This window comes from Spinacia oleracea, chromosome 1 (genome assembly GCF_020520425.1).
Source record: "Spinacia oleracea cultivar Varoflay chromosome 1, BTI_SOV_V1, whole genome shotgun sequence".
Taxonomy (NCBI): Eukaryota; Viridiplantae; Streptophyta; class Magnoliopsida; order Caryophyllales; family Amaranthaceae; genus Spinacia; species Spinacia oleracea.
In genome coordinates this window covers 65,274,642-65,346,730 of record NC_079487.1, presented here as the reverse complement: position 1 = coordinate 65,346,730, position 72,089 = coordinate 65,274,642, and the positions used below count along the sequence as shown (strand labels likewise).

Here is a 72,089-nt window from a genome sequence, read left to right as displayed (position 1 = left end):
ATTATGTCTTCCCATTAATGATGTTTTTAGATTTCGATTTTAGATGCCCGTGTCATATGTCTGAGTAGGGTGAGCCTTGGTTAAGTGCCAAGTCCTATTGACAATGTCTAATTTTTTTCAAAGGGGATTAGCAAGCATTTGAATTACCACGAACGGATACCCTGAGTTCGGAGGAACGATGGGGCGATGCCGTAGAACAATCCTCTTTATTGCAAGCTTACTGCTCTTACTATTTGTTGGCGATCATGACTGTGTCTAGTGGTAAAAGAAGGTCTTTAAGTGAGTGACTATGTCTAGTGGTGAAAGAAAGTCTTTAAGTGAGTTAGTTTGCTTTAGGGAGGGTCAAGTTGAGTACTTTAGAGGTCATGGACGCTTGCGCTAGCCCCCATTCAATTGAGGCAAAGCGATCTTTTGAGTCTTGGCTAAGTGCCTAGGAGTGTGAGTGCTCCTTCTGGCAAGGGTACATGCCCTTATTATTTTTCGATGTGTGCTCATTAATTTTGGCATCTTGGTGACTTGGATTCTTCCTTTGACTTAAATTTTTCTTTCGACTTGGGTTGCAAGTAATTAAATTTCAATAAGGGACTTCTATTTTTATTCTTGTTTTTCTATAGGCTTTAATATTTTTGCAAATTGGTTGGACCGAATCATGGATTGCCTACATATCCGCCTTAAATAGATTTAATTTGGAATCAGGTCTTGCGTAGTTCTTGGCCTAGAAAATGGTTTCATAGAATGCCGATTTTAAACAAGTATGTTCTGAGGTGGAAACATATTATTTGAAACGGTAGAATAAGTGAAGTTTATTATTGTTTAAATCTGCTGCCTTGCCGTAAGCCAAAAATTTGTTTTATATTTTTGAGTACATGTATTTTCATGTGTTTTTTTTGGTACGTATACCTGAATACGTGTTGTACCCCTCCAAGTGTTCGTTATTTTTCCGTGCATGTGTGGATAAAGTGACGAGCACTTGTGGACAAATTTTTCAGCAAGCAGAGAGAATCGGCGCCCAAGCTTGGGCGCTAAAGATTTCGGCGCCCATCTCTGGGTGCTGAAAATGGTTTCTGGGCGGATATTTTTTGGTGCGCTAAATGCTTCTTTGTTTCTCTTTTTAGACTAACTTTAGAGGCGCTTTTGCAAAGTTTCTTTTTTATTATTCACATTTTTTTTTGCACTTTTCATTTGTTTCCTTTTTTTTGTTTGTGACTCAAGACGGCTTGAAAGATGGGTTGAATGAGATAGGAGAATTTGTATAGGTGTTGGTCAAGCATGAGGATTATATCTGCTAGGGCTCACAATTTGCATCTTCGTGCTAGTGTCACGAGTTTACATTAACCAAGGCCAATGAGTAGCATGGGGACGGCTCAAGGGTATACCAATAGGATGTATCCCCACAAGTTATATGGTCATTATGCTAATGGTGGTATAAGAGCAGGTTTTGGAAATAATGGGTATGACGCACGTGTCAATGGCCGTGCGTGGTTTGTGGTTGACAACAAGTTCAGGAACAAGAGTCGAGGTAACGGTTTCTTGGTTTATGGCAATGAGAGCATGGATGGGTTAAATGAGCTGAACAGGGACCCCAGAGCGAAGGCGTCTAAGAGCATAAGGATTGGAAAGGGTAGACCTCGTAGAATTTTATGATTTGGATTGGTTGACTCAATTCTTTTCCTTCGTTTACTTGGGTAAATTTTGCACTTTGGGAGGCACGGGCTAAGTATTTCATGGCTTGCTCTTTTCGCTCTCCCTTTTCTCTTTCTATTTTTTCTTTTTTGCTCGGGATTTCCCCCCTCAACATAATTTTTTTTATTTGGGCTAAAAGTTAGATGGTTGTGGTCTTTGAGTCACGAGGCGAGACTGAATGAGCCTCGTTTGGTAGGCCTATAGTGGACCTTTAATTTTAGCAGGCCTAGGGTGGACCTTTCAATTGTCTTTACTTTGCAAGCGTATTTAGTCGTTTCTTAAAATGTGCAAATAGCGTAGGTTCAAGATGTTATTTTTACCTTATTGAAATTTAACGAAAGAATTACATCGAAGATAATTTTTGCTTCTTTTCAGATTCCAGTTTCTGGGATTTAATTGGAAGTTGTGATTTAGACTCGAACTTTCATTAATCTTTCTGATTATAACCCGTGTATGAATACAAGGAGGTGGCCTAGACTCAAAATAATGACGTGGTGTAAGCCTATAGTACTTGACCAAGCGACTCCCAGACTTAGGCTAATTGGACCATAACTTTCGTTGGTTGACACTTTAGATTTTAACCCTTGGGTGTTCATTTGTCATGCGCCACTTTACTTAATGTTGGCTAGGTAGTTAATTGGGGAGATCGAATTTTTATTTTTGCAAGACTAGAATCATTAGTGCGGCTTTTCTCTTAGTGTGTATTGCTTTTACCCCAATGGTAGCCTTATTGGTATGCTGATTTGGGTATTTTCATGGTTGGTCATGTTGCATTCATGGAAAATCTTTTAGTCCGTACTTAATAGTATTTCAAGGAGTGAGTGACTCGAGAGGACTATGATAGTCGTGACCCAATGTGATTATAAGCCTTGAGGCCATTAATTTTCCTTGCCAATGGTATTGACACCTTAGGTTCACTTTAGGGGTTGTGCGACTATGGGGGAATGATTTTCAGAATGTGACCGTTTCCATTTTGCAAATACTATAATATATTCTTTTTATTGGTGAGAGAGAGTATTAAGGCCGTAGACTCTTGGCAAGGGATGACAATTACATATGGGTGCTTTATTGATTTAAATGTTAGAAAGGGAGACTCAATATGGTTTAACCTTTTAATTTGCAGAACGACACCAAGCATTAGGACCGATTCTATAGATAAGACAACTAACACTTAGGATTTAGATTGTACTTCGGCATAGCCTAGTCTAGACTCGGATTTATTTATTTTTTATTTGAACATTTATTTTTTCTTGAAGACTTTATTCGAACATTATTTTTTGAATACTTCGCCCATGTGACATTCATAATTATTAGCACGTTCGGTTTTTAGTGCCGAGCATTGTCGTCGTAGGAGACCTAACAACGACGCAAGGAGTTATTAATTTTTTACGAGTCGCTTTTGAAATCGAGTGCTTTTCTTACGCCCTCGAAGCAATTTTTTCGAAAAGTCTTTTTTTTGCTACGTATATATTTTTTATGCGCGTGTACCGAGGCTGCTGTGCCTGACCAAAAGGCCAGGCAGCAACTTCAGCGCCCAGCAAGGGGCGTGAGAAATTCTGGCGCCCAGACAGGGGCGTTGAAAATGCGTCCCTGGCTGGTTCTCGTTTTCTGTCTTCTGTTTATGCGACTTCGATTTGCGTGCTTGCCTAATAACGTCCTTTACGCGTTGTGCATCGTTTGTGGGATTCGTTACGGCCATCCCGAGCGTCGCTTATTTTTGTGGCGATCGTTCGGGCTTGCGGAACACGTATTTTGGTATAACTCTTTGGCCAATTGGTTCATGAATGTTTGGGCAATTTTTAAGGTCGTTGGTTTTCTAGGGTAGTTTGTCACACACAATCACATATTTCGCTACACATAACTACATTACAAACATGGATTTGAAAATTAAATATGCCATGTAGTTTATGATAGGCTTCTATGGGTAGTTTATTTGCGCCTGGCTTGGTACCGCTTCTATCGTAGATCCAACACATGCCCCGGTCGAGGTAGTGTCTTCAACAGACGAATTTCGCTCAAGAGGCCAACCCGCAAGTGCAAGCCAAGGGGGCATGCAGGCGAGAGGGACCTAATGAGCGAGCGATTGGGTTCGGGATAGGTGTACTACCTGCACAAGTACCGAGTGGGAAACATGCGCGGTATGCACCCCCCTATTGGCGAAAACGGTATCCTTAGTCCCAACTCCCGAGGGAGCCGAGATTCGTTATGATGTTCTGCCCGTTCACATTAATATGCTGATTTTCAAGTCGTCCCAACTTGATGGGGAAATAAACGCGGGGTAGGATTGTAATCCCCCGTAATTTATTTATATATTTTAACGTATATTTAATATATTTAAATAAGAATTTATGAATTTTAGAAATAAATATATAATTAACGTATATTTATTTATTACATTTTAATATTTTCAACGATTTACGAAATCGAAAATAATTTTAGAATTTTAAGTTGAAAAGAATTTGAATTACGAAAATTGATTGAATTTAGAAAACGATCCTATTCAGTTTTGGATTCGAATCATTAAAGCCAAATCCTAATTCTAGCCTACTTGGGAAAGCCCAACATCAAAACCCAAACCTCAAACCATCACCCAAACTATTTCACGTAAAACAAATCAAAGCCCTCCTCTTGTTCCTTCTCTCTGTTTCACGTGAACTCAAACCTCATCCCCCACACTGCCGTTTTCTGTCCTCCCTTCACGACCGTCGCTAGCCAGCCACCGGACCTACATCAACCGTCGTCGCCAGTAAGGCCTCTCACCACTTGTTCGTCGCCCTCCCTTTCTCCCTCTTTCCTCTTGTATCTTTCGGTTTGTTCCCATCCTCATTCACTGTTGTTGTTCGAACCAGAATCCTCCGCGAACTTGCTGCCGCCGAGCATCCTGCCGCCGTCAGCGCAACCCTAACTGCCGGCCACCGCACGGTAGAACCCTCCTCCTTATTCTTTCCTTTCCTTTCCTTTTCGTTTTCTTCCTTTCCCTTATTGCTTTTCGTGGCTGACTTTGCTCGTCCTCACAGCCACCACCAACGTGTGCCGCCGCCCTTACTTGCAGCCACCTTTGCGACCACCTGCTGCCGCGACTCAGCCGCCGGCCGCCCAAACTCTCCCTCTTTTCTTGGTTATTTCTTAAACCCTAAGTAAACTAAATATTTTGATTTTATTTTGTTTATTTAATTTATGATTTGATTTAATAAATCTATGATTTTTATGAGTTAATTGGATTTTCAGATTTATATAGTATGTTCAAATAATATATTTAATTTTCAGATTTCCTAATTACATTGAAATATTGATTTTTTTTGAATATTTAAAGTATGAAAATTCAAGGTTTTTATGATTGTAAATCATGGTAGGTTGAGTATGGATTATTAAAATTATTGTTTCAACGTTCTAGGCATGTTAAATTGGCCTTGGCAAAGTTTTAAACGAGTTTATATTGCTGGAAATTTAAGTATGATGCTTTGAAGAGTTTTCAACGAATTTCAATAATTAATTCAATAATTATGATGCTAGGAAATCAAATGTTCAAGTTTTGTTATTGGAGAAAAGTTCTAAATATGTTTAGGATGCATTTAGAATGCTCTCTTATGGTTATCAATGATTAGGAATTGATTGGGAATATTTGTTGGTTGTTTTAGGCGGAGAATTCTCTTTAGGCGACTTTTGAAAGTGTTAAAGTGGCCTATCAATTTGTTTACACAAGGTACGTACATACCTGTGTGCTTGGAATGTGTGCTAATTATTGAAATCATGTTGAATTTGTTGTTGAACTTGGTGATGTTGATATTATGGACGAACTTGGTTATATGGAATGTGCATGTTTAATACTGTTGGACAAACTTATTGAACTTATTTTGCACTATGAGAACTGTAACATGTTAGTATGGATGATTGATACAAACATGTTGGTTGGGAACACTAGATAATTCTATATGATTGGTTTGGATCGATTTGTTGTTGTTCCCTTTCTATCTTTTCACTACTTTATGAGGGCGGTGGACCTTGTTTAGTAAGTTGAAACTTTATGCCCATATACAGGGTTGCTCATGGTTAAAGGAAAGATTGGATAAATTGGATTGAGTCTTGATTGATGCTTTTATGATCACTTACTTAATTCCAAGATAAAAACAGTTGTGAACAAATGTGAATTGTATGTCTTATGTGATTGTTGAGTCATAACGAAATCTCAATTGTAAATCATGTAAAGTGAAACTGAGTAGCAATAGTTTTAGACTGTGCACGTCTAAAGTGACGGACAAACAGGAGTTGGGGTTCATGGTGGTAGCCCATGGCCTTTTCTGGGACCGGATTGATCACCGTGTTCTATTTTTATTTAAACGTTCCTCGATATCGCAGGTCACTGAGGTTACGGAGTCGCGCCCGTACCTCGTCTTCCTTAGTGAAGACTTCTGGATGGACAACTCGGTCCATTGTCTATTTCAACCAAAATAATATTATTGTCATAAGTCTAGCCTAGTCTAGTCAAGTATGGTCGTCAAATTATCGTGTTTTGTCTGCCCTTACTTATGTTTAATAGTATCATGTTAGGGTTCATTTAATAGTATCATGTTAGGATAATTATTGTTTTAGTATGTAGTACTCAGCTTTGCTGATTACGTGCTTTGTTTGTGTGTGTTGATCATGGCTATGCCTTATTGATCCTGTGATGACCCATCTTTGGTGAGCAGTCTCTAAGGATCAATAAGCGTTGCCCATCTACAGGTTTGAAGATGATGCATCATTTGGGATCGGGATTAGAGAGCTTGTAGTTATATTTGCTTTATTAAGTGATTTGGTTTGTTAACTTAAATTTGAAATTTGTCGTACTATTCGTATTTCCTTATTTCAGTTAATTGGTTTTGGACCGAATATGTAATAAGATTAATTATGAACCTACAAGTTAGTTTTATGTTTTCCGCTGCAAAATTCTGAATAAGCCGTTACGTTTTCACACGGGTGATAATACTTTGATAATTCCCTACAGTTATGTTTAAAAAGAGGTATTTTAGAAAATGGGAATTGTCGGGGAGTTACAAAGTGGTATCAGAGCTTATGGTTTTACTTCAATAATTTTTAGGCGCCTAAACAAGCTATTTTTCTAAAACGAATTTCCTAGAATTGAACTTCTACTTATTATATCATTCAAAAATGCGTACTTTTTTTTTGGGGGACCAAATTCATTTTATTTTGTTTGAAAGTATATTAATATTTCTTATTTAAGTTCGGAATTAACTTATTTATTCGAAACTTTTCGTTTATGTGAATTAAGTACGTTTTTCTTTATTTTCGAAATTAAATTAAATATATTCGGAAAAAAAAAAAATTCTTATTCCTTAAGTATATTTATTCGTTTAATAATTATTCGTTTAATAAATATTTATTCGTTTATTATTTATTCGTTAATAAAAAAATTCTTATTAATTATTCGTTTAAAAAAAAATATATAATAATAATAATAAATTTTTTTTATTTTATTTATTCGTTTAGTAAACTTTTTTTTTTCTTACTAATCGTTCTTGTTTTATTCTTTAAATTTTTCAATGTTTGACCTATTATGATTTATTATGAGAGATGGGTAATATAGGAAAGGGCATATAGGATAGAATTATATGTGCATTAGTAGTTAATTGCTAGCATAAGAAGTTGATTGCTATGTGCATGTGTTAAATGTTTAAGTGTTGCATGTAAATGTGCATAGAAATTGTTTGATTCCACCAAACTTATTGTGTTATCGAATTTTGATTATGATTTGGTTGGGAAGTCATTAGTGAGACCTGAAATTGTTTATTTCAGAAATAAAATATTTCTTTCTAAGTATACCAACATAGGATCTCTCGAGAAGGATCGATATAGAGATCACTGATATTTTTGTGAAGAAAGTGGTGTTTAGATGTGAATACATTGCTAGGATAATGTTAAGTGAAGTTTCGAACCTAAAATAGAATATATTACTCACAGGTCGCACTCTAGGATGGCCAACAATAATGACCTAGCTGATGATATTCGCCTCTTGGTGGAAATATTGACCCAGGAAAGAACTGAGCGCCCCGATTCTGCAGGGGACATGTTTGAAAGGCTTGCGAAAGTTAAGCCACCATACTTCAAGGGGCAATCAGACCCTACCTTCTTAGAAAATTGGATTAGGGAGTTTGAGAAACTGTTTGAGGCTGTGAGTTGCCCTAGGAGTATGAGAGTAGGTCAAGCTGTCCTTTACCTAAAAGATGAAGCCGATCTGTGGTGGAGAAAGAATGAAACTAGGCTAAGTACTGCCGAGGGATTTAATTGGGACTCATTTGTTGTTGCATTGAGGGAAAAGTTTTATCCTCCTTTTATAACAAAACGAAAAGCGCAGGAATTCATAAACCTTGGGATGGGGAGTATGACCATTGCTGGATATTATAGCAAATTTATAGCGCTGTCGAAGTTTACACCTGAGGTTGTAGCCACAGAGGAGATAAAGGCTCAGATGTTTGAGCAAGGGTTGACCGATGAGATCCAGTTGGGATTAGGTGGAGAAACCTTTACACCTTTAGAGAATGTGTTCAGAACCGCCCATATTCATGGTTTACAGTCTAGAAGGGACAAGAAAAATGTTGTTGGGGAGAAAAGAAAAGAGTTTGATGCTGGGAAAAACCGAGGGAATTTCAAGAAGAATAGAAACGTGAATAGGAATGAGAGTGGAAATGGAAATTTTCAAGGAAGAAGCAATCAGGGGCACCACAACAACTCGAATCAATGTAAGAGAGTGCATCATTGCAAGATGTGCAGTAGCAATCACCCTGGTAAGAACTGCAAAGGAGAACTAGTGACCTGCAACTATTGTCAGAAAAGGGGGCATAGGGAGTATAAGTGCTTCACTAAGCACAGAAAGGAACAAAATAGTAATGGAGGTGGAAACCATGTGAGGTTTAACAAGTCTGGAGGTCAAAATTCAAAGCCTGGAGGGGCACAAGACAATCAAGAGAACTATAATAAGCCTGCAAATGATAACAACAACCCAAATAAAGCTCCAGGAAAGTTGTACATGATGAATCAGAATGAGGATGAACGATCTGCCGATATAGATTCTGGTACTTTTCTATTAACCTTGTGCTAGTTAAAGCATTAATTAATTCGTTGGCAACTCATTCTTTTGTTTCGTCATCTATTGTTAAGAGTCTGAATTGAGTAGATTTTGAGGTGATCGATTTACCTGTTAGTGTATCTACTGGTGTAACCATAGGGTGTACCAAGTCGTTTAAGAACTTGCCTTTGAAGATAAAAGATTGCGTTTTCCTTCTGATTTGATAAAGTTTAATCTGAGGGACCTAGATGTAATTCCGGGAATGGATTGGCTAAGTTTGTACAAGGCTAAGATAGACTATGAAATCCAGGGAGTGATTTTAAGGAACCTTATTGGGAAGTTGACCTCATATAGATGTTTTGAGAAGTCCAAGAACCTTCAGTTGATTCTGTAATGCAAGTGAGGAAAATTATGAATAGGGGGTGTGAACTATATTTTCCATTTTTGTAGTGCGTTAGAGGTGAGTAAAGAAGTTGGAGTGAAAATCGAGGATGTTCCCATTGTGAATGGATTCATTGATGTGTTTTTGAGTGGAATTGCGAGTATGTCACCTGCTAGAGCCTTTGAGTTCACCGTAGAGTTAAATCCTGTATCGACACCTATATCTAAAGCACCTTCTAGCATGGCACCTCCTGAAATGAGCGAATTAAGACACAATTGCAAGAGTTGTTTCGTTAAGGGGTATATTAGGCCTAGTACATCACCGTGGGGTGCTCATGTGTTGTTTGTTAAGGAGAAAGATAAGAGTATGGAATTCTGCATCGATTTTAGGGAGATAAACACCATCAAGAACAAGTATCCTTTGCCTAGGATAGACGACATATTGGGTCAATTGAATTGGGCGAGTGTGTTCTCGAAGACTGAATTGTGTTTGAAGTACCACAAATTGAGGATAGCTGATAAGGGCCTAAGACCTCATTAGTCATTATGGGTTTAGAGTAATGTCTTTTGGGTTAACCAATGCACTTGCCATATTTATGGATTTAATGAATAGGATTTTCCACGAATTCTTAGATAAGTTCGTCGTTGTATTCATTGATGGTATCATGATCTATTCAAAGAATGAGAAAGAGCATGACAAACACTTGAGGATTACTTGGAGACGCTTAGAAAGAATCTAGTTTTATTAAATGAAGTATACAAATCTTGAAGTCATATGTGTATAAGTGACATCGACGGAAAAGTGAAGGACTAAATTGATTGAGAACTATGTTACGCAAGGGAATAAATTTAACAGAAGATCTGAGTGGTCCAGGATCGTTAGAAATCATTTGTTGTCTGGAAAAGATGAAAAGAAATACATGAATTGGTGAAAGAGCTAAGAGTTAAGCCCAAAAGTTATACATCCGTGAAAGACATAAGGAGGTTTGGTAAAAAGGAAAAGTTGACCAGAAGGAGTCTCTGTAGATCCTGCTAAGATTCAAGCTGTGAGTGAGTGACCAATTCCAAGAACGTGTCTGATATCTAAAGTTTTCTAGGCCTAGATGACCATTATAGGAGGTTGAGAAAGACTTTTGGAAGAAAGCAAAACCTGTGTTATGGATTTTAAGGGTAATTGGGAAGGCCACCTAGGTTCGATTGAATTTTCGTGCATCAATAGTTACTATGCGAGCTTTAAGATGACACCTGTTGAGGCATTGTGTGGAAAGAAGTGTAGAAACCCAACTTGCTACGATTTTAGTGGAAATATAGCATTGGGGACATGATTCGTTGAAATAGGAATATCCAAAGTTATTCCCTGAGATGAGTTACGAGGGCGTAACTCGTTTTCTTTAAGAGGGAAGAATGCGATATAACTTCGCGCTTTTTACCTAATTTTATGGTGTTTTTATGCATTTTTATGCTTATTTTAGAAAATTATACATGTTGGTGCAAAGTAAATAGATTCTCCGCATAAGAAAAAGGTGTTCATGAGTAACACAAACAAATTTAAGTTGGCAAAAGAGTGCACATTAGTGGCACAAATACTTCTCTAGCAAGAATAAGTTGAAAAGTTTGGAAAAATATGTGAATTTTCGTGTCAAGTTTCGGGACGAAACTTCTTTTAAGAGGGGTAGATTGTAATCCCCCGTAATTTATTTATATATTTTAACGTATATTTAATATATTTAAATAAGAATTTATGAATTTTAGAAATAAATATATAATTAACGTATATTTATTTATTACATTTTAATATTTTCAACGATTTACGAAATCGAAAATAATTTTAGAATTTTAAGTTGAAAAGAATTTGAATTACGAAAATTGATTGAATTTAGAAAACGATCCTATTCAGTTTTGGATTCGAATCATAAAAGCCAAATCCTAATTCTAGCCTACTTGGGAAAGCCCAACATCAAAACCCAAACCTCAAACCATCACCCAAACTATTTCACGTAAAACAAATCAAAGCCCTCCTCTTGTTCCTTCTCTCTGTTTCATGTGAACTCAAACCTCATCCCCCACACTGCCGTTTTCTGTCCTCCCTTCACGACCGTCGCTAGCCAGCCGCCGGACCTACATCAACCGTCGTCGCCGGTAAGGCCTCTCACCACTTGTTCGTCGCCCTCCCTTTCTCCCTCGTTCCTCTTGTATCTTTCGGTTTGTTCCCATCCTCATTCACTGTTGTTGTTCGAACCAGAATCCTCCGCGAACTTGCTGCCGCCGAGCATCCTGCCGCCGTCAGCGCAACCCTGACTGCCGGCCACCGCACGGTAGAACCCTCCTCCTTATTCTTTCCTTTCCTTTTCGTTTTCTTCCTTTCCCTTATTGCTTTTCGTGGCTGACTTTGCTCGTCCTCACAGCCACCACCAACGTGTGCCGCCGCCCTTACTTGCAGCCACCTTTGCGACCACCTGCTGCCGCGACTCAACCGCCGGCCGCCCAAACTCTCCCTCTTTTCTTGGTTATTTCTTAAACCCTAAGTAAACTAATATTTTGATTTTATTTTGTTTATTTAATTTATGATTTGATTTAATAAATCTATGATTTTTATGAGTTAATGGATTTTCAGATTTATATAGTATGTTCAAATAATATTTTATTTTCAGATTTCCTAATTACATTGAAATATTGATTTTTTTTGAATATTTAAAGTATGAAAATTATGATTTATTATGAGAGATGGGTAATATAGGAAAGGGCATATAGGATAAATTATATGTGCATTAGTAGTTAATTGCTAGCATAAGAAGTTGATTGCTATGTGCATGTGTTAAATGTTTAAGTGTTGCATGTAAATGTGCATAGAAATTGTTTGATTCCACCAAACTTATTGTGTTATCGAATTTTGATTATGATTTGGTTGGGAAGTCATTAGTGAGACCTGAAATTGTTTATTTCAGAAATAAAATATTTCTTTCTAAGTATACCAACATAGGATCTCTCGAAAAGGATCGATATAGAGATCATTGATATTTTTGTGAAGAAAGTGGTGTTTAGATGTGAATACATTGCTAGGATAATGTTAAGTGAAGTTTCGAACCTAAAATAGAATATATTACTCACAGGTCGCACTCTAGGATGGTCAACAATAATGACCTAGCTGATGATATTCGCCTCTTGGTGGAAATATTGACCCAGGAAAGAACTGAGCGCCCCGATTCTGCAGGGGACATGTTTGAAAGGCTTGCGAAAGTTAAGCCACCATACTTCAAGGGGCAATCAGACCCTACCTTCTTAGAAAATTGGATTAGGGAGTTTGAGAAACTTTTTGAGGCTGTGAGTTGCCCTAGGAGTATGAGAGTAGGTCAAGCTGTCCTTTACCTAAAAGATGAAGCCGATCTGTGGTGGAGAAAGAATGAAACTAGGCTAAGTACTGCCGAGGGATTTAATTGGTACTCATTTGTTGTTGCATTGAGGGAAAAGTTTTATCCTCCTTTTATAACAAAACGAAAAGCGCAGGAATTCATAAACCTTGGGATGGGGAGTATGACCATTGCTGGATATTATAGCAAATTTATAGCGCTGTCGAAGTTTACACCTGAGGTTGTAGCCACAGAGGAGATAAAGGCTCAGATGTTTGAGCAAGGGTTGACCGATGAGATCCAGTTGGGATTAGGTGGAGAAACCTTTACACCTTTAGAGAATGTGTTCAGAACCGCCCATATTCATGGTTTACAGTCTAGAAGGGACAAGAAAAATGTTGTTGGGGAGAAAAGAAAAGAGTTTGATGCTGGGAAAAACCGAGGCAATTTCAAGAAGAATAGAAACGTGAATAGGAATGAGAGTGGAAATGGAAATTTTCAAGGAAGAAGCAATCAGGGGCACCACAACAACTCGAATCAATGTAAGAGAGTGCATCATTGCAAGATGTGCAGTAGCAATCACCCTGGTAAGAACTGCAAAGGAGAACTAGTGACCTGCAACTATTGTCAGAAAAGGGGGCATAGGGAGTATGAGTGCTTCACTAAGCACAGAAAGGAACAAAATAGTAATGGAGGTGGAAACCATGTGAGGTTTAACAAGTCTGGAGGTCAAAATTCAAAGCCTGGAGGGGCACAAGACAATCAAGAGAACTATAATAAGCCTGCAAATGATAACAACAACCCAAATAAAGCTCCAGGAAAGTTGTACATGATGAATCAGAATGAGGATGAACGATCTGCCGATATAGATTCTGGTACTTTTCTATTAACCTTGTGCTAGTTAAAGCATTAATTAATTCGTTGGCAACTCATTCTTTTGTTTCGTCATCTATTGTTAAGAGTCTGAATTGAGTAGATTTTGAGGTGATCGATTTACCTGTTAGTGTATCTACTAGTGTAACCATAGGGTGTACCAAGTCGTTTAAGAACTTGCCTTTGAAGATAAAAGATTGCGTTTTCCTTCTGATTTGATAAAGTTTAATCTGAGGGACCTAGATGTAATTCCGGGAATGGATTGGCTAAGTTTGTACAAGGCTAAGATAGACTATGAAATTCAGGGAGTGATTTTAAGGAACCTTATTGGGAAGTTGACCTCATATAGATGTTTTGAGAAGTCCAAGAACCTTCAGTTGATTCTGTAATGCAAGTGAGGAAAATTATGAATAGGGGGTGTGAACTATATTTTCCATTTTTGTAGTGCGTTAGAGGTGAGTAAAGAAGTTGGAGTGAAAATCGAGGATGTTCCCATTGTGAATGGATTCATTGATGTGTTTTTGAGTGGAATTGCGAGTATGTCACCTGCTAGAGCCTTTAAGTTCACCGTAGAGTTAAATCCTGTATCGACACCTATATCTAAAGCACCTTCTAGCATGGCACCTCCTGAAATGAGCGAATTAAGACACAATTGCAAGAGTTGTTTCGTTAAGGGGTATATTAGGCCTAGTACATCACCGTGGGGTGCTCATGTGTTGTTTGTTAAGGAGAAAGATAAGAGTATGGAATTCTGCATCGATTTTAGGGAGATAAACACCATCAAGAACAAGTATCCTTTGCCTAGGATAGACGACATATTGGGTCAATTGAATTGGGCGAGTGTGTTCTCGAAGACTGAATTGTGTTTGAAGTACCACAAATTGAGGATAGCTGATAAGGGCCTAAGACCTCATTAGTCATTATGGGTTTAGAGTAATGTCTTTTGGGTTAACCAATGCACTTGCCATATTTATGGATTTAATGAATAGGATTTTCCACGAATTCTTAGATAAGTTCGTCGTTGTATTCATTGATGGTATCATGATCTATTCAAAGAATGAGAAAGAGCATGACAAACACTTGAGGATTACTTGGAGACGCTTAGAAAGAATCTAGTTTTATTAAATGAAGTATACAAATCTTGAAGTCATATGTGTATAAGTGACATCGACGGAAAAGTGAAGGACTAAATTGATTGAGAACTATGTTACGCAAGGGAATAAATTTAAGAGAAGATCTGAGTGGTCCAGGATCGTTAGAAATCATTTGTTGTCTGGAAAAGATGAAAAGAAATACATGAATTGGTGAAAGAGCTAAGAGTTAAGCCCAAAAGTTATACATCCGTGAAAGACATAAGGAGGTTTGGTAAAAAGGAAAAGTTGACCAGAAGGAGTCTCTGTAGATCCTGCTAAGATTCAAGCTGTGAGTGAGTGACCAATTCCAAGAACGTGTCTGATATCTAAAGTTTTCTAGGCCTAGATGACCATTATAGGAGGTTGAGAAAGACTTTTGGAAGAAAGCAAAACCTGTGTTATGGATTTTAAGGGTAATTGGGAAGGCCACCTAGGTTCGATTGAATTTTCGTGCATCAATAGTTACTATGCGAGCTTTAAGATGACACCTGTTGAGGCATTGTGTGGAAAGAAGTGTAGAAACCCAACTTGCTACGATTTTAGTGGAAATATAGCATTGGGGACATGATTCGTTGAAATAGGAATATCCAAAGTTATTCCCTGAGATGAGTTACGAGGGCGTAACTCGTTTTCTTTAAGAGGGAAGAATGCGATATAACTTCGCGCTTTTTACCTAATTTTATGGTGTTTTTATGCATTTTTATGCTTATTTTAGAAAATTATACATGTTGGTGCAAAGTAAATAGATTCTCCGCATAAGAAAAAAGTGTTCATGAGTAACACAAACAAATTTAAGTTGGCAAAAGAGTGCACATTAGTGGCACAAATACTTCTCTAGCAAGAATAAGTTGAAAAGTTTGGAAAAATATGTGAATTTTCGTGTCAAGTTTCGGGACGAAACTTCTTTTAAGAGGGGTAGATTGTAATCCCCCGTAATTTATTTATATATTTTAACGTATATTTAATATATTTAAATAAGAATTTATGAATTTTAGAAATAAATATATAATTAACGTATATTTATTTATTACATTTTAATATTTTCAACGATTTACGAAATCGAAAATAATTTTAGAATTTTAAGTTGAAAAGAATTTGAATTACGAAAATTGATTGAATTTAGAAAACGATCCTATTCAGTTTTGGATTCGAATCATAAAAGCCAAATCCTAATTCTAGCCTACTTGGGAAAGCCCAACATCAAAACCCAAACCTCAAACCATCACCCAAACTATTTCACGTAAAACAAATCAAAGCCCTCCTCTTGTTCCTTCTCTCTGTTTCACGTGAACTCAAACCTCATCCCCCACACTGCCGTTTTCTGTCCTCCCTTCACGACCGTCGCTAGCCAGCCGCCGGACCTACATCAACCGTCGTCGCCGGTAAGGCCTCTCACCACTTGTTCGTCGCCCTCCCTTTCTCCCTCGTTCCTCTTGTATCTTTCGGTTTGTTCCCATCCTCATTCACTGTTGTTGTTCGAACCAGAATCCTCCGCGAACTTGCTGCCGCCGAGCATCCTGCCGCCGTCAGCGCAACCCTGACTGCCGGCCACCGCACGGTAGAACCCTCCTCCTTATTCTTTCCTTTCCTTTTCGTTTTCTTCCTTTCCCTTATTGCTTTTCGTGGCTGACTTTGCTCGTCCTCACAGCCACCACCAACGTGTGCCGCCGCCCTTACTTGCAGCCACCTTTGCGACCACCTGCTGCCGCGACTCAACCGCCGGCCGCCCAAACTCTCCCTCTTTTCTTGGTTATTTCTTAAACCCTAAGTAAACTAAATATTTTGATTTTATTTTGTTTATTTAATTTATGATTTGATTTAATAAATCTATGATTTTTATGAGTTAATTGGATTTTCAGATTTATATAGTATGTTCAAATAATATATTTAATTTTCAGATTTCCTAATTACATTGAAATATTGATTTTTTTTGAATATTTAAAGTATGAAAATTCAAGGTTTTTATGATTGTAAATCATGGTAGGTTGAGTATGGATTATTAAAATTATTGTTTCAACGTTCTAGGCATGTTAAATTGGCCTTGGCAAAGTTTTAAACGAGTTTATATTGCTGGAAATTTAAGTATGATGCTTTGAAGAGTTTTCAACGAATTTCAATAATTAATTCAATAATTATGATGCTAGGAAATCAAATGTTCAAGTTTTGTTATTGGAGAAAAGTTCTAAATATGTTTAGGATGCATTTAGAATGCTCTCTTATGGTTATCAATGATTAGGAATTGATTGGGAATATTTGTTGGTTGTTTTAGGCGGGGAATTCTCTTTAGGCGACTTTTGAAAGTGTTAAAGTGGCCTATCAATTTGTTTACACAAGGTACGTACATACCTGCGTGCTTGGAATGTGTGCTAATTGTTGAAATCATGTTGAATTTGTTGTTGAACTTGGTGATGTTGATATTATGGACGAACTTGGTTATATGGAATGTGCATGTTTAATACTGTTGGACAAACTTATTGAACTTATTTTGCCCTATGAGAACTGTAACATGTTAGTATGGATGATTGATACAAACATGTTGGTTGGGAACACTAGATTATTCTATATGATTGGTTTGGATCGATTTGTTGTTGTTCCCTTTCTATCTTTTCACTACTTTATGAGGGCGGTGGACCTTGTTTAGTAAGTTGAAACTTTATGCCCATATACAGGGTTGCTCATGGTTAAAGGAAAGATTGGATAAATTGGATTGAGTCTTGATTGATGCTTTTATGATCACTTACTTAATTCCAAGATAAAAACAGTTGTGAACAAATGTGAATTGTATGTCTTATGTGATTGTTGAGTCATAACGAAATCTCAATTGTAAATCATGTAAAGTGAAACTGAGTAGCAATAGCTTTAGACTGTGCACGTCTAAAGTGACGGACAAACAGGAGTTGGGGTTCATGGTGGTAGCCCATGGCCTTTTCTGGGACCGGATTGATCACCGTGTTCTATTTTTATTTAAACGTTCCTCGATATCGCAGGTCACTGAGGTTACGGAGTCGCGCCCGTACCTCGTCTTCCTTAGTGAAGACTTCTGGATGGACAACTCGGTCCATTGTCTATTTCAACCAAAATAATATTATTGTCATAAGTCTAGCCTAGTCTAGTCAAGTATGGTCGTCAAATTATCGTGTTTTGTCTGCCCTTACTTATGTTTAATAGTATCATGTTAGGGTTCATTTAATAGTATCATGTTAGGATAATTATTGTTTTAGTATGTAGTACTCAGCTTTGCTGATTACGTGCTTTGTTTGTGTGTGTTGATCATGGCTATGCCTTATTGATCCTGTGATGACCCATCTTTGGTGAGCAGTCTCTAAGGATCAATAAGTGTTGCCCATCTACAGGTTTGAAGATGATGCATCATTGGGGATCGGGATTAGAGAGCTTGTAGTTATATTTGCTTTATTAAGTGATTTGGTTTGTTAACTTAAATTTGAAATTTGTCGTACTATTCGTATTTCCTTATTTCAGTTAATTGGTTTTGGACCGAATATGTAATAAGATTAATTATGAACCTACAAGTTAGTTTTATGTTTTCCGCTGCAAAATTCTGAATAAGTCGTTACGTTTTCACACGGGCGATAATACTTTGATAATTCCCTACAGTTATGTTTAAAAAGAGGTATTTTAGAAAATGGGAATTGTCGGGGAGTTACAAAGTGGTATCAGAGCTTATGGTTTTACTTCAATAATTTTTAGGCGCCTAAACTAGCTATTTTTCTTAAACGAATTTCCTAGAATTGAACTTCTACTTATTATATCATTCAAAAATGCGTACTTTTTTTTGGGGGACCAAATTCATTTTATTTTGTTTGAAAGTATATTAATATTTCTTATTTAAGTCCAGAATTAACTTATTTATTCGAAACTTTTCGTTTATGTGAATTAAGTACGTTTTTCTTTATTTTCGAAATTAAATTAAATATATTCGGAAAAAAAAAAATTCTTATTCCTTAAGTATATTTATTCGTTTAATAATTATTCGTTTAATAAATATTTATTCGTTTATTATTTATTCGTTAATAAAAAAATTCTTATTAATTATTCGTTTAAAAAAAATAATAATAATAATAATAAATTTTTTTTATTTTATTTATTCGTTTATTATTAATTCGTTTAGTAAACTTTTTTTTTTCTTACTAGTCGTTCTTGTTTTATTCTTTAAAATTTTCAATGTTTGACCTATTATGATTTATTATGAGAGATGGGTAATATAGGAAAGGGCATATAGGATAGAATTATATGTGCATTAGTAGTTAATTGCTAGCATAAGAAGTTGATTGCTATGTGCATGTGTTAAATGTTTAAGTGTTGCATGTAAATGTGCATAGAAATTGTTTGATTCCACCAAACTTATTGTGTTATCGAATTTTGATTATGATTTGGTTGGGAAGTCATTAGTGAGACCTGAAATTGTTTATTTCAGAAATAAAATATTTCTTTCTAAGTATACCAACATAGGATCTCTCGAGAAGGATCGATATAGAGATCACTGATATTTTTGTGAAGAAAGTGGTGTTTAGATGTGAATACATTGCTAGGATAATGTTAAGTGAAGTTTCGAACCTAAAATAGAATATATTACTCACAGGTCGCACTCTAGGATGGCCAACAATAATGACCTAGCTGATGATATTCGCCTCTTGGTGGAAATATTGACCCAGGAAAGAACTGAGCGCCCCGATTCTGCAGGGGACATGTTTGAAAGGCTTGCGAAAGTTAAGCCACCATACTTCAAGGGGCAATCAGACCCTACCTTCTTAGAAAATTGGATTAGGGAGTTTGAGAAACTGTTTGAGGCTGTGAGTTGCCCTAGGAGTATGAGAGTAGGTCAAGCTGTCCTTTACCTAAAAGATGAAGCCGATCTGTGGTAAAGAAAGAATGAAACTAGGCTAAGTACTGCCGAGGGATTTAATTGGGACTCATTTGTTGTTGCATTGAGGGAAAAGTTTTATCCTCCTTTTATAACAAAACGAAAAGCGCAGGAATTCATAAACCATGGGATGGGGAGTATGACCATTGCTGGATATTATAGCAAATTTATAGCGCTGTCGAAGTTTACACCTGAGGTTGTAGCCACAGAGGAGATAAAGGCTCAGATGTTTGAGCAAGGGTTGACCGATGAGATCCAGTTGGGATTAGGTGGAGAAACCTTTACACCTTTAGAGAATGTGTTCAGAACCGCCCATATTCATGGTTTACAGTCTAGAAGGGACAAGAAAAATGTTGTTGGGGAGAAAAGAAAAGAGTTTGATGCTGGGAAAAACCGAGGCAATTTCAAGAAGAATAGAAACGTGAATAGGAATGAGAGTGGAAATGGAAATTTTCAAGGAAGAAGCAATCAGGGGCACCACAACAACTCGAATCAATGTAAGAGAGTGCATCATTGCAAGATGTGCAGTAGCAATCACCCTGGTAAGAACTGCAAAGGAGAACTAGTGACCTGCAACTATTGTCAGAAAAGGGGGCATAGGGAGTATGAGTGCTTCACTAAGCACAGAAAGGAACAAAATAGTAATGGAGGTGGAAACCATGTGAGGTTTAACAAGTCTGGAGGTCAAAATTCAAAGCCTGGAGGGGCACAAGACAATCAAGAGAACTATAATAAGCCTGCAAATGATAACAACAACCCAAATAAAGCTCCAGGAAAGTTGTACATGATGAATCAGAATGAGGATGAACGATCTGCCGATATAGATTCTGGTACTTTTCTATTAACCTTGTGCTAGTTAAAGCATTAATTAATTCGTTGGCAACTCATTCTTTTGTTTCGTCATCTATTGTTAAGAGTCTGAATTGAGTAGATTTTGAGGTGATCGATTTACCTGTTAGTGTATCTACTGGTGTAACCATAGGGTGTACCAAGTCGTTTAAGAACTTGCCTTTGAAGATAAAAGATTGCGCTTTCCTTCTGATTTGATAAAGTTTAATCTGAGGGACCTAGATGTAATTCCGGGAATGGATTGGCTAAGTTTGTACAAGGCTAAGATAGACTATGAAATTCAGGGAGTGATTTTAAGGAACCTTATTGGGAAGTTGACCTCATATAGATGTTTTGAGAAGTCCAAGAACCTTCAGTTGATTCTGTAATGCAAGTGAGGAAAATTATGAATAGGGAGGGTGAACTATATTTTCCATTTTTGTAGTGCGTTAGAGGTGAGTAAAGAAGTTGGAGTGAAAATCGAGGATGTTCCCATTGTGGTGGATTCATTGATGTGTTTTTGAGTGGAATTGCGAGTATGTCACCTGCTAGAGCCTTTGAGTTCACCGTAGAGTTAAATCCTGTATCGACACCTATATCTAAAGCACCTTCTAGCATGGCACCTCCTGAAATGAGCGAATTAAGACACAATTGCAAGAGTTGTTTCGTTAAGGGGTATATTAGGCTTAGTACATCACCGTGGGGTGCTCATGTGTTGTTTGTTAAGGAGAAAGATAAGAGTATGGAATTCTGCATCGATTTTAGGGAGATAAACACCATCAAGAACAAGTATCCTTTGCCTAGGATAGACGACATATTGGGTCAATTGAATTGGGCGAGTGTGTTCTCGAAGACTGAATTGTGTTTGAAGTACCACAAATTGAGGATAGCTGATAAGGGCCTAAGACCTCATTAGTCATTATGGGTTTAGAGTAATGTCTTTTGGGTTAATCAATGCACTTGCCATATTTATGGATTTAATGAATAGGATTTTCCACGAATTCTTAGATAAGTTCGTCGTTGTATTCATTGATGGTATCATGATCTATTCAAAGAATGAGAAAGAGCATGACAAACACTTGAGGATTACTTGGAGACGCTTAGAAAGAATCTAGTTTTATTAAATGAAGTATACAAATCTTGAAGTCATATGTGTATAAGTGACATCGACGGAAAAGTGAAGGACTAAATTGATTGAGAACTATGTTACGCAAGGGAATAAATTTAAGAGAAGATCTGAGTGGTCCAGGATCGTTAGAAATCATTTGTTGTCTGGAAAAGATGAAAAGAAATACATGAATTGGTGAAAGAGCTAAGAGTTAAGCCCCAAAGTTATACATCCGTGAAAGACATAAGGAGGTTTGGTAAAAAGGAAAAGTTGACCAGAAGGAGTCTCTGTAGATCCTGCTAAGATTCAAGCTGTGAGTGAGTGACCAATTCCAAGAACGTGTCTGATATCTAAAGTTTTCTAGGCCTAGATGACCATTATAGGAGGTTGAGAAAGACTTTTGGAAGAAAGCAAAACCTGTGTTATGGATTTTAAGGGTAATTGGGAAGGCCACCTAGGTTCGATTGAATTTTCGTGCATCAATAGTTATTATGCGAGCTTTAAGATGACACCTGTTGAGGCATTGTGTGGAAAGAAGTGTAGAAACCCAACTTGCTACGATTTTAGTGGAAATATAGCATTGGGGACATGATTCGTTGAAATAGGAATATCCAAAGTTATTCCCTGAGATGAGTTACGACGGCGTAACTCGTTTTCTTTAAGAGGGAAGAATGCGATATAACTTCGCGCTTTTTACCTAATTTTATGGTGTTTTTATGCATTTTTATGCTTATTTTAGAAAATTATACATGTTGGTGCAAAGTAAATAGATTCTCCGCATAAGAAAAAGGTGTTCATGAGTAACACAAACAAATTTAAGTTGGCAAAAGAGTGCACATTAGTGGCACAAATACTTCTCTAGCAAGAATAAGTTGAAAAGTTTGGAAAAATATGTGAATTTTCGTGTCAAGTTTCGGGACGAAACTTCTTTTAAGAGGGGTAGATTGTAATCCCCCGTAATTTATTTATATATTTTAACGTATATTTAATATATTTAAATAAGAATTTATGAATTTTAGAAATAAATATATAATTAACGTATATTTATTTATTACATTTTAATATTTTCAACGATTTACGAAATCAAAAATAATTTTAGAATTTTAAGTTGAAAAGAATTTGAATTACGAAAATTGATTGAATTTAGAAAACGATCCTATTCAGTTTTGGATTCGAATCATAAAAGCCAAATCCTAATTCTAGCCTACTTGGGAAAGCCCAACATCAAAACCCAAACCTCAAACCATCACCCAAACTATTTCACGTAAAACAAATCAAAGCCCTCCTCTTGTTCCTTCTCTCTGTTTCACGTGAACTCAAACCTCATCCCCCACACTGCCATTTTCTGTCCTCCCTTCACGACCGTCGCTAGCCAGCCGCCGGACCTACATCAACCGTCGTCGCCGGTAAGGCCTCTCACCACTTGTTCGTCGCCCTCCCTTTCTCCCTCGTTCCTCTTGTATCTTTCGGTTTGTTCCCATCCTCATTCACTGTTGTTGTTCGAACCAGAATCCTCCGCGAACTTGCTACCGCCGAGCATCCTGCCGCCGTCAGCGCAACCCTGACTGCCGGCCACCGCACGGTAGAACCCTCCTCCTTATTCTTTCCTTTCCTTTTCGTTTTCTTCCTTTCCCTTATTGCTTTTCGTGGATGACTTTGCTCGTCCTCACAGCCACCACCAACGTGTGCCGCCGCCCTTACTTGCAGCCACCTTTGCGACCACCTGCTGCCGCGACTCAGCCGCCGGCCGCCCAAACTCTCCCTCTTTTCTTGGTTATTTCTTAAACCCTAAGTAAACTAAATATTTTGATTTTATTTTGTTTATTTAATTTATGATTTGATTTAATAAATCTATGATTTTTATGAGTTAATTGGATTTTCAGATTTATATAGTATGTTCAAATAATATATTTAATTTTCAGATTTCCTAATTACATTGAAATATTGATTTTTTTTTGAATATTTAAAGTATGAAAATTCAAGGTTTTTATGATTGTAAATCATGGTAGGTTGAGTATGGATTATTAAAATTATTGTTTCAACGTTCTAGGCATGTTAAATTGGCCTTGGCAAAGTTTTAAACGAGTTTATATTGCTGGAAATTTAAGTATGATGCTTTGAAGAGTTTTCAACGAATTTCAATAATTAATTCAATAATTATGATGCTAGGAAATCAAATGTTCAAGTTTTGTTATTGGAGAAAAGTTCTAAATATGTTTAGGATGCATTTAGAATGCTCTCTTATGGTTATCAATGATTAGGAATTGATTGGGAATATTTGTTGGTTGTTTTAGGCGGAGAATTCTCTTTAGGCGACTTTTGAAAGTGTTAAAGTGGCCTATCAATTTGTTTACACAAGGTACGTACATACCTGCGTGCTTGGAATGTGTGCTAATTGTTGAAATCATGTTGAATTTGTTGTTGAACTTGGTGATGTTGATATTATGGACGAACTTGGTTATATGGAATGTGCATGTTTAATACTGTTGGACAAACTTATTGAACTTATTTTTCACTATGAGAACTGTAACATGTTAGTATGGATGATTGATACAAACATGTTGGTTGGGAACACTAGATTATTCTATATGATTGGTTTGGATCGATTTGTTGTTGTTCCCTTTCTATCTTTTCACTACTTTATGAGGGCGGTGGACCTTGTTTAGTAAGTTGAAACTTTATGCCCATATACAGGGTTGCTCATGGTTAAAGGAAAGATTGGATAAATTGGATTGAGTCTTGATTGATGCTTTTATGATCACTTACTTAATTCCAAGATAAAAACAGTTGTGAACAAATGTGAATTGTATGTCTTATGTGATTGTTGAGTCATAACGAAATCTCAATTGTAAATCATGTAAAGTGAAACTGAGTATCAATAGCTTTAGACTGTGCACGTCTAAAGTGACGGACAAACAGGAGTTGGGGTTCATGGTGGTAGCCCATGGCCTTTTCTGGGACCGGATTGATCACCGTGTTCTATTTTTATTTAAACGTTCCTCGATATCGCAGGTCACTGAGGTTACGGAGTCGCGCCCGTACCTCGTCTTCCTTAGTGAAGACTTCTGGATGGACAACTCGGTCCATTGTCTATTTCAACCAAAATAATATTATTGTCATAAGTCTAGCCTAGTCTAGTCAAGTATGGTCGTCAAATTATCGTGTTTTGTCTGCCCTTACTTATGTTTAATAGTATCATGTTAGGGTTCATTTAATAGTATCATGTTAGGATAATTATTGTTTTAGTATGTAGTACTCAGCTTTGCTGATTACGTGCTTTGTTTGTGTGTGTTGATCATGGCTATGCCTTATTGATCCTGTGATGACCCATCTTTGGTGAGCAGTCTCTAAGGATCAATAAGCTTTGCCCATCTACAGGTTTGAAGATGATGCATCATTGGGGATCGGGATTAGAGAGCTTGTAGTTATATTTGCTTTATTAAGTGATTTGGTTTGTTAACTTAAATTTGAAATTTGTCGTACTATTCGTATTTCCTTATTTCAGTTAATTGGTTTTGGACCGAATATGTAATAAGATTAATTATGAACCTACAAGTTAGTTTTATGTTTTCCGCTGCAAAATTCTGAATAAGCCGTTACGTTTTCACACGGGCGATAATACTTTGATAATTCCCTACAGTTATGTTTAAAAAGAGCTATTTTAGAAAATGGGAATTGTCGGGGTGTTACAAGGATCGTTTCACTCTTCGGCTATTTTGATTACCTACAAGCACGAGTATTTCCTTCACTATCCCCAGTGGAGTCGCCACTGTGAGGGGGTCGAAAAAGCGCGAGGCTAATGCGTGACCTTGTCCCTCGTGGGTGTGACGATTATTTTTATTCAATCAAGTGTAATTGGATTTCCTGTGAGTATACACCCAATTGACTAGTAATATAGGAGTCGCCATTCAGTTTTTAACAACAATGAGAAAAACTGACAAAACCCGGTTATCGTGACATAAAGGGAGTGCAATTATGTTTGACCACGACGGCCGTAGGTTCCCTTGTGATCCCTGGTGTGGGGATCTCTCAATATACACCCGCAAGGTAGAGATTGAGGGTTCGGGGGACTGTAACTACCGAGAGGTGTAATTCGCTCGTCGATAACTCCAGAGGCAGGATATCCTTACTAGCTCAGCATAAATAATTGAAGGGACATGCGTTAACTATTAAACTAATCTGAATTGATTTTAGCAATATGCAACATATAATACTAATTCGATCGTGATTATCTGATTTAAATAGCATTAAGGGACCTAGCATGATAATCCGATTTCCCAAAAATATTATATTTGTTAGACGTGATAGAACAATCATATTAGGTTAGTTTAACAGTTCATAAAAAGGGCGAGGAAAGCAGTTAAATCATCGAAAAGGGACACATTACGACGCACCCTTGAGAGGTGCGTCACGGTTCTCAGAAAACTAACCACTTTGACTTTGCTATTTCTCCTTTTTATTTAACGAATCTCGATTATGGGACAGGATACGTTCTGTTCGATTTATGGATCGATTACGACAGAACGCGTGAACAGTTTCGCAGCGAGAGGCTTAGGCTAAGGGGTTTAGAGTCAATACTCAGAATATATTATGTGTTGTTGTGTTGTTTCACATCGAAACTAGGGGTCTATTTATAGGGAAGAGTTCGTGGAAGGATAGAATTGCAGAGTTCTAATCCGCAAAGAATTAGGAAAAGAAACGTACCCAGGTATTTTCAGCGCCCAGGCCTGGGCGCCGAAGATTTCGGCGCCCAGAGCCAGGCGTTGAAAATAGGGTCTAGGCAGTTTTTGTTTAGTCAGATTCGGATTCTAAAATCCGTAGAGTTTGAGATTAATTTGAGTCTCTTAGCGCGTATCAATTTGTGACGGAATGCGTCTGGGCCCGTTACGAACTCTAGGTTCGTTAGGATTTTAATTAATACGTAACTCTTATTTCTGAATCCTATTAGGAATAGGATTCTCGCGGTTTTCTATCTCATTTAGGATTTATGTTGGAATGCAACACCTAATTCTGACAGGTTTCTATCTTTTATGATTTGCCACTTTTAGAAGCTACCTTTTACGGCAGTTACTATTTTTAGCAGGTTTCCATAAATAGCAGGTTTCGGGTAAAATGAAATGGGGAATCGAGATTCGTTTATTTTATAGGAGATGCATTGTCAAGTGGAGTTTTTATGCTTTCATCATCGAACCTTTCCCTTGCGGGAATGGGGACAAAAGTAGGTGTCTACAATGCCTAAAAGAAGAGGGATCAAAAGAAAAAACAACAAAATAAGAAAAAGAAGAATCAAAATAAGGAAGTGAAAAAGAATTAGGCAAACTCTCCTCAAGAAACTCTTTTTGTTTGGCAAAATTACTTTCACCCTCAATTAGAATCGATTTGAGCACTTGAAAACAACATGGAGAAAAAATCTCTTCCTCACCATCATCGAGGCACTCACTCAAGGAGGGATGAGTAGGAATATAATCCCCAATACTCAATTCCTCAATGTCATGCGTCATAGGTGGCAAATTAGTCTCAAAATCATCTCTTTCCATGAAGCATCTCGAATGGATTCATTTAGAAGGTTAGAGACTTCTCCCATGCGTTTTACAAAAGTTTGGGAAGCAACCTTGAAATCTCTAATAAAAGAATCCCTTTTAAGGTTTTCTTCACAATCCAAATGAGTTATGAAAAGGCAAAACTCGGACAAAGAAATGACCGACTCGGATTGCAAAGCATTAAGAAATTCATTGTGGAGAAGCTCATGGTGGAGAGACGTGAAATCATCAAGTGTACACGATTCATCATTTTGAGGGATAGAGATAGTTGCCATTTTTTTAGGAATTTTCAAAATAAAACGAACAAAACAAATAACTATTCACAAAGACCTAGACTCATCCAACTAACACAAACTAATGCAAACCGAAGTCCCCGGCAACGGCGCCATTTTGATCGAGGAAGAAAACTAGGTCGTTACTAGTCTCTCCTAATCAAACAAATTACCTAAACTAACCCCTAAACACAAGTAAAGCGGTAAGCAAGGGTTGAAATCCACAAGGACTAATGTGCGCTAATTTATGCTAATCGAACAACAAGCTAGGTCGAAACGGGGTTTTGGAAAATCCTAATAGACTAAAACTAATTAAACTAAACTAAGAAACCAAAAGTAAAAGAGATTAGGGAATGGGTAAAACAACAACAAATCATGGAATGGACATAAAAGAATTGAAAACGGGGAAGATTCACAAGCACTACATGATAAGCGTTGAATTCACAAATAGCTCCAACTATCTCCCGACTTGCGAGCAATTTCCCTAAGCACCAAGGATGAACTCCCGTTCTACCCTATCATACCCGGGGTAAATCAAAGTCCCAATTCAACCAAATAGTTAAGTTTAGGTCTTTAATCCCTTTCCAACCCAACTAAACTACTCCAAGCAATCATGAAACACTTAATTGATCAAGTTAAATGCAACATATATGTATCGGAAATGCTTAAACATGTAATAATTTAATCATGAAAATCCCTAATTTCTAATCACAAACACCCAAACCAATCAATGTTGAGTTTTCACCAAACCCTAATCAATAAACTACTCCATAATCATAAAAACACAAAATTTATAGAAATTAACAACTAAAAACATGATTCTAAACAATAACAATAACTAATCTAAACATGGATAATTAAACTAAACATGAACAATTAAACTAATTAAACAAATAAATGAAAACAATAAATAAAGAAATAAACGAGGAGAGAGAGTAAGAAATTTCTCATTGATTAATGGTAGAAATCTTGAACAAAATTGCCACACTTGAATTCAAAAGCCCCAATTTTTCATTGATTATTTCTTACTTTTCTCTCTTATCCTTTTTCTCTCCTCTATTCAAGTAGTTATGGGATAACTCTCATTCTCCCACAAACTACTCTTCAACCGCCTCTTACTGGGGGTATATACACTTCAAAAAATGGCATTTGGAAAGACATCATCAAACAAAGCATTTCATATTTTCGCACCTTTTGTAGCTTTAGGCCTAGCGCGTAGTGTAGCCATAGACTTAGTAGCCTAGCAGTAGCGTAGCAGTAGTTTATAGCATTTCCCACGTGTATTGATGAACCTCTAGTAGTTACCTTAGTGTATTTTCCAAGCATTCACCCATGGAGGGTAATCTCTTCATGAATTAATATTTTTCCAATGCTTATTACATATCAATCAATGATATTTGCTTAACTTTGCATGTTGTTTTATCAAGCACTTTATTTCAAATTAACTTTGTCATAAAAATGATTGGATTTGGTGATTTCTTACAAATTACTCGTTCACAAGCGAGGTCCCTACATAATAAGGTCAACCGTCCTTTAAGGGAAGTACCCCTAAGCACTTTTATTCGCCCTACAAAATAAGGTGTTATTGCTTGTTCGCGTATAGTGTCAACAATCTGGATCATGTCCAAATAAGAACCCATATATTCAGATAAAAACTGATATGTCCACATCTTATCCAGAAAAGAATCGACCCGTCTAGAATCCAGATCATGTCCAGACCAGAACTCATATGCATGTCCAGATCAGAATCGATCTATCTAGATTATGGATTATTCTTGCGTGAACTTGGTCTACAATAATATTAATGTGAACCCAAAATCAATATTTTTCTCTAGCACCCTTTTTACACTCATAGAGACCTTTATTGTTTATATAGTACTTATTATAAATTAAACACCAAATTCTTAGATATAGTAACCATTTTTTGAAGCATAGTAACCCCATGTTTTTAAAAGCTCATTGTGACTTAAAATCACGTTATTCAAGCACAACATGTATCAACGACACCAATTTGATATTTTTTTCATAATAATCCTAATAAAATGCCAAAATAAATTAGGAACAAGTTGTTGACTATATTTTAAGGCATGTCCACAATAAATTTAGTGTGGACCAAGTCAATTTAAGAATTGGTGCCAGATTATAACTGATCTTTCCAGGTCTCCGGATCATGTTCAAATCAGTACCCATATGTCCAAATCAAAACCGATTTGTCAAGATCAGGTCCATTCAGAACCCATATATCCAAATCAAAATCGATATGTCTAGATCATGACCGATCTGTCAAGATTATGTCCGGATCATCAATATGTCTAGATCATGTCAAGATCAAAAGCCATTATCCAGATCAAAATCGATTTGTCCGGATCAGAACTGAACACCCATACGTCCAAATCAAAATCGATTTGTCAAGATCATGTCTAGATCAGAACCCATATGTCCAAATCAAAATTGAATTGTCCAGATCATGTACAGATCATAATCGATCTATCTAGATCATGTCCAGATCAGAACCGATATGTACAAATCGAACTAATATATCCAGATTTGGTCCAGATTAGAACCCATATGTTCATATCAAAACCGATCTATCCGGATTAGACCCCATATATTCAGATAAAAATTGATTTGTCCAGATGAGATCAGGTTTGTGCAGAGCATGTTCGAATCAAAACTCATATGTCCAAATTAAAACCGATATATCCAGATCGTAATCGATATGTGCAAAAATGTCCAGATCAGAGCTGATCTGTCCAGATCTGTCTATAACAGAACCCATATGTTCACATCAAAACCAACATATCCAGATCATTTCCAGATCATAATCGATCTATCTAGATTATGTCCAGATCTATCTAATAAAAGGAATAGTTAGATAATGAGCAAAGTCAAATAAACAATGTGAAATTTTTAATGACAATGTCATAAATTTGATAATTCGAATAATATTTATTTTACATTTCAATAGTTTATTATTAATAATTGTAGATTTTTATTTAAATTATAAATTTGAAGAATCAGCTCCATTCAGATCATATCAGATCAGTTCAAATCAGAAAAAATAACATCAATTTATATGAGAAAAAATAAGATCAAATCAAATTAATTCAGTTCAGACCAGATAAAATCAAATATGATGAGATCTAGATCAGAAAAAATAACGTGAACTATAAACGGGACCTAAATTGCAAACAAGTGCTACTGGCCTAAGACACTTGGGAATTAAAGATATCATTTATACGTATACAATCGCAAAGGCTTTGGTTACACCCAGGGTAAGTGGTCCCTGGGTACCTTGCCCTCTTACTGGAGGATTACACATCAGCTTTGCCACGTCAGTCCCAATTTTTCATTTCGAATTTTCAGTTGCTTTTTGAATTTGAAATTCAAATTGTATTTATTTTATTTTCCTTTTTTTTATCGATGATACCAATGAATCTGTTGATGTTCGTTGTTTTTGATCTATTCGTCCCCCCATGTTGTATCAATGAAAGTGATGATGTTGTTTGACATATCTATTATGTCGACATCATTTTTAAGTGATTGAAATCCTAAAAATGAACCAGTCTATCCCTTTGAATTTTAATTTAAATTCGACTGGTATTTTTTTTTTTTTTTGTTTCCACAACAATGAAGGCCTGAACATTTGCGTTTTAACAATAGCCATTGTTTGTGTGATATGTATTTTCTAAAAAAATTGTTTCAGAAGATGAACTCGGAGAAGAAGAGGCGGAGTTTCCTAAGTAAAGGTTATGTTGTAAAGAAACCGCAAAAAAAAAAAAAAAAAAAAATGGTTTCATTTTGTTTGTGTAGGGATCGATCCCAGGACCTCAGCAGAGTCAAGGCAAAGAGCATTGAGTAGTAGCAGTAACCATTCTTCTGACAGGGAGGCAAAGCCATTGGTTGTTGTAATTGAAAAATCTACTTAACCTTTATCCCTTAAAATTACGAGGTTTATTTTATATTGTATATGAATATTAAGTGTAAACAATTACGTTGAATACACTGGTTGCTATTTTAAAAAGTATTAGAGAAATCTAGAAGACAAAATTGTATATTTATCGTAGTTGTTTTATCTGTGTTCGTCAATTAGTCGTATCAATTTATCAAATTGTTTAAAAAAACAGTCAAAACAGATGAAGTGGTACATGACAAAAATTCTAAAAAATGTAATATAGAAAACAAGAAGCAATTATAAACCTTAGTGATATTTAATATTGATATCATAATTGTGTACAAAAATTGGACATAATAATACCGTACATTTTTCTAAATAGTTGATATCATAATAACACCGTACATTTTTCTAAATAGTTGAGGCCGTACCAAAGTTGTTAATCTAAACCCTTCTGAAATACTAATTAGTAGATGTCGTACAAAAGACCGTACAAAAGTTGTGAATCTAAGCCCTTCGGAAATACTAATTAGTCTAGGCCGTACAAAGGTCCGTACAAAAGTTGTTAATCTAAACCCCTCGAAAATACTAATAAGTCGAGGCCGTGCAAAAGTCCGTACAAAAGATGTTTATCTAAACCCCTCGGAAATACTAATAAGTCGAGACCGTGCAAAAGTCCGTACAAAAGATGTTTATCTAAACCCCTCGGAAATACTAATAAGTATTGATTAGACTATGTAAGGTAAAACAAAATATTACATAGCAGACCTTTACCGTAAACCCTAATCCTCAGCAAACAATCGCCTCAACGACTCTCCAAAATCGTCGTCATCGTAAATTCTCTTCCAATCCATGCAAACTGCCCTTCCATTTCCCCCTCCCGGACCGTTAACCTCGGGAAAATGTAGTATGCTAAAATGAGCTCGTTGTGAAAGATGTCATGAGCCTTCATCCAAAACACAAGAGTTACACAAACAAAAAAATAATTACATGAAAACAAATTCCGAAATAGTAAGACTAAGTTGTAGTTTATAAATCATTGTTCTAGTAATTTTTCCAAAGCCAAGTGTAAAATTTGATTTTAAAATCTGGACAGCTAATCAAAACTTTAAAAATTAATAAAATTAAAGTTCCTATAAATTTCAATAAATGTTAATCTGAATCATTAAGACAATTTCATAATTCAGAAAATATTTCTTCCAGTAATTACCAATTAATGCGTCAAGTTTAGACCTAAAAATTAAAATCTGGAAAATGAAGCATAACTCCTAAATAAATAATTCCTAAAAAGTAAGACCAACTTACATTTTAGAAATAATTGATCCAGTAAATCATCGAAAACCAGGTGTTAACAAAAAAAATGGATTTAAAAATCTGGAGAATTAATCAATAATTTAAAAAGTATTACAAAAATGTTAAATCTGAAAAATCAAGACAAATTTAAAATTTAGAAATCTTTCTTCCATTAATTACCAGTTAATGCGTGAACTTTATGCTTAAAAAATTAAAATGTGAACAATTAAGCAAACCCTAAATGGCGCATTCGGTATTATTAGTTTAGTGCTTGGGCGGGATACAATATGGGGAAGTAAAGGGCGGTATTCTTCCCGCTAACAAACCCTAAATGGCGCATTCTGCCAAAAAAATTCCCCCTAAAACCCTTTGCATTTCCCCCTAAAACTCAATTAATGTTTGCTTACTTGGACCAATTAGATGGCAGTGTACCTGGGCCCTGATACCCCCAGTGTAACTGTATCATCTCCCACAATATCTACAATTCATCTACACAAAACTAATAAAAAAATTAACCTGCCAACATTAACACGGTTCGGGTTTAGTTTAGAGACAATGGAATATTTCCTACAAGTGACTTACTTTTTGCTGTATTCTTCTATCGAAGATGCTTATATGTCTCACATATCCTACAAGGTTTGCTACAACAGATTACCACTGAAGCTGTGCAGGCAGTTCAAGAGAGACTCATTAATTCACTGTTATCAACAGGTAAAACAATTAGACTAGTCCCGGATTAGAGCTTGATCCTTGTTCGACAAAGCTAATTGGTCTTAAGAAAGGAGGGCGATAAGCATCTGCTGCATTTCGGGAGTTGATATCTAGATTATTTTCTTTCTCATCATTCTCATCTTCCTCCTTGACAATCTGCAAGAGAAAGACTAATGACCATTAATAAAGACATTGGCAACGTAATACATGAGTATCTATAACCCTTCCTGCCCTTGAATCTAGAACAAAGACCACATGGGTGCGAAAACATCAAATGTAACTTCTCATTTCTAATAGGAAAAAGAAAACATCAGTGAACATGAAGCAACTGTTTTAGGCTATACTCCATAACAAACCCGTCAATGGCAATGAGCACAGAGTATATATGAACTGTAAAGACATCCTAGGAACTTCTGTATGCTTTCAGTTGAAGCAACATGCGGTTTTTCAAGCTCATACACCAATGAATTCTTCTCCAGCAATATATGTGAGAAATTAAACAAGCAGCAAATCAAAGTTCACACAAGCAAAATAATAGATGTAATACACACATATTAAGCTGAATACTGAATCAGGCTCTTGCCACAAAGATATAGTATGATAATCCCGGTCCTTACAGTGAGTCTATGTTGCACACTGTGCAAAAGGCGAGGTAAAAGAGAGAAAATTTTATGAGATTAGATTTTTGGCATCAAATATAAGACAAGCTGAACAAACCTATTGACCAAAAAAGAGTAAATAATCTTGACCCATGGCATGGCATCTTCACTTTTAGTAACGTTAAACAAAAAAAGTTTATGAAGGTACGACTCCGCATTTGTATAACATGCAATCTATACCTAGTCTATAAAAAGGATAACCATAGATGATTAGATGACATGTGTCATCCCCATCTTTCATCCATAAATTTGTTTTTTTTTTCAAATTTTTTTTTTTTGTTATACGAAGTATTTTACAGCTTCAACCCCTTTTCCACTTCATCTTCCTCCTTCAACATCAATTCACCATTTAATTCACATATTCATTCAACCCCTTCCACTCCATCCCCGTCTTTAACATTCAATATAAATTCACCATCTAATTAATAAAATTTTCAACTTTCACCTCTATATAAATCATATATTCCCACTAAAATCACAAGACGTCAATAAAATTAGCACTTTAAAATAAAGCTTAACAACCACTATATAATGGCCCGTTCACCGAACGGGCTTAAAAGCTAGTTATAATTAAAGCAAATGAGCAATAGTACTCCACATAATCATATGTGGAATGAAATAGATATGTTCTTGCAGTGTGCCAAGAACGAACAAGAAAAGCAGTAACTCCTACTATACTAGGAATAATTCCAATTCCATCAACAAAAGAAATAATTCCTATAGAAAGATCTAAAACTAATGTTATAACAGAAGCAAAGAAAGATTAAATAACGTAAATAAAGAACGCAAAAATTTAACGTGGTTCAATAACAATGTGTTAGCTACGTCCAGAGGGGAGGAAAGCTTTATTGATCTTGAGGAGTATAGATTACATAATACTATTAAGTTATGACCTAGAGAGTTTATATAGTACTCTCTAGACAGATGCGGAAAAGCCCAGAAGGCCGAAAACAGATAACCCTAGTCCAGAATAACAGATACCGTAAAGTAAGGGGCTTGACCGATTCAAGACATTATTCTAACAACTAAACCGATCCAGCAATATGATAATAAACCAACGGAAACATAAAAAACTACTTGAGCAAATAATCGGCAGTCGTTTGAATTAAATAGAAAATAATGGTTATTCACAAATACTATATCAAGAAACTTAATTTTGGAACGAAAGGGTAAAATAGACTGTTTCTAAAGACCTTGTCGGTAGCTTTGCAAAAAGAAAGCACGAGCAATTAATTGTCCCTATTACAACAACCAATCCTGTATGTGTAGAGCATATTTTTTTTAACGAAAGAGTAAAAAAGTTTATTTCAAAAGTCCAAAAGACCTGAGCTACATGGTAATTTGCTAGCTTACAGGCAGAATAAATGAGCAATGATCCCGAAATTCCAATTCTTTTATCCCAGAGTGGCGAAGTTAAAATTTTCTTTCAACATTTAAAGAACATATAAAGCGATTTGGCGCTTTTGATTTAGGGCCAATTTTCAAAAGTTTGAGTTAAAATACAATAAATATTCTCCTCCTTCAGCGATGGAAAATAATGTTTTATAACAAAAGAGTAAAACAAAAGCATTGAACCAAAGAAAGTAGAAAGGCAGCTTTGCCTCTTGCTATATTCATTTATTCACTCTTTTTAATGATGATCTATTGTCTTTCTTACTTTAAAGAAAACTAGTCTTATTTGGTTGTGAAATGTTTTGCAATAACCCCAAACCGTAGCTCAATGATTGGCAATTAAACTCATTAGTCAATACTGCACCTTCATACCAAATGTCCACATCCAATCCTGAAAACTGAAAGCAAGTGGAATCATAGAACAAACAACATATTAAATCATAAGCACCTGGATTGTATGTTGGCTGAAAGAAGGAAGAAAGCGGAGCTTGCAATACTCATTGAACAGAAACGTGAACACGAGAAGTGGTAATGTAGCAATTGACGCCCCTGGCTTTGACTTCAGTCCGAAAAGCCCAATCATAGTAATTTGCATGAGAGTGAGGGCGAAAAGGATGTAAGAATGAACATATGGCCAGTACTGCCCGCAAGTCTCATAAACAGTTGGATATACATCCTCAATCTGCAATAGGAACAGATTACAGGATTCCAATTATGCATCTGACATAAAGTACACTATTGTAGAAAAAACATAAAAGAATTCATGAAACTATCAATGTCTTTCTTAAACAACAACCAAAAAAATAACTTTTCAATGCTTTAGTTTGTCCTGCATGGTGCATTGATACGTTGTTCATATTACTTGCACAGTTGCACTTAAGACACTTGTAATTATATAACTCTTGCAAAAACTAAAAGAAAGGAGCAGCTCTAATCATCAGTCTACCTAGCAAAAAGTAAATATACAAGCAGTTCTACTCATCAGTCCGTCTTATGATTTTGTACAGAAATATCCATGCGCTAGTCTGACATTATTCAGAGATTTTTGAATGATATTTTAATTAATATTTTTGTTCCCTTTATGTACTAGGGTGACAATGAAATTGAGCAGTAACTTATGATTTTTATTTTTTTAAATCATAAAAACATTATGCTTTAATTCAAAAGGCTGGTGTTCCTGCTAGACTGGATCACTTGATAAGCAGGACATTGCCAATGAATACCATCTCAGCTGCTGAGGATGTCTATTAGGTTTGCGGTATCAGTAAGAAGGATACCCTGATGTGTTTGCAATAAGGTGGGAGTCACCTCCATAGAAGATACAAACACGTGAAGTTCCAGACAATATCAGGGGGGTGGGGTTCCCCAATGAGGCAGGCAGCAAGAGGTAAGCAGAATCATGGATTTCAAGAGAGAAAGAGGATGGACTTGAAGAATACTGCGAACGTATAGGACAGGATTCGTATCGATTAAATTAACAGAGGAAAGACGAGGTGCAGCAAGAATTTTCTGGTATACTTTGCTTAAGATTTCTTTTTAGCTGTTTTAGATCACATACAGTCAACTCTAGACAAGACCATGGCCCTACATAATTCAAAGACAATCCTATTTCCGATTTTTTCCTCAGTGGTGTCAGAACAATAGGAACTTGAACAAACTAACCTGATTCATGTAGACAGCATATCCCAAGTATAAGTAGCCAACAAGAAACGGAAGCAGCAAGGGAGAAACAAGTGCATAAACCATGCCGATCAGTAAGCAGAGACAGACAAAAGGGATAACCCTGAAATAAGGTAGCGAATAAAGATAAGGAGATCTTTTCTTTCCCCGACCAAATGTATGTCTCTTAAACGCATCCCAAACCAGCAGACCTGCTTGTAGTATTTCTAGTGAGAAACCAGACAGACCATCTGACAAGATGTATGTTGTGAAGAAATCAGCCTGAAAGTCAAAATAAGCTTATGAGATGTTTATAAACTACAACCCTTTTTCCTGAATAAAAACCAATATTTTTTTTGAATTAATAGCATTTTCTCAGTGTAAGTTTCAATGAAAGTTAATACGCAATGGCTGAATATTCCATAGTACTCTGGTACTCCCTACCATAAATTTTGACATCACAGAAAAAGAAGAACCCAGTAGTACAAAACACAAAGCTTACAAAACATCATAAGAAATTTAGCATTATGGACAAGTTCAACAACCTTACCTGAGCCGCAACAGCATGCGCCAGGTGGCTAGGAAAATCACCTGGATGACTGAAAGATGCTCCAAGTTCATCAAGGAGAGATCCTGACAATAAGCTCAAGAAGAAGACATTGCCAACTAGAAAGTAAAAGACCATATTGCAGACCTTTATCTCTGTCTGACTCCTTGAGGGATAGCCTGCCAAATGAGCCATCCCAAGTATTGAATACGGAACAATATATATAAATCCATTGAGGATAACACTAGGAAGGTATCCTGTGACCACAGAGCTTAATCCTGGTCTGCAAAAGATCCATATATTAGAGTACAACTTCATGCAGCATCTAAACATTCAACAACCAGAAGAGGTGGTTCACGTCCAAGGAAACATGTATAGGACACAAATAGGTTTTTCACCAATAGATTTATTGTTTTTACCTAAGCTATTGTCACACAATCGTTATTTGAAAACAATTTTTCTGACCCATGAGGAGCAGAAACGGTACAATACAGTCAAATCCACAATACGCGAGTGCTTTCCTTAATAAAAGTGTGAACAATTGCATCCAAGCATCACAAATTACTTTATAGCTATGTCGCTTGGACTCTTCATTTTACCTCAAGTACCCATGTCGGATCCTCGATACTCGGACATGGGTATGGACACCAAACACTTCATTTTGGACCAAAAGCATGGAGCTTTTTCACAAAATAACCGAGTCGGACACTTGGACATACCCTTGTCCGACATGGGTACCCGAATCCGAGTAAAATAGCTTTATAGATATATCACAAATTGATTCAGGAAACTTCATTTAAACAAGTGATTTGTTTCTCCTTTACACCAACCATTCATGGCAATGGGTTCGGTTTACAACAAATAGATTTCTTCTGGTAAAGTCACGTGTTTTTTTAGTTGGAAACTACTAACAAATTTTATACGCTTCACAAAATTTGAAGATAACACATTTCTCAATCGACTCAAACATAGTACACTTCAGAGCTATTATAATAACCACAAAACCTTCAAAGCACCTTTCCTTGTCTTTCTTTCTACAGTAAAACTTGAAGATTAAAGCAACATGTATCACCTGCAATAAGTAATAAGCTACCACAAATATGTTGTTAGCATGTGAACTAATAATCATGTATCATGTTCAATTGTGCACGCCTCCGAATAGACAACTTACTTTAGTATTAATAACAAACAAGTTTTCATTCATTGATATTATTGGGAATAACATGTTCACCTTATCAAAGTTTTTGTCCTCGTTTTTAAGGCAGAAGAAAAGTAATCTAACAAGAATTGAATTACCTCTAAACTTGCTGATGAAAAAGAAAAGTGGAAATGGAAAAACAAAGGCAAGACCTGTTTTCTGTAACTACACTGCCCAAATCCTTGCCAAGTTGAATAGAGCTTCACTGTTTTTTAGCTTAAGAATTAAGAAAAACTTGTATTGATAAAGAGGGAAGGTTCACCATTCACTTGATAAAATTCTATCTCAATTTGAGAGGCGATATGTACCTAGCAGTTAGGTTGATAACACCAAAGTGATCCGAAAAATATGTCTCCAAAGCATCTAACCCCCATTCCCAACCACATACTCCGCATTAACTAGTACAAGGCAGCTGCCAAAAAAATAACTAGTACAAGGCTAATTTCACATTCATTATATGTTAGCCACCTAAAGATCAGATATTATATTATTTTCATGGATGCTGCAAAAAAAGAACATCTTTTGTGATCAGTCGTCACATAAATGAAGTTCAACACACTGTGTATATTAACATGCAACACGACTGAGAGTCTTACGAGACAACTCGTTATGGACTAGTATCCAAATTTAAGCTAGCACATATATAGCAACGAAACAAGAATACTCACATTAACTGTATAGCCATGGCCGGAGGGAACCACTTCTTCAGCTTTTCAAATTTTGCTATTCCTTGAACAGCTGCTACTGGGACGGCGAAGAAAATTGTGAGAAGTGTTGCAGCAAGAAAGAACCCAATTTTGTACAGCAACAACCTCCGAGATGGGGTTGACAAGTTCTTCCATAACAAATCTCTAGGTTCAGGAGCTTCTTCTGTCATCCATAAGAAAGGATGTGGATGTTGTTGGGACTGTGCAGCAAGTGCAGCTCCAATCCGAGATTTAAATGTCACAAAAGCAGTAGGTAACTCCTAAAAAACAGAAATGAAAGAAACTTCTTGAGTCTATGTAAACTTCACCAACATTAAAGGGTGCAAAGAATGAGAATAATTGAGGGGATAAAAGCGTAAGCACGAGACCTAAAAGGCTAAAACATACAAAACTAAGATTAGAAGCACAAAGTTACAAGAATCTTTTAGCTCCCATATGAACATGATACCAAAAAAATAGACAAGAATTATCTGCAAGACTTATCCATCTTTTAGTTAATCCCAACTTGGGGCTAACCTTAATTAATTACAGCTCAAACAAGGCTCTTCTGAAAACGACTGTGGCAGGCAGTGTCAATTTTGAGTAAAAATATAACAGTTCACCAGCAAAACCGCCCCCTACTTCACACTTAAACCCTTTATTTTTTTGTTAATAGAAGTAACAATTGTATGATAAATAGTACAAGTATATCTTTTAAAGATAACAGTTATATCTTTAGCCAATAACATATACTGTATATGAGAATATGAATATATGTCTCCATACTCATTTATACATACATGTACATGACTATATGTGTGTAAGTGTGTGTGACTGGCGTGATTCTACATTACTTATCCAACCGGGAGGGGGGGGATATAAACAAAAGAGAAAACACGTCTGACATATGTTTTGGGTTGCAAGTAACAACAACGTATAAGATAAATACATGAAACTGTCACTACAAAAAAATTACCATTTTCTGAAGCACAGTTTCATGCTGCATACCACATATAATACCACATATTCTGCGAAGCTTTTCCTCCAGCGATGTAATTTTTGAGGCATCTCTTGTCAAAGGTTCAGTAAGTGAAGCGTTCCTGCTATACTTCTTTCTCATAGACTTCTCTTGTAATTGTTGTATCTTTCTTTGTATCCAGGCTGCCTGTTCCTGTATGATGAATTAACTTAATTTGAAATAACAACAATTCCACAGGAAAAAAAAGCCACACCTGTATCTAAAGAATAGTATAAACTACTAGCTTGACGCCTCTAAGCAACCCTGCGGATATTCATTTGGTTGAGTAACTTAACAATTTTTTTCTGTGTATAAAACTACAATGCATTGACCCATCGAATGCCAATATCTGATGTCCTATGATAAGGTGATACATCCTTCAGGGGTATAGACCCATCGAATGTCAATATCTGATGTCCTTGAGATTCAACTGTTTGAAGAGCATTTGCCTATGAGGCTTTTTTTAAGTCAAGTTCACATGGATGAAAAAGAAGATAAAAGAACAGAAATACAAGAAAAAGAGCCCTTGGCGGAAAAAAAAAAGAGTTGTACACTTTTCACACAATTGAAATTTAACTCCAGAGGAACCAAGAAATTGATTTTATCCCACAAAGGGGAAAAAAATCATGCATAAATACCATCATTAGATAGGTCTCCTACTTACACATCAGAATCTAATATCAGCTGCAGTAGATCTTTTTTCACGGGGGAATAAATGATCAGATCAAATAAGAATACTACTTCTCCTCTTGAAAACAAGTTGCCTCCTATTCCAAACAATAACTACATCATAGTTTCATTCCCAAAAAAGGATGGGGATGATTGCAGGAACCAATAACTTAGCTCTCCTGGTCATCCACAAAGATCTTCTTTTCCTATTCCCTTCTAACTACTGCTATATGATCTTGCAAATCCACTTTCTACATGTCATTCTTAACTCCCTCTATCCAAGTTGTATTAGGTTTCTCTTGGCTCCGGGCTCCCTTTAAAACCTCCATTCTCCTGATTCCCCACCTTCCTTATCAAGGCATCCTCTAGTCAATGCCAGTGTTACCTAATACTCTAATTCCCTCATGTAACGCGTATTGAAAAAAATGAATTACAACACAAAAGTTGCAATTTTTAGACCAACTTCACAAATTATGTAGGCAACTCTGGGCAGCGCCTCACATATTCAAACCAACGTAGCCGGTTTCCCTAATCTTATCCTCAATATCAACTCCAACTTTCTTTCAAATATCTGAATTCCTAATTTTATCCCTCGTGTGTTCTCAGTTTCTCACATATCCATCTCTAACATACGCATCTCTGGTACACTCATCTTCTTAACATGCATGTTCCTCCCTAAAAGCCCATAATTCGGATCACTACAGTAATGCAGGTCTAATTGTCGTCCTATAGAATGTCACTTTCAATCTTAAGGCAAACTATGATTGCATAATAACTCACTTGATCCACCCAGACTTAACTCTATGGGTTACATCCTAATGACCTCATCAATATCTCCTTTTCCTTAGTAAAATTGATCCTAGATACTAAAAAGATTCACTAACTGGTAACTCTTTACCATCTGAAGTCGGAACATCCTCATTTTTCTCCTCCTAATACAAGTTGCCTATTTCACTTCTAAAAAGTATTTCCATAGAATAAGAATAGTACTCAAAGCTTTCAAATTGAACTGCGCTCGGTGTCTCTCTTACTTCCACAAAGGATGGTTAGGCATATAATATTGCATATTCTAAGTGACTGAAAAACATACGAACTCCATCCCTAGACGACCTACATTAGGAAAGCAGCCAAACAGACTGTAGAAAATGCTGTTCCGAGTCTCATCTACTTGCAGCATGCAAATTGACGCGCAAAAAGAATATGAAAACATTCCAAAAAACAGCTATAAGTTGATTCCTCATAATGATTACCTGCAGCATATCAAGATCCCTCCCATCATACAGTATTTGATGTGACTGAAAAGATTGTGGATAATGTCTGGTGAAGAAGTGATGTACATTGCACCCATAGCTTTTATGTTCAGGGCAAAGCGGAATTTCCCGAACTAAAACAGTGAATTGATCTGGTCGATCCTTTAATTTCTGAAGCCAAAGAATCCGTCTAACCAGAATTACTTTATATTCCTGCATATCCGAGGGGCTTAATGAAAGTCGTGACATCACTTCGGTAGCAGGTAATTCAAACAGACCAAGCAGAAAGATATAAGGAAAACTTGCAAAGCTGTAGCCTTTACTAAATCCATTAACACAAGTGTGTGACCCACTAATTCAGGGATCAAAACTCTGGTAAAGAGATCATATTACTTTCAGGAGTGGCTAACAATGTCTCATAGGGACAAGGTTAAGTTCACATGTATAAAATTGCATTATTTTTGTTAAACGTCCATTGTCATTAATTCATTGTAGTTGATTTTTCATTATAATCAATCAGATCCACAACTCTCACAGGAATATTGGCTCTCGGACATTAAGTTAAACTCTAAGGAACTGTGGTATTTTAGTACTTTGTCGAAAAAAAAATTATAGTTTAAGGAAATTAGTCCATCGCGTTTTTCACATTTTGATAAACACCCTGGATCCCATGTTTTGATAATTGCATAGAGGTATCCTACTACAATCTTTAACTGATAACTCTAATGGAAGCACATAACAAAACCTCAATGAATCCTTTTTAACAATTGTTTCTTTCCATGCTTGTAGCAATGCACAGTGCCGTTTTTCATATGATAGGCTCACAGACACCTCATTTCTCTAATTTCCTTCAGCTAGCGAAAGGGAATTTGAAAACAGAAGATACATCATATATGTGAAGGCGAAAACAGGGAGGTTTGGCATCTAAAAACACATTAGCAAATATAAAAATGGTACAAGTCATTTAACATGTACAACATCCAAAATTAGGCCATAGTCCCCCCCCCCCCCCACCCCCCACCCCGCCTTTCCAAACAAAAGAAAAAGACAGAAAGAAAGAGCACATGCATATTTCTGTTACACTAGTAAGGCAAGGAAAACAGAAACCTACATTGTCTTATAACATCAGGATTATCAAGATTTTACTGATGCTGCATTTCATTTTCCCCCACTTTAAAGATGACAAGTCATTCAGGTTAATCTTCAATCAACTACAAAAATTCAAGCAAACATCAAACTGCAAGGTTTCACAGTAAATCAAGAATATCTTGTATGAAGTGCTAGCATGGTTAGTGGCTTTGTTCTTTTCCACAACTCTTATCTGAATCAATATTAAGTTCTAAAATAAATTTAGTTGCTCTTAATGAACTCAATTGAGTATAGGTGAACTTATCTGAACATTTTTTTTTTCTCTGAAACAGTTTTTCTCTTTAACAATGAGAGAACAAGGCCTTTATCCCATTGTCACTCCCTTCATCCGCTTCACAATAGATGTATCATTTTAACTTTCTACACTATTTATAAACTTCCTCCGTTTATTTTTACTTACTCCCTCTGTTCTTGATTATTAGTCCCTTTTGAAATCTTAACACTATTTACAATTGAAGAGAATCTTCTAATTTCTTTCCAATACGTATTTCAAAATATATTCATGTGAGATCTTGTTTTGTTCGTCTCAATGTGTAGTTTATTAATATCAAATTTTTATATTTTTTTAACGTACGTATTTTGAGATATTCACATTTAAATATTGAGTTGAAACGGACTAAAAAGTCAAAAGGGACTAATATTAAAAAACGGAGGGAGTACATCATTTGGGTTGGGTACAAACATTAAGAAAGGAAGTAAATATCAAGAATGCCCATGTGATAACAAACAAATAGGTAGAAAATGTCAGGTATTAATGGTAAATATAAAATATGTATAAAGGTAAAATGGGTATTTGGCGTCTGAACACACCAAAAAACATGTGAATGCATACCATTAAAGGAAATGGTGCAAGTAATATGCAACTTCCAAAAAAAAGGAAAATGGTGCAAGTAAAAAAAGACGGAGGAAGTATTAACTTTGACCATCAATATCTTTAATTATATAAAAATAAGATATTTTAAAAATATATATTGAAATTAACCCAATAATAGTTAAAATAATTCACCAGAAAAACAAAATAACAGTTAAAAATACATAATTCGCCTTCACATATATGATGTATCTATTAAGCAACGGAGGAAATATGTCAAAGTCCAATGATACTACTAGGTAATTCAAGATCAAATAAGTTACTTAGAAATCGAATTCCGGAAAGGAGGAAGCCACATTGTAGATTAAACATATATGTAGCACAATTCCATGTGTATGGACCAATGCAAAGACACCTCTAAGATGATCATGAATTCATGATGATAAGAGCTCAAAGTAAATTGGGGGGGAGGGGGGGGGGGCCTTAATGCTTAGAATTCTATATTGAGATCATTGTCAGTAAAACTGAACAAGGCAACTATATTACTAATCTAGTAATATGACATGGTGCCACTATTCACCTTATACAACATGTATAATCCATAGAAGGATATGAGCCATAAGCAAGAAAAGTGCACCCACAGCCTGTCAAAATTGAAGAAAAGTTGTGAATATACTTGGAAAAGTAAATTTAATGCCCACAAACCACAAGGATCCAACACTTACGGAAGTAACAGGTAACATCACAATAGCATCGATCCAACTCACCATCCTACTAAGAAGCTACCGTCAATGTCATAAAGTCATTAGCATTTGAGCATGGAATGGAACTAAACATAGAAGACAAATCATTACCGAAAGCCTCACACAACACGCCCATCTAAGTATCTAACGCAGGTAATGAGGGATAAATGTAGATAAGATGTGCAACCATATCTGCGGCAGTTGCAAAGAGACTGTTCCAGTAGGACCCTTTCCCAAAATTCAATTGTTTAAAAATAGGCACTAAAAGTGATCTTCGCAACACATAAAATATAGAATAGGGAATGTTTCATCTATTAGGGTGGCTGTGAAAACTGTTTAAAAGACAACACTAAATGTCAACAGTCAACTTGGCCTTACAACTCCAATATATTTTGCATCACAATAATGGATTTTCTTTTAAGATGGTTGATTGAAACTTCTTGCTTGACAATAGAAAAAAAATGGCACTAAACCACGTCTCTGTCTAAGAGATTGTCAAACATATGTGAAAGTCGTGAAAACATCTCAAAGTATTAAGTGGGAGAAAATCTAACATCAAATACAACTTTTTCTTTTGAAGGGATTACTGAAGATTCATACTCCCTGCATCCCAGATTCCCAGGTTCGTTTTTGCACTTTCCATTTCCATTTGTCCCACATTAGTTTTTACGTTTCTATTTTGGAAGGCCCTACAATTAGTTTAACACTTTTGTTTCCCCACTACCAACAATTTTGGGTCACATACAGTTAGAATCCAACCTTCCTTTACTTGTATTTTGCTTATCCATTGCTTTCTAGGATCTTTCTAATAGTTTTCTAAGCTTTAGATAAAATTAATCCAGCGTTCACTGGAAGTTTAAAGCTAATGCAAAATAAACCTCTATGAGGGGTATGGACCAATACCTCTCATCAGAAATTGTCTTTGCTTAATTACTTGCGTGTTGTTAGCCTTTATAGATATTGTGATGTGCATGTTTTTAAGCTTTTCAAGACTCAACAAATTCTCCATAAAACAGATACATTCTAGTCGTCGGTCCCGCTTGTGCGTGTTGTGCGTACACAAGCGCCCCGATCGACCCTCAACCCTCACTCTTATCGCCAATAGGCAAGAGTATCCATGATGAAGCAAGCACCCGCTCGTGCACCAAGCCTTGAGTTAATGACGTTAGATTTTTGTTAGTCATTAAGGGCATTTGGTATTTTATGTATTTTGAAAACATGGGGGTATTTGGTGCGTTCTGCAAAGCTTCGGGGGCATTTCATGAAAAAGCAATATAAAAAATGTTAAATCTTAAGTCATTAGTTTAAAACAATGCAAGTTACTCATTAGTTTAAGGTTCATTTCTGCTACAGAACTATGTGAAAATTGTTAAGCCAATGTAAGTAGACCTTCCCTTTTTCAGAAATAATTATTCAAGTTAAGCAACCAAGAATAAAGTTCATATCTACCTACGAATCAAAGAAACTTGTCAGAAAAACTCACTTCCATAACCTAATTAGTAATTACTTCCTATGTTACTCCGACTCTTCATTTTACCTCAAGTACCCGTGTCGGACCCTCGACACTCCGACATGGGGTACGGACACTCCGACACTTCATTTTCGACTTAAATCATGGAAATATTTCATAATTAGCCGAGTCGGACACTTGGACACGTACCCGTGTCAGACACTAGTACCAGAGTCCAAGTAACATAGATTACTTCTCTTGTCTTTTTGACCCTTTGCCAGATTCAACTTGAAATAGAAAAATCAAGGCAAAAGGTGAGTTACTACAAAACTTGTAACATCATAAGCTACAATCATCTACAAGCAACAACCAACACACAAGATCATGGTACTGTTTTCAACAATAAAGATGGTCAATTACTCTAAAATACTTTGTATTATTTAGCAGAAGATGAAGGGATTAGTTTATTACCTATTAGATCCTGCTCTGATATTTGATATGGTAAATGAGTTCATGTAGTGTGAATGGTTAGACTGAGAGGACTCGGAAAAGTAATTGAGTGGAACAAGTATTAGCAATCCGACCACAGAGCAAAACACAAAGAATCTGATACTGCAAAGAAGAGATTCCAAAATAAATAACAAAATGAAAAGGATAAGATGGTCATAGAAGTTTCTTAAACCAATGGAACATTATAACTAAACTAAGTTGGATAGAAAAGAAAGAAACACAATAACTTAGATATCTACCAACAAATCTAACAACACTAGAAACTATACAACAAAATTATGTTACACGAAAACCCTTATATGTTGGAATTTTAGTTAACTAATTAATTAATATCTAGTCAACTAAATAATATATGGTCCATATTTTAAGTGGGTAGTTGCCTTTGATCAAGGAACTACCCATGATCCCATGATCTTCTCCCCTTCTTTTGAAACTGCTCACCAACCGTATACCAATTTGTTGGGATCTTTGATGGCAAGACTCCACTATAAATATAGGTGTTTTATTCGGAAAATGGTCACTGAATCTACTCTCCAAAAAAAAAAAATATCTAAAACACCATCTAAATATTGAGAGAGTGAGGGTTTGGCACCGGAAGTCAGAAGTAAAGATCGAATTTGGTACGCGGGTTTGTGGCACAAGGAGACGATACAATAGTAATGGCTGGAGGTATTCTTGATCCTTATAGCTTCCGCTCTTACATTACATGTTCGTATTAAGATTGATGAACATGATTAGTTATCTGATTAATTCTATCATTTGGTATCAGAGCGTTTTTTACCTTTGTCTTGTATATTGTATATTGTTGTTGCGTTGATGATGATGTATGTTTTTGAATTATTTTCTTTATTTGCGATAATACTTCGGTTTTGGCATCTCTGTTCTCCTAATTATCTTCTGCTATTACTGCTGAATGTGTAATTGGAAAACCCTGTGATGATGCATATTGTATGCTATGTTATTCACATATTATCATCATTTTTTTTTTCTTTATCTTCCGTTGCATTGTTCATGAGGTTGAGTATGTACTGATGTCTTTTTTATATTGGTATAATGGAGTAGTATGATGCGTGTGAGTTATGATTTTTCATATAGTATTAAAGCATATGGAATTAAATATATAACCTTCTTCCATAGTGGTTCATTAATCAATCATAACTTATCCTTCTTGTTCTTTGTATAGGAGAAATTGATTCTAAAAATACAACCTTTAAGCGATCTGCTTAAAAAGAGCTGACTTTATATTTATCCAAGAATAACACAATCTTTTAGACCTATCTTCTTTTAAAAGGCTCCCCTCTATAATAACTTGCTAAAATAGGTAATATGCTACAATATTTTTTAATATTCTTCTTAATTACATAAAGAAAAAATGTTTAATTTGTGAGGTTGGTTTTCATATTACCTATTGTAGCAAGTAATTTACGAGGGCAGCCCTTTCAAAGAAGATAGGTCCAAAAGGTTGTGTTATTCTTAGATAAACATAAAACCAGCCTTTTTTTAAGCAGATCGTGTTGTATTTTTAGAATTAATTTTTAACTTTGTATAAGTTTTTATCAAATATTTCGTATGCTTATATAGAGTTTCATGTCTTGCGTTTATCAAATTAGCAAGTGCTTCTGTTCTTGTTAATTGATAGTTTGTTGAGATTTTATTGTCTGCCATTCATAAAGTACTACTTCTACTGTCTGTTTGATCGTCTCAAATTAATGATTGTCTCCGATTAATTTTCTGGTCAAATATAGTATCTGTGTAGTTAATATCGAGTATGTTAAATTAAGTTAAAGTCAAATTTTATCAGTTGGGGAGTAGCCACAACGCCTCTAATTATTAAAATTTTATTTTGGAATCACATGTGAAAACGAAACTTTGTTGCAGTTGATTGTATATAATATGATAAGACTCACCCACGAGAACTTTATTGTATTCAAACGATTAATTGGGGTGAAATATTAAATTTTGTTTCTTAAGTATCTCACAAGAATTAAGAAATTGATACTGTTTAATAAACTCGCCATATGGTTATTATAAATCTAATTGAGTAGAACTTTAGCCCACAGACAAGTTTATTAGTATTTTGCATGATTTACATTGGTAAAGCATGATTAATGCTAAAGGTCTCTAAATTGATAATAAGCATGATTACTTATGTCTGTACCTTATTTTTTGCTTTTTGCAGTTACCTGGAAACTAGGATGCTCGGACTCGGCTCACCACCCCTCCGTACCGGTGTCGACACGACGCGACCCGGGTGCGGACACGGAATCCGGATCGGACCCGCCGGAGAGAAAGTGGAATCGGCACTCACTAACCCTAGATCTAAAATTGAAGGAAGAAAAAAACAAATCAAGAGCCGGAACCTTAGGGCTTTTGTTCGGCCAGAAAAGCCGAGTAGATCGGAATCACCGAGTTGTTGGTTTTCTTCTACGGCCAAGGGTGGCTGTCTTCTCCTCATCTTCGACCTTTTTTTTAAAAAAAAAAAAAAATCGACATTGTGCCGGTTCTGATTTTTGTTTTTATTTTTTTATGTGGGGTTGGGTAGTGGAAGAAAGTCACGTGATTCTCATCTGTCATTTTATTATTACCGGTTATTCTACCTCTTTTTCTGTTTTTTAACTTATTGGTGGGGTATTCTCGACTCTTGAGTCCTTCTATTATGCCTCTTTTTCTGTTTTTTACTTTATTTAATATCAGCAATAAAGTATGGTATTTTTATCTAACTAAGGAGTTTGACTTCTCACCTACTCCTCCGTAATATACTTCTTTTTAAAAAAATCTGCAAATAAAAAATAAAAAATCTTTATTTTGTTTTTGCATTGCCGTGTCCCCGAGTCCAAATACAAGTTTCGGACCCTTTCAAAACGTGTCCCCGAGTCCTTGATTTTTGAGTTTCCCATGTCCGACACTCGGATCCCTTGCCCGGGTCATATTCACGTGGAAGAGACCTTAAAAGGGCCATATTCACGTGGAAGAGTGCAATTAACGAGCTTATGACCATGTGTGTTCAAGAGGAGGGAAGATTGATGATGGAGGAGGGTGAAAAAGTGAACCTTACTACTTCAAAAAAGAAGGATCACGCTAAGGACAAGGGAAAGGGGAAGATTCCAACAACTCAAGCCATTAAGAAGGAGTCTTCGTGTTTCTTCTGTAAGAAGAAGGGACACATGAATAAAGACTGTGTGAAGTTCAAGGCTTGGCTCAAGAAGAAAGGTAATTTTCTTGCGTTTGTTTCTTATGAATCTAATATGGTTAATGTGAATGATAATACATGGTGGATCGACTCTGGTACAACAATCCATGTTTTGAATACCTTGTAGGGTATGACAAACCTAAGGAAACCAGTGGGCAGTGAATATCACATCTATTCTGGAAATCAGATGAGTTCACATGTAGAGACCGTTGGGACATGCAGCTTAACTTTAAGTAGTGGTTTTATTTTGCATTTAGAAGACATTTCTCTAGAAATCTGATTTCAGTTTCAAGACTTGTACCTTTGGGATTTTCCTTCAATTTTTCAAAGGAAATTTTGGTATTTACTACCTTTAAAATACACCACTTTTGTATTTACTACCTTATGAAATTTTTATTTTAAATTACTACCTTAAACTTCCAACTTTTTTTTATTTACTACCACTTTACAGCTTTCTCATTTTAAAATTAAGATATCTCTTTCGTTTCTTAATCGTTTAAAGTGATTCAAAGTTCATTATTTTCCTTTTTCTATAGGGATTTCATTGATAACGTCATTTCAAAAAAATTCATTTGATAATTCATAAATATTTTAAAATTTTACAAATAATATTTAATTTGTTTAAACTTTTACGAAATGTTAAAAAGTAGGATCCCTATGGAATCCTTACACATAAATGAGAAAAATAAGCTTTGAATCACTTAAAATGATTAAAAAACGAAATAGATATCTCAATTTTAAAATGAGAAAACGGTAAAATGGTAGTGAATACAAAAAAATGAAACTTTAAGGTAGTAATTTAAAATAAATTTTTCATAAGGTAGTAAATACAAAAGTGGTGTATTTTTAAGGTAGTAAATACCAAAAAATCCTTTTTCAAATTCTGGTTTTAGTTTAATTAGAAATTCTGGAATTATTGCTTATGGTATTTTGCCTGATGGTTTATATCGTCTTGAATTGCAAAATGATATCGCCCATAGTTCCTTGCATGTTAATAATGGTTTAAAACGATGTATTATAAATGAAAATTCCTCCATGTTATGGCACCAGAGATTGGGACATATATCCATTGAGAGAGTCAAAAGATTAGTAAAGGACGGGGAACTTGATACTAAACTTTGCTGATTTTGAGACCTGTATTAGTTGCATTAAGGGAAAGCAAACTAACAAATCTAAAAAGGGTGCTAAGAGGAGTTATGACCTATTAGAAATCATACATACGGATATTTGTTGTCCGGACATGAACGCTAAAGATCCGAAATCCTTTATCACCTTTATTGATGATTATTCGTGATACATGTATCATTACTTGCTTAATTCCAAAGATGAAGCTTTGAATGTCTTTAAATTGTTTAAGGCTGAAGTAGAGACACAATGTGGTAATCACATTATGATCGTGAGATCAGATATAGGCAGAGAGTACTATTGTAGATACACCGAGAATGGACAAGCATGTGGTCCATTTGCGAAATTTCTTCAAGAACATGGGATTGTTGCCCAATACACTATGTCTAGTACCCTAGAAAAAAATGGTGTGGCAGAAAGAAGAAATTGGACCTTAATGGACATGGTGAAGAAGTATGCAGAGTAATGCTAAACTTCCACCATTTTTATGGATTGAAGCTCTTAAAACGGCAGCGTATATATTAAACCGAGTTCCTTCCAAGGTTGTCACTAAAACGCTTTTTGAGTTGTTTAAAGGATGGAAACCTAGTCTACGTCATATGCGCATTTGGGGATGCTCGTCAGAAGTAAGAGTGTACAACCCACAGAAAAAAAAAAAAAGCTTGACCCGAGGACTTTTAGTGGGCATTTCATTGGATATCCCGATAAATCTAAGGGTTATAGATTCTATTGTCCATCCCACAGCACCAGAATTGCGGAATCCATAAACGCTAAATTTCTTGAGAATGACTTAGTCAGTGATCGATTCCGGGACATTGTTTCAGAAAACGATCATGTTGAAGTTCCACCCTCTGATTCAAGTGATAAGATGATTGTCATTCACACCGCTCCAGTTCGTTCGGGTGTTAGGCAACCTGTAACGGAAATTCCACAAAACGCTGATAACAATTTGATAGATCATGAAGAAAATGAGGAGCATCGAGATGATCTGTTAGAATGAGGAGATCAACTAATTCTGATGATTATCGGGTGTCTTTGCAAGAATCGGATTGTAATGATGAAGCTGACAATGATCCAATTACGTTTTCACAAGCCACCAGTTCTATGGATTCAAACTTGTGGATGAATGACAAGAAAAATGAGATGGATTCTATGGCATCTAATCGAGTTTGGGATCTTGTTGAGTTGTAATAAATAATTAATAATTGATAATTAATAATAAATAATAAGTAATTAATAATAAGTAATAAATAATAACCAGTTAATTACAAAATAATAATAAAAAATATTAATTAATAACTAAATAATAATAATCTGTAATTGATTACTAAATAATTATAATAAATGATAAATAATAATATTAATAATAATTCATAATTAATAACTAATAACTAATAAGTAATAAATAATTAATAACTAATAATCCGTAATTAATTAATAAAAATAATAATAAATTATAATTAATAATAAATAATTAGTTATAAATAATAATAATAATAATAATAATATAAATATAAATAATAAGTAATATAATAATATAAATATAAATAATAAGTAGTGATAATAATAATAATAATAATAATAATAATAATAATAATATCATTATTATTATTATTATTAAGTTAAATTGAATTGAATTAAACTGAATTAAACTTAATGCTCCTGAACTGAACTGCCAAATAAGTCCTGAAACTGAAATTAAGGCAAAAAGAACAGGGCCTTAGTAGCTCATTTTGATTATGAGTTACATCAAATGAATGTGAAAACAACATTTCTCAATGGTGATTTAGAGGAAGAGGTTTACATGAAACAACCTGAAGGATTCTTCTCTAAAAAGGGTGAGGATCTGGTTTGTAAGCTAAATAAATCCATATACGGACTGAAACAACCTTCTCGCCAATGTTATATGAAGTTCCATCAAGTGATAAATTCATTCGGTTTTGAAGAAAATGTCATGAATCAATGCATATACAAGAAGGTTAGTGAGAGTAAGATTTGTTTCCTTGTGTTATACGTGGATGATATTTCTCTAGCAACCAATGATAAGGGGTTGTTATATGAGGTGAAACAATTTCTTTCAAGTAAATTTGATATGAAAGATATGGGCGAGGCATCTTATGTCACTGGCATTAAGATCCATAGAGATAGACTTCGAGGCATTTTGGGTTTGTCTCAAGAGACCTATATCAATAAAGTACTTGATAGATTTCATATGAAAATTTGTTCACCAAGTGTAGCACCAACCAACTGTGAAGGGTGATCGGTTCAGTTTGGACCAATGCCCCAGGAATTGAGAAGGAACAAATGAAAAATATTCCTTATCTTCAGTTGTTGGAAGCATTATGTATGCTCAGGTTTGCACTAGACCTGACATTGCATATGTTGTGGGAGTGTTGGGAAGATATCAAAGTAACCCAGGTCCTGATCACTAGAAGGTTGCAAAGAAAGTGCTGAGACCTTCAGGGTACCAAAGATTACATGCTTATGTTTAGGCGAACTGATATTCTCGAAGTAGTGGGATATTCTGACTCCGACTTCGGTGGCTGCATTGATTCACGAAAACCTACCTCAGGATATGTGTTTATGCTAGCTGGTGGTGCCGTTTCTTGGAGGAGTTGACTTTAACTGCTACGTCAACTATGTAGGATGAGTTCGTATCTTGTTTTGAGGCTACCTCACATGGTGTTTGACTGAAAGGTAGGTTTCATATCTGGGCTAAGAGGCATCGACTCTATCTGTCGGCCAATAAGAATGTATTGTGATAATTCAGCAGCTGTCTTTATGGCTAAGAACAATAAGAGTGGAAGTCGAAGTAAACCCATCAACATTAAATTTCGAGCCGTAAAAGAATGTGTTCAGGAAAAGAAAGTGATCATAGAACACATTAGCATTGGATTAATGATTGTTGATCCCTTGACCAAGGGCATGCCAATAAATGCTTTCCAGGGTCATGTAGAAAAGATGGGACTTGGACTCATCAATTAACACATATTTTTATGTTGTAACCTTCCATTCTGTTGGATATTTCTTTAAGTTATGTACGTACATGTTATTTTGTTATTCTATTGAAGAAATGTCATTATGTTTGGCCTAGAGTAAACATAAGGTTTATTCATTAAGTAGCATGAGTGGTGAAAGACTGTATGTACTGTGATACATGGAAGATTAATTCTTGTTCTAAGAGAATTGTCGCTGTGATTCGTGTATGAAGTTTTTCTTGGTTAAAATGGACCAAGTGGGAGAATGTTGGAATTTTAGTTAACTAATTAATTAATATCTTGTCAACTAAATAATATATGGTCCATATTTTAAGTGGGTGGTTGCCTATGATCAAGGAACTACCCATGATCCCATGATCTTCTCCCCTTCTTTTGAAACTGCTCACCAACCGTACACCAATCTGGTGGGATCTTTGATGCCAAGACTCCACTATAAATACAGGTGTTTTATTCTGAAAAAGGTCATTGAATCTACTCTCCAAAAAAAAAAATTACGAAACACCATCAAATTATTGAAAGAGATTAGCACCGGAAGTCAGAAGTAAAGATCATATTCGGTACGCGGGTTTGCGGCACAAGGAGACGATACAATAGCAATGGCTGGAGGTATTCTTGATCCTTATAGCTTCCGCTCCTACATTACATGTTCGTATTTAGATTGATGAACATGATTAGTTATCTGATTAATTCTAACACTATACACATAAGTTCTGACAGGCAAAAGAGTCTAAAAGTGGGAATACAACACAATTGAAGCTTATGCTTTGAATAGAAATAGTATGACTTTAAAGGCCACCATGTTTAGTGATTAATCACTGCTACAATATGTAGATTGATGAACATGATTAGTTATCTGATTAATTCTAACATTATACACATAAGTTCTGACAGGCAAAAGAGTCCAAAAGTGGGAATACAACACAATTAAAGCTTATGCTTTGAATAGAAATAGTATGTTTTTAAAGGCCAGCATGTTTAGTGATTCATCACTACTACAATTACGCATTGTTATCGAGAAGTCAATCGAGCGGCGGATTGGTTAGCCAACTACGGGGTCAACTCGGACCAGAAGTTGGTGTTGTTTGAGGCGGTCCGGGTGGACCTTGAGACCGTTTTATTGGAGGACTTAGGGGGCTTGACTTGTTCTCGGTTGGTTCCATTGGAGAGGACCGGTTCGCGTTCTGGAAACTAGTCTGGGCAGCTGAAGGTTAGCAATACGTTTTGTGTTTTTCTTAGCGCGCTTATTAGTTTGGTTATTTCCTTTTTGTTTTTCTAGTTTGTATTTTGCTTTTGTTTAGGGGCTGTGCCCCTCTTCTTCACCCAAAAAAAAAATAGTCCATTTCGTGTTTGACACTCACAAATAGAATTCGGTGGAAGTTTATTGACACAGTTACATCATCCCTAAAACAATAAAATAAATTTCTTATACTTCACATTTGTCTAACACTTCAACCACGATAGTCGTTTTTGCAACTTTGATTCCTAACCATAAATAGGAATTAAGTAAAGCAACTGATTGTGCCGACTCCCTGTAGCCTAAAACACTAGGAGTGCATTTCTCTCTCTTTGATTAACAAATCACTAGATAACTAACAATAAAATTCTGAGCCCAAGTCTCAAATATCGATACAGTCATCTTGAAGTCGACAAATAACTAATGCCTCTTTCCTATCCAAATTGTTATAGGTACCTAGTTGATGATATGCTAAATTGTATTTAGTTCTAAATATTCAGGGATGAGGTATGGGTTAAGCAAGGCTAAAACCCATGCATCATGTTTGTTTGAGAAAATTGCAAATTCTACAATTATACTTCAAACATCCAAGGTATGCGGCTTTGAAACCGAAGGGGTTGGTTTAGCTCATACCAACCCTTTCAGATATCAAATACAATTGAAATATTCATTCTCGAATATAACTAAACACATGGTATTAAGAATAAAGTTCCAAACTCATACCACCATGGTTTTATTCCTCATTACAACCTCATACAAGCCAGTGAACATAACGCCCCGTATCTGAATTACTTTGCGGCAAGCAGGCCAGTGGTTGAAATTTTTTATTTCACAGTAGTTAATTCACCTAACACTTAAACTAGTTCTTTCTATAGCAATTGTAATATGAATTAGATATGATCAATTATTTTTGCATCAAATTATTAAACCTGAAAGAATTAGAGGAATTATAAGATAATTGACAAAAGTATACACAATTGAAACAATAAAAACAAATGAGTCAAAAACAATAGTTTTGAGAAATGAAGTAAGATACCCAAATTTGAAGAGACGGATGATGATGAGAGCATCGAGGCCGAAATTGCAAAGAATATCATCCTCGGGAACACGAAGAGCGCGAGGAATCCAGGAAACAGAGGGCAAGAGACGGCGAGAGGAGAAGCGGTCGAAAGAGAGGGGTTGCTGTTGTTGATGATGATGTTCAGAGAGACGACGAGCATAGTAAATGAAAGAATTTGTAGGTTGTTTCTTGAGAATGGAGAATATACAGAGAACCGAAATTGCTAACCCTATGTTTATTGCAGCTGATGCCAGAAGACCTTGAGGAGTCATGGTGAATTCTGAGGGGAAAGAGAGAGAGAGAGAACTGAGGATGGAGGTGAACGTTTGAGTTTGTTTTTAGAGGAGAGTTGGTTTTGTAGAGTGACATTTGCTATTCCTCCCAAAGTAACGTGGCGGAATTTTAGAGCGCGAATTATGTTTGCCGTTTAGCCTGGCAGCCCTCTTCTGTGAGGAAGTAAAAACACATATCAGATCCAAATACATATCAGAACATAAGACAAAATAGGAAAAAGGACAAAAAAAAAAATTAAATGGTACTTTTCTAAACACAAATGGTACTTTTTTTTACAGAATGGTATTAGAATGGTACTTTTTTTACATGAATGGTACTTCCTTTTTTGTCTTTTAGCTATTTGTCTTTTAGTTGATATGTGTTTGTTGTTGCATGCCCGATATCCGCCTCGACGCACTCCTCTTCTGTCGATTATATGGCTTTTGGTCGTGTCGGGTCTCCTGTTGAGCTCGCTTGTCTTAGAGTTGGCTATGCTAGTTTTCACACAATAATATTCTCTCTATAAGGTTTAGGGTCTAGGACAGTAGGGCTCCAAATACGACTCGAGTTGAAGTGTTCATTGTATTGTGCGTAGGTTAAATTGCCCTTAGGAGTATTGTATCTTGATTTCGTGCAGTGTGATTCATGTCTTGCCGTTCCTAATTGAACAAAATGTATCCCAAACATGGCTCACAACTATTGTCGGAAGTTCTCATTGGAAAAACTCTTCATATTCTCCTTGTTTATTAATTGGTGAATGGGTGTAACTCTTGTTTAAGAAAGTATGAGAGTGGTATAGGTGGACACATAACACACACGTCGGGACGGGTCGGGCTTGGGCCTCGGATTGTGGGCCTTGGTACTTGGGAATGCGGTTCGCGTGCATGGGGTGGGTTTTGTGGGTCAACCTATTCTTTTTGGTACCAGACTGGTTTGGTTAAGTCTTTGTTACGGAATCTGTATTGATTAATTACCATTAATTACGTCTGTTACAACCTTCATAATTTTGCTGTTACAGTCATTATTGTTCCTGCCCGTTTTTTTTTTTTTTGTTGGTTGTCTTAGCTCTGATTACTTAATCATAATTCCGTTTTCATTTTCATCATACACAGAAATCATTCAAACACTTTCCTGAAAACTGAAAACACATTCCTTTTCTCTCACACAAAACTTGCTCTCGATTTTGGGCATATGTTCTGATTCCATCCAGTTTTGTGAGTGCACACAAAGTCGGAGGTAAGCTTATCCTGGAGGGCGACCGCATTCTGTTCTACTGCACCTGGAGGTAGCGCGGAATCGTCAGTGAGTGTCCACGATGCAACATTCATTCAGTTCATCAAATCAGATAAGTTTGTTCTAATTTTGGTTTAATCGCAACAACAATAACATGGCATGTCGTGTCTTTTAGTGTTGGATAGTGTCGTGATTCAGGCTATCTGACCATTGCGTTCGAGCAAAGGAATCATACTCTTAAAGGGAATTATACAAGTAGATAGACTAGTTTTAGACCCGAGGGAAACAAAAGAGTAATGTTTTGTAAGAAAAACATACTTGTTGAAAAGGAATACTTGTTGAATGTCATTGGTTATCGTTCCACATAAAATGATGTTGATTCAACCTGTGATCCGGTCACCGGTATTATATTTAGACCAAAAAATTTCTGAGTTGGTAATGTTTTTCAACAATTTTGTAAATAAATAAAGAAGCAACACAAATCATATGACACTGCCCAACAGTTGTGTTCCTTACCTACGATGATGCTAATTTTACCTCTATTTCTTAGCCTAGTTTGTTTTGAGGAGTTTTCAGTATCAGAAATTAGTTACAGTAGAGTAAAAATAAATAAAAAGCACTAAGAGAGAAATCCAGCATCATAGGGAACCTTAGTTGGAGGGATCCATTCATCTCCTTGGATGAAGTGAGAAGCAGTATATGGCATGGCCTCCTTTGCATCAGTTACCACCTTAAACCCTGACCAGTGTACTCTCCCACTGGTATCAGCTCCAGGTCCCCAGTTGTTATACTCAAGATAAATAGCATTTGTTTCTGGAGTATCAGACCATTCTCTCCACCCAGAAGAAGTAATTATGGTATCTAAAAATGACTCCATTACCATGACAGTTGAGTAAGGAAACCACGGTCTTCCAAGGAATCCACTTATATTAGCTCCCATCCCAGCTTCGGGTGCTGCAGTGAAGTAACAGCCTTGCAATGTGAAACCTGATTTCTCATCCAAGGACTGTCTTCCTTGTGCAGTAAAAGTAACTTTCTGATATTTTGATACTCGACCGTACAGGTTGCATTTCTGGAATACAGCAGTTGCAAATCCGAAGATGAAATCGACTGTACCATAGATATCACACTCTCTATAGTACTGACTACCTTGTTTTGCATAGAGAGTATCATGGTACCCTATGAATTTACATCTGTAGAAAATGGTGTGGTTTGCGGAGCATAACAGTGCTACTGCTTGGCCACTCTCACTTCCTGCATCATTTTCAAATGTAATGTCTTGTGCCATGAATCCGTCACCCAAAACAGCTGCAGGCCAATCCAAAACATCATATTAACAATGCCATAATACTAAATTTGAACTTACTAAACTTGAACTTGTTTGGGAAATAAACATGGAAAGGAATCACACTTAAGCATAAACTCAATTTGAACTTACTAAAAAAACACAAGGGAAAAACACTGCTGAATTGCAGTTTATTATTACTACCTAATGCAGCCTATCTGAAGACTTGTTGTTAACTTCCATGTTTTACTAATAAGTTTTGCCAAAATGCGATCATACAGCAATCCGAAACTTGTTATTAACTTCCATTTTATAAACCTGTAACTCTGTAAGTAGCAGCTGAAGATAGTCAACTAGTGGATAGTGAAGGAACCCGTGAGCGCCTTATTCTTCCATACATATGTAGAGAATCGGCAGAACAATCACAAGGAATAAGAAAAGATACTAGCTACAGTATATAATAGAAACTAGACTAATCTAATTAAAATTATAATTATAATTAATTTGAACTCGCCTACATTTCAATTACTTTTAGGTTAGATTGTCCTTGCAGATTAATAAAGGTTGTGACATGAAGTATTAGAATTTTCTGTCAAATGCATAAAACCCATTTAAACATACAAGACTGCTAATAATTTATAAATTTCTTCTATATGAGCCAAATAAAAAGAAACTGATAGGCTTTAGCTAGCACAAATGCACCATCAGTAAGAACAATAAAAGCTGCATACCCAAGAAAGTAAAGAAGAACATTTGCACAGAAGTAAAATAACTCACAGAAAGTGGCAGTTTCCGATGTTGAGAAGTCAGAAATGTGACGATTGGCTGTGATTTTAGTGGTTTCTGCTCCATCTCCAATCAAAACAATGTTAGTTTTATTTTGAGGCACGACCACCACTTCATTATACACCCCCGAGCAAACCCGAATGAAGAACCTTGTTGAACTATATGATGGTGCAGAAATAATAGCCTCAGAGACTGTAGTAAAAGTCTCATCTCCCATTGAACACACTATTGCATCAAACTTATAATTGCTACTGGATTTGGGTTTATGGAACTTCTCATGATACTTGAGCAACAAATAAGCTCCACAGATTAATGCTACAACAATAACCAAGATAAGACAAACGCCACTTGTTTTTCCCATTGTCAATTTGTTTGCAGATTCAAAGCTTTTTACTCACAATGAAACACTATAAACTCGTATCTGTTTTGTGCTCCGCGCTCGATCTAACTTGCTTCAATATAGAAAGTCATATATGTATCCATATGGCCAGATGCAGGAACTTTTATTTTCATTTTTGCTACATTTTTTCTAATTTTTGCTAAACTGTGTTGATCAGGAAATTATTAGACTGACTGCTCGTTAAGGAAATTCAACACTGTCAGTCCCTCAGAAGGTAGAAAGTAGCAGCTCTGGTCATAATTTTTGTCCTGAATAAGTATCTGATCGTTCCATTGTGAGACTCATAATAAGAATTTTTGTTGAAATTTGATTTTTTTTTTTTTTTAACTTTATATAGTGTATGGTCTTAAAGTAGTTTCATCTTACGCCTTTTGCATCTCTTTCACATAATCATATGCCTCTTTTTAATTGGCTTAAAAGATGGGGAAGTCTCCAGCAGTTTTTCATGTCATCCCACTTCAAATTGACTAGGATTGTTAAAGGTGGCATGTCGGTCCTTTAAACCAACTTAAATACTAAGCTTAGTCGATTACTACCACGTCCCTTTTATTATGATATTTAACTTTGCTGCTATTTACAAATATTAAAATATATTAGAAAAAGTGTGTACAAACATTATTGGATATAAATGTAAAATTAAAATATTATAAAATAAGAGAGAGTGTAAAAAGGTGGATGACTCCGTGAGTGTGAGAAGAAAAAATATTATTAATAAAAAGTGAGTAAGAAAATGTAAATTTTGTTGGGCAAAGGGGTTCAGATAGTGCACTTTCATGTTAAAAAATAATAAAGCATGTTTATGTTATGAATATTTTCTAGTAAAATATACAAGGGATACGATGTAATTAAAGTCAATGAAGAATGCCAAAAATATAATATTTTTTCCGGTGCAAATGAGGGATAGGCCCAACAAAGAAAAATTAACTAATGCTAAAAGTCATTTGTTAATTATTTTAAAAGGGAAAGAGTATAATTTTACCATAACATTTAAAATTGAAATATATCTATACCTCCAATTTCACTGCATTTTTATATCTGGTAATACTACTTAAAGATTGTAACCATTGTAAAAATGTAACGTGTAAAATATTGCAAGATACTTTCTCAATAGCTATTTTAGCCCTCCTCTTTATGGTTTGTAACTTTGTATGGAATGTGCGGTTGTTGTTATAAGTTTGGGTTTTGTATTCAAGACAAGAAATCCTTCGCTTGTACGATTTGTATGGGTTTCGGTTTGTTTTTTCACCTCAATAGACAAATAAATTCATATAAAGACTCTTATTTACTCCTTATACATTCGAGTGCAGCTATTTATACTTTGCACATGAGCTTTTTTTTTAATTGAGATGGGCCACCATATTCTCGGATGCACGTGAGAAGTTGCATATGAAAAGAGTTTGACAACCCTATAGCCAACCTGGATGTTTTTGTCTAGGAGACCAGTTTATCTGGAGACTGGAGAGCAGTTTCAAACTTGCCATGTCCGTGATACCAATTTTACCCAATCTCCTTTTACGTTTCTGGTCCTCTAAAACTTTGTAGCCACTAGCAATATGCCTTGTTCACTTGTTTGTCTTTCATTCCCACAATTATTAAACCATTCCAAAACGTTTACCGCTGTAAATTCAACCATTCTTAATCTCCAGTCCGAACTGGGTTGGGTTTAGATTAAATCCTAGTTGTTTTGAGTTGTTATCATTTCAGTTCCTAATTGAAATTTGAGGTCATTTTAGGTGGGGATGATAGTCAAGTAAATTTAACATCAGATTCGGCTCCATTGCTTTTACCTTTCATAAGTCATTATACATAGAAAAGACTTCATATATCATTAGATTTTATATTTATTTTCTCAGTATTCATTTCAAATTCCATTGAGGTGCACTTAGACATGGCCTGGTCAATGCAGCATGTGTTTGAGGGAACTGGCAAACGGTTTTGATAATCTATACGGAAAATAGGGAAACAGAGCAGGTAATATTTGGTTTAAAAGAGCAATTCCAAGGTCCAATAGAAACAAGAGGTTTCGAAATATGGAACAGGTTACAATCTTCAGGTCATACACATTTTTCTAACACCAATCAACGGGTTACAAATAGAAGTACCTAACAATCTCAATGCTCCAAATCAATTCCATTTAGATTAAAAGAGGAATGGTTTGTTACATAAACGATACAAAAATGAGGGTCAACAACCCGATGCATTCACATCAACTATGGTTTGGTTCACAGCACAAAAATGGAACTAAATTTCAATCTCGCCTTTGTCAAACATTCAATACAATTACAGAAAGTCGAATGATGCTTCCCAAATGATGCTTCCCAAGATATCAGAGTGGCACCGATCCATAAAACACTACTTCTGCTGGGCCTGTCATGTACACATGGTTGTCTTCCTCCCTCCATTCAATCTCCAGTGGCCCTCCAGGAAGGTCAACGGTGCAATTCTATTCATGAACCACCCCATCCCCAAATTAAAATAAATAAATAAAATAAATATTCAATCACAGGAGTAATATCTAGCATTTTAACCACCAGAAGAAACATGAAACAGCTCAGAGGAATATGAACAGCATGGGTTAACAAGGAGCATAAATAAACAACATTAAATATTAAGCAATACTCACTCTCTCAGCTCGACCCTCCAGTACTGCAGCTACCACGACAGCACAAGCTCCTGTTCCACAGGCTAAAGTAGCTCCTGCAAAACCAAGCAAATAGAGTTAACATGCAAGAGGAATAACCCATATAATATTGAGCCCTGTGAAGGATGTTGATGTGGTTGTCAAAGCTCATTCTTTTCATATTGTATACCAAGTATTTGCCTATTTGGACAGAAGGGAAATAAGCATGCAATCTATACTCTTAAAAGAAAAAGAAAAAGAAAAAGAAAAAAGTCGAACCTGCACCACGCTCCCATACACGCATCTTAAGGTGTGACCGAGAGAATACTTGAACAAATTCTGCAAAGATCAATTACAATTTTCAGGGATATTCATGATCATAAAGTTTTCCAATCTCAATCAGGATCGTAGTATCATGTACATCCTACTGAAATGCTTCAAAAAGAGAGAAACAGGATATCATACTTTAAAAGAAAGAAATGTTTTAAGTAGTTTCTGCATCTCTCAACCTTCAAAAAGAATATATCACCTCACTTGAAAAAAAAATAGAACACTGGTTGCACTTCAATAACGCCGTTTAGAGGTAAACGGAAAGATTAAAAATCATCAAATTTTCAATGAATTAATTTCAGACAGTCTGGTGTAGTTATACGTTCCTCAATTGTGTGTTAACTGGGAAGCACACGCAACATTATGTTGAAGTAGGAAATCTAGGAATACAAGACCGACCCTATTCTTAAGACTGAGTGGAATACTAGATCAGATAACTATTCCATAAACTTTATATCTTAGACTCTCGAACAGCCAAGAAATAGTGGTTACAGAACTGATCACAGCTTCTTTTCATTGAGCTCATCCCGTTATGGTAATAATCAGATTGTTTTTCCTTTTTTCTTATTTTGTGCATGTGCATAGGGCAGAGGTGGGGGGATGGGGTGACAATCTATTTCTCAAAGCTGAAGAAAACAAAGTGTTTCAACTATGAACAGATCTTTGCCAGGCTGGAGTGCAAGGGTTTCTGGTGCATATATACTTGTATATTATTTACAGAAACAAGAGTTGTATTGAATACTATCCAAATATGGAAATATACTTGTTTTAATGATTTACAGAAACAAGATACAGTCTTTCACATAATCATAACCACTAACTACTTGTTCCAGTTCAGGTTGGATGACATACATCAATGAAATTGGATGATATTTCTTTACATTATGTTGTTCTATCTTATGTAAAATTCATAAGATAGAGTACTCTTATTTCCAGAAAATATGAAGAACAAACGTCCTTACAGCTCACTGTGGAAAGAAAAAGTGATAAACACACCAAATGTTTAATTTTTTTTTGACATCTCATCATTACTTCTCAAAAACAAAAACTTACCAGTGTTAGTTCGTGCTGGAAACACATCATGGTGCTCAAATTTCGGTCCAATTTCAGCCAAATTTAGTGGATCAACCACCAGATTCTGTTTGGTCATGAAAACAGCAAAAGTTAAAGTTATGCCAATAAAAACTAACAAATAACTCGACTAAGTGTGAGTTACAGAACAAGAACAAAAAGCTAAAACCAAAAAAAGAAAAATCTATAACGCACTCTTCCATATAATAGTTTTTCAATTTCAATTTTGTTTAGACAGCCAGGGAGGGGAGGGGGTTGTATGCTGCCCAGAAATAGGAGAAAACCAATTTCTGAAAAAGAGTGGGGAGCAAAAAGGAGAAATCCAATTTTTGAAGAGGAATCGGGAGCAGACATGAGGTCTCAAAGCACATAAAAAGTACCCTTTGTGTTTGTCAAGCAAGAAATGGCTAACCATATACTGTTCGTCTACCAGGATTCCAAGAAACAGAAATGGGCAACGGCAACCACAGTGATCTAACAATACCAGATTCCAGACTCCGAACTTTCAGCAAATCATGAAATGACAGTTTCTACTTGCTAAACCTGTTTAACAGATTGGAATCTAAAGATATTATCCTACACAGTCCCTAGTCAAAGGTTGTTATTAAGCAGCACAAACTACACTATACCTGCTCTCCTTTTCTACCAAAAGTAACGCAATGTGGATTCCCCATGCTCACACAAGTGACACTCCAGGCTTCTCCATCAATCACGAGATCTGATTTAACAACAGAAGATTCCTTGTTCGCAGGCAGTTTTGTAGGTACGTCAGCTGCTGTTAGTACTGGTTCACCCATATCAACTTTAACCTGACACAAAGGAAGTTGTAAAACAGATAAAGTATCAGCATAAAAAAAGAAACATAGAATTATCTCTTAAACGCTTTTCCACAAATCAAAATAAATCTCCTGTAATTGTCAAAGATTAGCATGAAAACATTAGATAAACTTGTTGTAGTAGTAATTTTTGACATGTACAGTTGAACTGTCGTGCACTCGTGCAAATAAGGCTATAGAAGGGAACAAAGGAAAAACAGTTAAATCAAATAAAGTTTAAGCTACATCAAGAAACAAGCTAAAAGCATCCTAAAAGGAACAAGGACTAACAACCATATAAAAATATAGAAACGTTAGAAAACACCAGGAGGTAGAGGCTACAAAATGTACCTTCCCATCATCTTGAATCTCGGGTACAATTAAACCAGCACCAGTATGGACGGTGAAACTGAAACAGAGCATAGAACAAGACATATCATGGAGTAAGTAACGGGGTAAATGTTTATAGACAAAGACTACTTTAAGCAACTGCAAAGGGAATGCAAAAGTTTTTTCATGAATTATTGGCTTCTGAACACCACCACCACCCCCCTCCCCCCCAACACACACACACACACACAAAAGGTAAGACATCCCTTCAAAGTTCAAATTCCGTAAGAAGAGTCCAAGTATCATGTTTTCTTTCCTTCCATACTGCTATTTTATTTCCTTATTCTATTCCAGACATAGAGATAGGTATTCAATATTTCAATCGCTTGCTTAGTTGCTTTAAAAGATATGAGATTGCTTGCAGAGGACTAAGGTCGACAGTCCTAGGAAATAGGAAATGCACCGTTTCCTGATTGAATTGCTTTTCTTTTTCAAAAATTATTCGATTGAGAGTCCTTATGGTAAAAGCATTTCTTACAAATAGTATGAGAGATGAACGAAATTTTGGAAAACTGCCAAGAGCTATCTTAGGACAACCATCCATTGCACGTATTATGACTGAATCCATGTAATATAGACAGCAGAAACAAGATTAAAACACCAAATTTGGTTTAGTTATCAGTATACGCTATGACAAGTAAAGAGAAATCCAAAAGTACAAGTACATTTCATAGATATTACAAGGAGAGAATGTTTGGCCAATTTTGAAGTATTTGCACTGGTTAAGAATTATAAAAACAAAACACGGATCTTATGAGATACGGAGTACATCATAAATATTCTATCACAACTAAAAGAATGGGTTAGAAATACATTTAGGTGTAATGAATTTCAAAAATCTCACCAAGCCATAAATAGTGCAGGCTTGCAGGTACAGAGAAAATAACTACTAAATGCATTATTATTAGACAAAGATACATACAATTATACAAATTCATGTACATGAAATAGTTCACATACAGACACACACACAGGAAGGTAACTTGATGGTGCAACTAAAAGTGTACTGCATATGCTGTTCATCAATGAAAATGAAATGAATTCAACAAACTGTAAAGTTTGTATTCTTCAGCCAAGTGTCATTGTAGTTTCAAAGATCCAGTCAGGTGGGAATATAGATATCTAGCTACACTGCTCTACTAATGATATGGAAGGTCAAGCACTTTCTAGCACTTACTTTGAGAGATACTTTTCTATCAAAATAACTGAATTTTATGGCTAGACAGACTCATAAAACAAGAAAATAAGCCACTGATTACTTAATTGGAGAATAAAGATAATGATTGTGTCATGAAACACTGTACCTGTGTTTCCCATGTAAGTTCTCGATCTCGGCAATGTATCTGGCAAAGCATCTCACTCCATTGCCACACATCTATAAAACGGAGGGAAGGAATTGAGGTAAATACAATAAAATAAAAGACCAGCTCCTTAAGGCATTTAATTTCAAAGAAACTGAGTTAATTGAAGCACTAAAATTAGGCAATCAAATCAACACAAGTATCCAGTGGGTTTCTAACTTTCTATCATGTTTCCATCAACAAGTTCGAACTTCAAACAGCAACACATTGTCAATTAACCAGTAGTTCACCAGAAATTAAAAAAAAAGTAGACATAAGATCCAAAAGAGACAATTGCAAGAAAGCACTAGAAGTCTAGAACTCAATCGAATAAAAGTTCTAAAGTTCAACAAGAAAACTCACATTTCATTCTCATAAACTGGTATAAGAAGTATAATTTTCTCAAATATTACACACCTCTGGCTCACTTCCATCAGAATTAAAAATCCTCATAGTATAATCAGTGCCATTAGTTCCGGGCATTGCAAAGATCACCCCATCAGCACCCACTCCAAAATTCCGGTCACACAGCTTCACTGCTTGCTCAGGGGTTACCTTAGGCTCCATTGAGTCTCTATTATCAACCTGCTCAGCACAAATTAAGTAGGTTAGATCCCAAAAAGTTGAATAAGGAAACTCAACAACAGGAAACGTCATAACAGGGGTAAGTCAATTCACTCAATATCTTAGTAACCAATAAAAAAAGGAAGCATTTCCTACCAAAATAAAGTCATTGCCGAGTCCATGGTACTTGACGAAATGAAGAAGCCCACTCTCTTTCCGGTCCAGGAAAGAAGCGCTCCCCCGAGTCTGAGGGGCCATTGAAACAGCCACAACTTGCAAACCAGGACGTCCTTTACAAGATTTGTTCAAAGTCAGGTTGTTCCATAAAAAAGAGCAATGCTGGGACTTAACCAAAGCAGACAGGTAACGTCGAGAACTCAAGTACAGTGATGAGGAAGAGGAAGAGGAAGAGACTGAAAGAGAGTTTGCGGTAGTGGCTGCCATCTAATCTGTATGATGCAGTAACATTAGGTTCAAAATTGTAAGGAATACCTAATCACATCATCAGTTTACCATTAACAACCATACTAATAAAGACCATCAAAGTATTAACTAATTATAATCTGATTTTACACAAGCATAAAAGCATTCAGATTTTATCCAAAACTCTTGTGAGCATTTCATCGAACACTTTGCATTCGAAAACTGCAAAGCAAAATTCAAAAATTATTCTACACTTTAGGGCACAAATTCAACAACTTAGAGCACGAGTTCGATAATTTAAAGCGCAAAATCAAAAATTTAAAACAATCTCAAAATTGAATGCACAAATTGGACAATTTAGGGCACAAATTCAACAATTAAGAGCATAAATTCGAAAATGTAAAGCACAAAATCGAAAAACTTAAAGCAATAACGAAAAAAAAAAAGAAACTTACAATAATGAATCGCTTGGAAGTTGTGAAAGACTGCCAAAATTCACAGAGCAGCAAAAATAGGAGGAGGGAGAGGGAATCGTGCGTTTTGTTGTACGAGAAAGGGGAAATTAAACTCATTTGAACTTAATTCAACTTTTTGTTATCTTAAAAAATTATTTGGTTTAAAATAAATTTGTACGTGAAAATATATTAAAGAATGGACTAATTTTTTTGAACTTGTATTATCTGAACTTATCTTATTTGAAATAAGTCGAACAGAACATAGTCTAACTGTTACCTCTGGGTTATGACCAGAAACAAAGTGGAGGAATAGATTACCTTCGACTTTCGGGGTTATGGTAATTGTTACTCTATACCTCTAACCAAACATCCGAAAACAGTAACGGTTATTTAATTTGTTTCCAATACAAAAATAGTCATACCAAACATCCTCAAGTCTTCCAACTCCTTTTTTATTCCCTAGTTTACTTCTCTTCTTTGCACTCTAGTACTTGTCACAAATCTCATAATGGATTATCATTTTTCGACGAATTCCCTTGAGTAATTATGTTGTTAATCATAATTAAGGACCTTACAAGTTACAAAGGTTAGCACCAACAGTGGACCAGCCTAAAACATCCTTTCGGATGACAAGAGAAAGAACACTATCAAAAGAGGAAAACAAAAAAGGTAAGTGTCGGAGAAGGATGGCCTTTATTAGCCATGAAGTCCGTCGCCTGGTTCGCCTCCCGGAAATACTGTTGAATACAAACATCATCAAACATCTTCAAATTCAACTCTGCATCACAAATAATATAGTTAATTTACCAAGGATCTTCCATGAATTTTGAAGAGAGTTAATAACAATAAGATTGTCTCCTTCGACAATAATATTTTTAACTCCCATGAAAAAATCTCCTTTGAGGCCTTCTTTAAGACCCCAAAAATATTTGTTTGAATAATGTTTGAAATACCGTTGGCTCCTACTAAACAAATACTACCCTTGTGGTCTCTAATAACAAAACTAAAGGCTAATAGACCGTTTTGCAGTTTAGAACCATCAAAATTAAGTTTAAACTATCCAGGAGGGGGTTGAATCCAAGATATTCCTTTCTTGAAGAGTTGACGGAAAAAGTTTTTTTTAGGAGGATTATCTAGATTAAAATCTTTGTACAAAATTCAATCTTTATAGTAAGTTTTGATAAGGAGACATGCTTTAAAAACAACAAAGCTTTCTTCCTTAAAAATAGTATTATTACAAATAAACCAAATAAACCACCATACAATAATAATTTTAATCATCTCTATTCTAGAAGGAACTCATTAGGTCATTATAGTAAATGACTTTTTGGTGTCCCCCTATAGAATAACTATAGTACTCTTACTTACAATTCAAATTGCACTAAATACAAAAATAATAGTTAATGCCAAGATTTAAGGAAAGTGTGATACAAATTTACTACATATTTATTTTCATAAGGAAAGCATTCTGATTAGAAAAAACTCAAAGCAAGATTATTAAGTGACAACAATAACTCGGTAAAAGATGCAAATAATAATATAGCAGAGTATTAATTATTTAAGATTATGATAAATACGAAGTACTAATATGCATAAATTGTAGACTAAAGTTCGACGTAGAAAAAAAAACCTACGTTTTACTCGTTAAAATATTAATGTTCAATACAAAGTACTAAAAAGGAGTAAGTTATACTCCGTATTAATTATACGCTAAAGATGGACCATCAAAAATTGCAGTAATAAGGTTGACTAATAATGTTGTTAAAATAATACTTGGACGAAGACGAATATCAAGGTATGAAAGATCGAAGTTCGAAATAGAGGGATAAATTAATACTCCATTTCGATCGAAGGTCGAAACTAAAAACTGAGATTTTTAAGAAAAAATTAATATCTGATTTAGTTTTATTGGTTATTGTTTCGACTTACAATATTTGATAAAAGTGGTAATTACTTCGTAGTAACAATATTGTATGACCTTGCACAACACATTTCCAGTTATTTAGCTGCTGAAATAAAATTAGTTGATCAATGGGTTTTAATCTACTATAACTAAATGCTTTTATGATTTTCTTTAGCTTATATTGTAATTAAAATTAAAAAGGAAATCTTTTACGCCTAATGTACGTAATCCGATCATGAAAAAGGTATTCTCAACCTCTAGAAAAACAATTGTGGTGTTATCCACACTTATAAATATTTTAATCCAGGATATTCTTATGATGTTAGTTATGTGATGCAAATCGATTAGGCTGAAAAGTGCATACGGTTAGACAAGTGTATTGCGAGCAAAATAAAAAAGTGAAACACACTATTTTATATGTTTATTTTCTTTATTTTGGTACAAAATTTTAGATTTTTTGTCGTGTAAGGACATGAGTATTGTTTCACTATTTAGATGTTTAGTTCATGAGATGATGTCTACTTTTTCTTTAGATGAACTTTGTGAATATTTTTCTTGCTTACTGTTTTTGGTTTTTAGGCCCTATTCTTTAGAACTGAACTGAACTGAACTGAACTGAATTGAACTGAATTAAACTGAATGCTCCTGAACTGAACTGAACTGAGCTGAATTGAATGCTCCTGAACTGAACTCAACTGAACTTAACTAAACTTAACTTAACTTAACTTAACTTAGCAAAATATATAATAAATAATAAATAATAAATAATAAATAATAAATAATAAATAATAATTAATAATTAATAATTAATAATTAATAAAGAATAAATAATAAATAATAATTAATAATTAATAAATAATAAATAATAAATAATAAATAATAAATAATAAATAATAAATAATAAATAATAAATAATAAATAATAAATAATAAATAATAAATAATAAATAATAAATAATAAATAATAAAATAATAAATAATAAATAATAAATAATAAATAATAAATAATAAATAATAAATAATAATAATAAATAATAAATAATAAATAATAAATAATAAATAATAAATAATAAATAATAAATAATAAATAATAAAATAATAAATAATAAATAATAAATAATAAATATAAATATAAATGTAAATAATAAATGATAAATAATAATAATAAATAATAAATAATAAATAATAAATAATAAATGATAAATAATAAATAATAAATAATAAATAATAAATAATAATAATAAATGAAAAATAATAAATGATAAATAATAAATAATAATAATAAATAATAAATAATAAATAATAATAATAAATAATAAATAATAAATAATAAATAATAAATAATAAATAATAATAAATAATAAATAATAAATAATAAATAATAAATAATAAATAATAAATAATAAATAATAAATAATAAATAATAAATAATAAATAATAATAATAAATAATAATAATAAATAATAAATAATAATAATAAATAATAAATAATAAATAATAAATGATAAATAATAAATAATAAATAATAAATAATAAATAATAAATAATAAATAATAATATAATAATAAATAATAAATAATAAATAATAAATAATAAATAATAAATAATAAATGATAAATAATAAATAATAAATAATAAATAATAAATAATAAATAATAAATAATAAATAATAAATAATAAATAATAAATAATAAATAATAAATAATAAATAATAAATAATAAATAATAAATAATAAATAATAAATAATAAATAATAAATAATAAATAATAAATAATAAATAATAAATAATAAATAATAAATAATAAATAATAAATAATAAATAATAAATAATAAATAATAAATA

General features: G+C 35.1%; 3 protein-coding genes and 2 long non-coding RNA genes across 9 annotated transcripts; 2 read left to right on the top strand and 3 right to left on the bottom strand.

Moving 5' to 3' along the window:
- Nucleotides 1-11,170: 11,170 nt before the first annotated feature.
- On the top strand, nt 11,171-11,652 carry LOC130465913 (uncharacterized). Its single transcript, XR_008925934.1, has 3 exons — nt 11,171-11,266; nt 11,370-11,442; nt 11,533-11,652. It is a non-coding gene; the product is annotated as an uncharacterized lncRNA (long non-coding RNA).
- Nucleotides 11,653-15,731: 4,079 nt separating this feature from the next.
- On the top strand, nt 15,732-16,248 carry LOC130465912 (uncharacterized). Its single transcript, XR_008925933.1, has 3 exons — nt 15,732-15,862; nt 15,966-16,038; nt 16,129-16,248. It is a non-coding gene; the product is annotated as an uncharacterized lncRNA (long non-coding RNA).
- Nucleotides 16,249-31,339: 15,091 nt separating this feature from the next.
- LOC110797399 (CSC1-like protein At3g54510) lies at nt 31,340-56,762 on the bottom strand. Of its 5 annotated transcripts, none has more exons than XM_056830171.1 (11): nt 56,335-56,762; nt 54,594-54,698; nt 46,712-46,852; nt 44,628-44,691; nt 42,088-42,300; nt 40,127-40,315; nt 39,133-39,431; nt 37,270-37,549; nt 36,723-37,001; nt 35,509-35,742; nt 31,340-33,165 (listed from the first exon to the last, which is right to left on the bottom strand). In XM_056830171.1, exons 1-11 carry the CDS (start codon nt 56,628-56,630, stop codon nt 33,019-33,021), a joined length of 2,247 nt encoding a protein of 748 aa, XP_056686149.1. In that variant the 5' UTR covers nt 56,631-56,762; the 3' UTR covers nt 31,340-33,018. The 5 variants fall into 5 exon arrangements, with proteins under 5 accessions (XP_056686149.1, XP_056686120.1, XP_021858207.1 ...); XM_056830142.1 differs by having other exon boundaries at nt 40,127-40,321; nt 56,335-56,760; XM_022002515.2 differs by lacking the exon at nt 54,594-54,698 and having other exon boundaries at nt 56,335-56,758.
- Nucleotides 56,763-58,239: 1,477 nt separating this feature from the next.
- Nucleotides 58,240-60,657, bottom strand: LOC110797398 (pectinesterase). The gene is made up of 2 exons (XM_022002513.2): nt 59,927-60,657; nt 58,240-59,172 (listed from the first exon to the last, which is right to left on the bottom strand). The coding sequence occupies exons 1-2, from the start codon at nt 60,294-60,296 to the stop codon at nt 58,484-58,486; spliced, it is 1,059 nt and encodes a 352-aa protein (XP_021858205.1). The 5' UTR covers nt 60,297-60,657; the 3' UTR covers nt 58,240-58,483.
- Nucleotides 60,658-62,450: 1,793 nt separating this feature from the next.
- On the bottom strand, nt 62,451-68,502 carry LOC110797400 (diaminopimelate epimerase, chloroplastic). Its single transcript, XM_022002517.2, has 10 exons — nt 68,344-68,502; nt 67,622-67,914; nt 67,319-67,486; nt 66,866-66,936; nt 65,523-65,580; nt 64,986-65,165; nt 64,339-64,423; nt 63,235-63,294; nt 62,959-63,032; nt 62,451-62,778 (listed from the first exon to the last, which is right to left on the bottom strand). Exons 2-10 carry the CDS (start codon nt 67,907-67,909, stop codon nt 62,662-62,664), a joined length of 1,101 nt encoding a protein of 366 aa, XP_021858209.1. The 5' UTR covers nt 67,910-67,914; nt 68,344-68,502; the 3' UTR covers nt 62,451-62,661.
- Between the last annotated feature and the right edge of the window lie 3,587 nt (nt 68,503-72,089).

Coding starts and splice junctions, on each gene's coding strand:
- LOC110797399 (XM_056830142.1), bottom strand. CDS start 56,630: ATGACTCCTCAAGGTCTTCTGGCATCAGCTGCAATAAACATAGGGTTA. Junction 46,853..54,593: donor ATCTTTACTTCTGACTTCCG/GTGCTAATCTCT, acceptor TCTTCTTTGCAG/TATCAGATTCTTTGTGTTTT. Junction 37,002..37,269: donor CGCATGCTGTTGCGGCTCAG/GTAAGGTTGTTG, acceptor TTTGACTTTCAG/GCTGATTTCTTCACAACATA.
- LOC110797398 (XM_022002513.2), bottom strand. CDS start 60,296: ATGGGAAAAACAAGTGGCGTTTGTCTTATCTTGGTTATTGTTGTAGCA. Junction 59,173..59,926: donor ATCGGAAACTGCCACTTTCT/GTGAGTTATTTT, acceptor ATTGGCCTGCAG/CTGTTTTGGGTGACGGATTC.
- LOC110797400 (XM_022002517.2), bottom strand. CDS start 67,909: ATGGCAGCCACTACCGCAAACTCTCTTTCAGTCTCTTCCTCTTCCTCT. Junction 66,937..67,318: donor CTGATGGAAGTGAGCCAGAG/GTGTGTAATATT, acceptor TCCGTTTTATAG/ATGTGTGGCAATGGAGTGAG. Junction 63,033..63,234: donor TGTATGGGAGCGTGGTGCAG/GTTCGACTTTTT, acceptor TTGGTTTTGCAG/GAGCTACTTTAGCCTGTGGA.